Here is a 66,171-nt window from a genome sequence, read left to right on the forward strand (position 1 = left end):
TCCAAATCGAAAAGAATATTGCACATTTTTGATTGAGAACTGTGCTGATTAGACAATGATTTATTGTCCACCACATATTTTTTATTCACATTTTTTAAACCTCAAGTGTCATGTCATGGTCCACGGCCAAACACATTAATCTGTTTGTCTCACATGTGTAGATGAAGTCTGGTTAGTTCAAATGCTTTAGACAGATTTGTGTGTTAAGCCACTGGCACATTCATCCAAGCCTCTTCCCGCAGTATTTCCTAATTGCTTATAGCATATCATTGATTCAACTGGAGCTTTTTAGCGGATAATCCAGGAATCCCGGAAAGTCAACCGCATCCTGTGCCGCTGAAAGGGTGTCACACTCTCAGAGGTGCCAAGTTTTGGGCACTAAATCTGATGTGGTGAGTATAAAAGCGACACACAGGGACAGATGAAGACATGCCTACCAGTCAACCAGTTTAAGGGTAACACTGAAGGAAAAGAAGGGAGAGACTACACAAACTACAGGACAACTTTTGGCACACAATCACTATAACGCAGAAGTTCGCAAGACTTTGACGACGGTTTTGTCATCCTAGGCCGCCTGTCCTTGCTCTCAGGCTCTCAGAGAGTTCCACTCTCACTCTCAGCATGGCTGCACATGCCGATGAGCCTGTGTTCGCTGCCCGGCGCTACAATGAGGAAACCACAAGGGAGTCTGCGTTTGTTTACACAAATGCCAACAATACAAGAGGTGAGTATAGAGCTTGGTATTATGGACCACCTGCAATTTACCTTTCACTATAGAATTTCCAATAGAATACAATGTTTTTGGAACCCAGTGATTACAATATGACATGTGCCTCTTTCCACAGATCCATTTGAGGGACCCAACTATCACATTGCCCCTCGATGGGTCTACAACCTAGCATCCTTATGGATGATCATTGTTGTTATCGCATCAATCTTCACTAACAGTCTGGTAATTATAGCTACAGCAAAGTTCAAGAAGCTGCGACACCCTCTAAACTGGATTCTGGTAAACCTGGCTATAGCCGATCTCGGGGAGACAGTTCTTGCCAGCACAATCAGTGTGTTCAACCAGGTCTTCGGCTACTTTGTCCTTGGACACCCAATGTGCATTTTTGAGGGATGGACGGTGTCTGTTTGTGGTAAGTAGGATAAAAAGAAGCTCATTTATTGCTATGATTGACATTCCTAGTTCAATGTCTAGTGCTTCTGATTATGTATTTTAACAGTTGCTAAAACACTCACTAGTTCGTGTTGTTATGCTTCTATTCTTTCTTAAAAAGCATGTGTGCTTCCTCTATGATACACTGTAAAATCACGTGGTCAGTAAATGTGTCCACGTTAATCTGTTAAACAGAGCTAATCCACTGATCTGATCTGATCTGTGATGGGATTTGGACACCTTCTCCCAAATTGGATTTAATCCACATTCTGTGGGATTCAGACATAGGACTTAGTGAAAGCTCCTTTCACTTGTGATATATCAGCAACAGTCTACAAACATATGTTGAATTCCCAAAATGAAAAAAAAAAATATTAATTTAAAAATGTATGAAATTGTTTGGAATATAGAGTACAGAATATTATTATTATTCAGAATGTGTTCTTTCCTGGTTATGAGATCCACTATAATGGAGAGATCAGATCCAGAACACCAGGTTTGAGCATTTAGTTGACCCTGGTTGGAGCTAAACTCTGCAATATGGTAGACTATCAGGATTAGGTTACTGCTGTGCTATTTAATGAATACCAGTTCTCGTTTAAGGACTCTGCATATGTTTTAATGAGGCCACTATGTTAATGATAAAAAATAGTATATACAGGACATGATGCGTCATTGACACTTCCACAGTGAATTCTCTAGAACAATAACTTCAATCAGACATGAATCAAACTTCTTACTAGGGTATGTCAAATCAGTTGACATACCACCCCTCCAGACAGATCCTGCAAATGCAGCTGTAGCATTTTGTATATGTATAGTATAGTAGCTATCATTGCAGCACCCAGGGAACAGTGAGGGTTAAAGTAGCCACAGATACATAGTACATCCATCGTAGGGATGAAGATAATTAATGGTAGATAATGTGTAAGCAAAGGAAAGGAATCTTCACAGCCAACAGTAACTTTATCAGATTGTCAGAATTTACCTTGCTTCCCGAAATCAATGCATTTGGCTAATTTCTATTCATCTGTCTACATGTAAACATTTCCTTCTCTTTTGCAGGTATCACAGCTCTGTGGTCTCTGACTATAATCTCCTGGGAGCGCTGGGTGGTTGTGTGCAAGCCATTTGGTAATGTTAAATTTGATGGCAAATGGGCAGCAGGAGGCATTATTTTTGCCTGGACTTGGGCCATTATCTGGTGCACCCCTCCAATCTTTGGCTGGAGCAGGTAGGTACACATAGGCACAGATGGTTCAATTGCAGGTGTGCGATTAATTCAGTAAGTATTAATTTCCCTTTCACTTCTTAAGGTACTGGCCCCATGGTCTGAAGACATCTTGTGGCCCTGATGTGTTCAGCGGCAGTGAGGATCCAGGAGTGGCCTCCTACATGGTCACACTGCTGCTTACCTGCTGTATTCTTCCTCTCTCCGTCATTATCATTTGCTACATCTTCGTCTGGAATGCCATCCACCAGGTATCTCACTCTCTGTCCTTCTATGAGGGTCCTGTCTAGAACCTTTCACTACACTCAACATTTCTTAATAGATTCCATCGTCTTCTTGTAGCATCAAAGGCTCTGCAGAGTACTTAACTTTTCTCTTTCTCAACAGGTCGCCCAGCAGCAGAAAGACTCAGAGTCTACCCAGAAGGCAGAGAAGGAAGTGTCCAGGATGGTGGTAGTGATGATCCTTGCCTTTATCCTGTGCTGGGGACCATATGCCTCCTTTGCCACCTTTTCTGCATTGAACCCTGGTTATGCCTGGCACCCACTGGCAGCTGCTCTGCCCGCTTACTTCGCCAAGAGTGCCACCATCTACAATCCCATCATTTATGTCTTCATGAACCGCCAGGTGAGGGCTACACTAAATCTGATGAGTTATATCAGGTGTGTCTGAACATTTTTATAGAGTGGAAGGTGTGTTTCACTGAATTATATTTATATTTAATCACGTGTATTTATCAACATGATTAACTATTTACACCTTCATGCGACAATGTTATATATGTTGAAATGTGTATATATACTGAGATGATTTTGTACTTGCACAACAGACTACAATACATCTAAATTTTTGTCCATTGCCCCACTAACAGTACCACTGTGGCCCACAGCCTGAAAACCACTGTCCTACTCTGTTGAAATACTTATATTGCAACACTAATTTTTTTCTTTCTCACCCGACAGTTCCGGAGCTGTATCATGCAGCTGTTTGGAAAGAAGGTGGAGGATGCATCAGAGGTTTCTGGCTCTACCACAGAAGTGTCTACGGCTTCATAAAAATCTATGGCGCCCTTTACTGGATACACGAAAATATATCAGGATCTCACATGGACTGCAGTCACTATCAACCTGCACAGTCTGCTACATGCATTATGGTCACCTAGCATAGCTCAGCTACATGAAGAAATCTTTATATTTCATATCAGGACTCTATGAATGATAGTGGCTATGATGACATTTATCATTCAGTGTGCAGGGCATTCTGACATATGCTCAACAATGCTCCGTTGTTTGCTGTGCATCTGGACTTTCTTTTTGATATGCTGGAATTCTGCATGCAATATATTCCTTAACCACTGACCTCTGCAACTGAATATCAACAGCTGAACCAGGAATGAAGGCTGAAAATGACCCACACCCTCACCCCCCAATTCATGCCAATCACAGCTTTGTGTCAGCCATAAACTATTTGTCTATGGCTAGAGGTGGAATGTCTGAAAACTTTAACGTTTTGTAATATTTTAAGAAACAATGCAACAAAATTCTCAGAGCATTGCATTCAGTTGTTCTCATTCTTGCAATGGGAACAATTTCCTGCCTGATTTGAACCACAAGTTCAAATTTTAAAGCTGCTAAATCCAAAACATGAGTTATTGGCATCTATTGGTCCATATCAAGGCAGTCTTCATATAACCTGTGCTGCGTTTGTCTATGAACCTTTCGGATTTTTTTAGATTACATATGCATTTTTTAAAAAGAAAAAAAAAACAAATATGTATATTTATTGTTTTTTCTTTAGCAAAATAAAGCAAATGTTTGCAAATTAAACCTGTATGTAATCTCTTTCACCTCCAACACTCATCAGATGTGGAACAGTACCATAAATAGTTGGTAAAAAGCATCTAGAATGCACAGTGTTTCTTACATTTACTATTATTTTACTAGAATTTCACTGCAGATGTTATGAATTCAATATATTTCATGTTTTGTCTGGTCATCTTCGATTATTGTACTAATACACATTCAGCCTGAATCTCAGACCTGCAACACATTCCAAAAAGCACTCAACATTTTCTAATTGTATCAGTTTAGGCACTGAGGATACAAAGCAATGAAGTACAGAGTACACTTTCTGTGTCCATTTCCTTCAAAGAAATCTGAAATATTGAATCTTTTGATGCACTAAAGTAATACTTTTCTTATGTGATTGTTTCAGCTATATATTTTTGAAGAACAGTTCATGATGCAGAGCCATCTGAGAAATCGGAGATTACATTATAGTGACATTACAATACACATTATTGCAATAATCAAAATATTTTTTACTAGCTCTAATTTGCCCCATTCAAACGTTTTTGGAAGTTGTATGCAATTAAATAAAGTCAAAGTATATATATATATATATATATATATATATATATATATATATGTGTATATATATATATATATATATTTTTTTTTTTTATGTATTTTACATTTGCATTTTCCATACAGTCCCAGCATTTTCTGATTTTGTTTCTCGTCAAAGGTTATATTAAGGACAATCTACAGAAATTAAAAATATAGTCACAGAACTAATATTTTATAAATTTTGATAAATGTTTTAGAAATATTAATTCTATAACTACATTTTTGCCTGGTTAAAGAGAGCTTTAGTGCAAAACCTTTCTGTCAATTGTTGATCGTCCTAAATATATACCTTTGACAAGAAGCAAAATAGTTCTATATCACACCAAAAAGCGTTTCACTTTTCAGTATCATAAAGATACCTCTTGTTAAGAGTGTTTTGTTGTAAATTGAAGTAGTCTGAAGGTAGAGAAGTGGTGTTACTTACTTGCATTGTAAATGAATGTATCTCAGCATTCAAGGCGCAGTAAAAAGGACACTTAATCGGGCACACTTAATGCACTGCCAAATCTGGCTATATAATATTTGTTTACCCGACCAAAAACCTGTCATAGCCTCATTTATTTATTGACTTGTTTTTGACCAAAAATAGGTTTAAGCTACTATTTTAAATATGTATTCATAAATAAATCAATTATTTATAAATGCACAGATGAATGTATTTACTGTAATGTAAATGTTATATTACAAACCTAGTTAAAGAACAATGTGTGCATAGGATTTTGATTAAACATGTATTATATGGGAGGCTTTCAAAGGATTTCTGCTGTAACAATTTCCTCACTAGATTATGGGTAATTTCAGTGCTTTACACCTCAGGATATTTTAATTCTTCTCTGTTAGCAAAACCTCTGCCATCCAGAGAGTTCATGGCCCTAAGTAGTTAACATGACTGGTGTGTGGGACACTAGATTTATTTTGCTTTAGCTTTAGTTAGCTTTAGCTTTAGTTAGCTTTTGCTTCAGTTAGCTTTAGCTTTAGTTACCTTTAGGCAAAGACAGACATATAATGTGCTAGCTAACTATGTTTCTCTAATTTAAAAAGTTTATATTGAAAGAGGTAGAGAGTGAGAGAGAGAGAGTGAGAGAGAGAGAGAGAGAGAGAGACGCTACATTTTAAGTTGACCTTTTAAGATTATGTGAATTTCCGTTAACTTATTTAACCTAGTAAATGTCATAGAAATCTAGTTTAAATTCCTGTCTTGTTTTGCAACATATTGCTAGATTAATTAAAAGCAAAATGAAAGTCATCACTTAAAATTGTTTCCACAGCAGGTTGGAAATGATTAATTTTATATTAGTTCTCAGACAAGGTGTAACTCCAATATCTCTGTAATAAATGTTATAGACTAAACCTGTTACAAATATTACACAATTTTACGATTTATCTTAAAAAATGGAAACTACCTCAGTAATATTACATTACAACTTATCTTACAAAAACGGAAATGAATATTTGAGAAACGATATATTGTCTATTGTGCTTATTTTGTTTGTTCACATATATAACAGTGAACAGTATTTTAGCCAGTGATGCAATATCAGGCCAATGACCATGCAAGACTGCAGTAGGTGAAGAACAAAGTACACATTTTACGATCTATGATTAATTAAAATGTTGTCTTTAAAAGGTTACAACAGCCTTGTAAAGATATAACATTATTTCAGTGAAATTTAAATGGAATTAAAATCGTTTATCGCAATAATTTCTGGGAATCTCTGGAAAAATCTTATTGTGTCAGCCTACTATGAGCTGAGGTAGCATAATAATTTGGATGGTTCTAAAGTAAACAATTAAGTCCCCAAATCTATGGTTGGTAGACAGCGATGTGGTTTTAACAGGATCTAAGAATTATAGGTGAATATTCCAGCAGGACAGTGCTCTAAAATTTATCGAATATACACACAGAATTTGCCAAAATATTAGCAATTATTGAATAGCATTAAGAGCCTTATCCAAACTCCACTGAAAACCTGTAGGGGGAGCTCAAGCACAAGGTTCTGAGCGATATGAAAATGTTTGGCATTTGGCAAAGGATATGATCCATACTAAAAGACATTACAGTAAAAACACAAGAACAATCCAACCATAAGACATGTTACTGATCAATTAAGTTATGTGCCACAAAAGTATGGACCATCTGAGAACTTCTGAAACATTATTATAAAAATTAAATGAAATATAATAATAGAAACAGATAAAAGTTGAGTCTCCTGTAAGTAAAGCTTAGATGATTATGCATTAAAAAAGAAAAAGAGGTCTGAAATATCTCAGTCAGAATTGGTAGGCTACCAAGTCATCAAACACCATTTCAACTGTAGTTCTTCTTACCAAGTTGCCCACAACTGAGCCTTATCTTAGCCTTACCTTATCTTAGAAGAAAAAAAAAACATTCACTTCTGTGTCAACTAAAAATGTCAATACAAATTCCTGCCATTACTGTTTCCTTTACTGTAATTGCAGAATTGGCAGAACAATACTTTGAGCATATGATACCAAAATATTAGAGGTCAATACTGTATCAGCCATCAACATAAAAATGAGATCAGTATTATCTGGTCCATCATACAGAGCTGTATACTCACCATCTTGGCTCTTACCATTTCATGCAATCAAACAATCTTTGGGAATCTGATGCCCTCTCCGAAAGGCAGGACAGAAATCGTGGCCTTATTCAGATGTACACTGGCCCTCGGACATGAAGGCTTTGAAAACATGACAATGGTCTGAAAAAAGGTCCTATCCAGTCTCTGAGCCTCACTTATATACTCACCCTGCCACCTTCAACATCCAGAACCTAAAACAATTAGAACAGCCACTCATCGGTCACTTTGCAGGGATTACTCGCTGAACTTGTTTAATAAATTGAACAAATTACAAACAATTAAGAAATCCAACAGGAAGGGTCTTGGCTAGGAGGAAATGGTCAGTGGATTAAAACACCATCCTGTCTCTAACATTTTATTGTGCCAAGTTTTGTCTGCAGGCTGAACTAATTAGTCAACAAGCTACTTAGGCAGGCAATGTCATGTTCCCACAGGAGCTAACAAACCAGACCATGCTCATCATCGTGTCACCCACATATGTGTAGCCACAACTAGAAGCTGTCTTAAAACATTTGTAATCCCTGTCAGATATTCCCGTCCTAATTGACTCTGCAGATCAGCAGATCGTTTCCTCACCCCCAGATTCACGTCACTCCTGTCGCACGGCACTTTCTCAATCTGTGTAACATTATTTGGCTGCAGCTTCACATTAGCCATTTACACACTAAGCAACTAAAACTTGTTTGCTCAAGTCTTTTAACGTCTCTCAAAGTGAACAAATAAACATATATATTCACGTAAATTATCTTATCCTAATTTAAAATGTATTGATGAATTAAATGAAAATGCTTTTTACACGTAGATGTTAGTATGTAACCTTTGTCACTTTGTCTAATTAGAAACCATCTGTCTCTTAAAACAGCAGAGACAGCAAGTCAAGGATCACTGCACGCAGCTCAAAAAAGCCAGCAGGAAGAGCCATAGCTTGGCTGAATGTGATGTGACAAAAAAAAATGATTATCTGCAGGAACATTCAAGCTAATAGCTTCTGCCGCAATATGCATATGCCAAATAATATTACATTTTTGACTGCACTTATGTCCAGTGGTTATAGGCATCCACTATGAAGCAATGGCAAGTATCGGCTTTTAATTCAATAAGAAATGCAATTAAAATAAAATACAATTTGATAAATACATTAAAACCTATGTAGTTTTTCAATTAATCTGTTAAATATATTTGAATAAAAATATTCACAATCTTTTAAACATTTAGCTTAAAAGCTTAAAACACCAACATTATTAGTTAAGTGTTTTGTAAATTGTGCCGCAATTATCGGTGTTTAGTACCTTTTCCTCACTACGTTTTCCTCAGGTTAGCAATGTAGGTGAACAATCATCTCATTTGTAACATGCGTAGGGCTCCACATGGGAATATTGGCTAGCAGAGTCTTGACAATTAACTCATCAGGGCTTTAGCCTGGCCTGCTTGGAAAAAGCTTGGCAAAATAAAATGTTATTGACAGATTTGTGTTTTAAGCCACTTGCAAGTTCACTCAGGCCAGGAGTCTTCCTGTTTGCTTTCTTAATTGTTTCTAACATGCCTTTCATTCAATTGGAGGTTTTCACCGGATAATCCAGGAATCCCGGAAGGTGACCTGCATCCTTAGTGGTTGACACAGGGTTTCACTCTCAGAGCTAACAGGTTTTGGGTGTTAAATCTGTCGAGGTGAGTATAAAAGCAAGACACAGAGACACGTCAAGACACAACACCTGGGCCGAGGAGATCTACACTTCAACTGAGAAGCACAATAAGGAACGGAGAGGCAAGATAAAGGAGGGAAGAGAATCTTCAAAGAGGCTCAGAAGGTTAGAAGACACCGAGAACATCCTTAGGCCGCCTGTCCTTTCAGGCTTTCAGAGAGTTCCTCTCTAACTCACAGCATGGCCGCACACGAGCCTGTGTTCGCCGCCCGGCGCCACAATGAAGACACCACAAGGGAGTCTGCATTTGTCTACACAAATGCTAATAATACAAGAGGTAAGCACATAGCTTTATCTTTTAAGTAATTTGGCAGAAGGCCTCAAATAACTGACACATAAGCAAGTTGTTTGAGCAAAAAACTTAAAAAAACATAAATATGTTTCCCTTCTCTTTCCACAGATCCTTTTGAAGGACCAAACTATCACATTGCCCCTCGATGGGTCTACAACGTATCATCCTTATGGATGATCTTTGTTGTCATTGCATCAGTCTTCACTAATGGTTTGGTAATTGTAGCAACAGCAAAGTTCAAGAAGCTGCGACACCCTCTAAACTGGATTCTGGTAAACCTGGCTATAGCCGATCTCGGGGAGACAGTTCTTGCCAGCACAATCAGTGTCATCAACCAGATCTTCGGCTACTTCATCCTTGGACACCCAATGTGCGTTTTTGAGGGGTGGACGGTGTCTGTCTGTGGTAAGTGTGTTTTGTATATCTCTTAATAATAACAGATTCACACATGACTTTTTTATAGAGCAGTTATTTTTTCATTGTTAAGAATATTCAGGCATTAAACAGTAAACATAAATACATTTTTAAATATCCTGAATAAATAAAACTTTCAGACAAAGTCAAGATACCAGCTTACATTAATGGGTTTTCTCGCTTATTAAAAAAAAGAGGTAATAAAGTTCACAACTTTTAGTGAATACAAGACAATTACAGATCATGTGTGAACAGTCGAGCACTCAGCTTAATCCATTGAGTCTTACAATGTATTTGCATTAAACTGGCACGAGCTAATCCACTGATGGGATCGGGGATTTAGACGCCTCACTTGCTGGATTTAGTCCAATAAAACAGAGCTAACAGCAATTGTAATTGACTGGCTCCTGTCAGGAACAGGCTGTATCGCACTGTGTTAGCATAGGTAGCGTACTGCAGTGTTTGTCAGTAAAATGCAAACACTGTTAACAGAAGAAGTACACGAGACCACAGAACATAATGCAAAACACGATGAGAGATTCTTATTTCATTTTTCAGTAGCAGCTTAACAGTTATCACGATCACAGTCCAACAAGAACTACAGGAGTTAAAAAAAACTGTGGAGTCAAACTAAAGATCTATTAATGACATTAAGACTGCAATGATTATGCTTTTTAACAAGCTAACTCAACTTAATGCTAAATGAACCTTGCCAGCATCTACACAGTTTACAATGTTACTTACCTGATTATATAATTATGAATGAATAGTAACTAGGAAGCAGTATAATCGGTATTAGCAACTCTCATTTCACACGCTCCATGGACCTATACTTTGAATAATTAAATTTTTGATGGATTTTGTACTCTCTAAAATATTAACGAAATCATTAGCAACTGTCACTACAGGTCAGTGAAAGGTGCCATCATGTCGTACTTTTAATAGTAATAACCAATAAGTCACTTCAGATCTACAGTAAAGCATGTCTGAGATACCAATATCTCTCCTTTTTCAATGCAGGTATCACAGCTCTGTGGTCTCTGACTATAATCTCCTGGGAGCGCTGGGTGGTTGTGTGCAAGCCATTTGGAAATGTTAAATTCGATGGCAAATGGGCAGCAGGTGGCATCATCTTCTCCTGGGTTTGGGCCATCATCTGGTGCACCCCTCCAATCTTTGGCTGGAGCAGGTAGATAAACACACAACATACATTTCTTTTTATATAAAGTATAGATAAAATAAAATACATATTAAATTTCTTATTCTTTTCTTTCCTCTTTCTCAGGTACTGGCCCCATGGTCTGAAGACATCCTGTGGCCCTGATGTGTTCAGTGGCAGTGAGGATCCAGGAGTGGCCTCCTACATGATCACCCTAATGCTTACCTGCTGTATTCTTCCTCTGTCCATCATTATCATTTGCTACATTTTCGTCTGGAGTGCCATCCACCAGGTATCTTATGCATGCATCTATGAAAAAAAAAATGAATGTAGTTATTCGATTACTGAAGTAGTCTTCTTGTAGAACATCAAAGAGAATGCCTCTGAGAACTCCTCCTTTCCCAACAGGTCGCCCAGCAGCAGAAAGACTCAGAGTCCACTCAGAAGGCAGAGAAGGAAGTGTCCAGGATGGTGGTAGTGATGATCCTTGCCTTTATTGTGTGCTGGGGACCATATGCCTCCTTTGCCACCTTCTCTGCAGTGAACCCAGGTTATGCCTGGCACCCACTGGCAGCAGCAATGCCCGCTTACTTCGCCAAGAGTGCCACCATCTATAATCCCATCATTTACGTCTTCATGAACCGCCAGGTGAGGGCTAGGAACATCTCTTAAGCTCTGAAATTCACAGTCTAGACTAGACTTACAGTACCCAAAGCCTGTCTTAAATCTCAGTTAATGGAAGTAACATATGCTGTATCACAGTCTAAGAGGGTGAAGACCTGAAGGCCGGTTTGAGCTGCACTATATTTTACAGTGTCTCAGGCTTGTTTGAGAAATAATACTGGATGAATGTGAGCCACTTCAAAAAGCCAGTTCCAAAAAAAATTTGTTTTTGAATGTCACAGCCTGAGACACAGCTTGGTCTGAAGATCCAAAAAATAAATTAACTTTTTATTGCTCACATCTGGTAAAAACCTGGCATAAATTTAGCACGTGATCATTGTTACATTTTCTTAATTGACTAAAGCAATTCCTCTTAAACAAATAGTAATGTTTAAGTAATTTTTGAAGGGTTCATTAGGGGTGTGCCATATCTTATAAAATACGATAAAATATTTGTAATTTTTGAAACAATAAAAAAAATCTATATTGTGATAATAGCCTTATTATGTCTTTAAAGCAATGTATATTGTTTAATTTATTTGTTTTGCTATTTACTGTGAAGTTTTAAGAGTGCTTTTTTTGTATATTTTTTTTGCATGCACTAAATATATCGTTATTGCAAAAATACACTAAACTATTGTGACATAAAAACAATTAAATAGAAATGTGTTATTTTCCAGTTCAGTTGCTAATTTTGGACTTTAGGAATGTTTTTTGCTAATTCTGAAAAGCAATTAAGTAACATCCCTTTCTTTCTCACCTCACAGTTCCGGAGCTGTATCATGCAGCTGTTTGGAAAGAAGGTGGAGGATGCATCAGAGGTTTCCGGCTCTACCACAGAAGTTTCTACAGCCTCGTAAAAGTCTGTGCTGCCCTCTACTGCGCAAATACATATCACACATGGACTGCAGTCATTATCGACCTGCACTGTACGCTACATTCATTATGGTCACTTAGCATAGCTCAGACACACAAAGGAATATTTTTATGTCATATCAGGACTACATAATAGTGGCTATGATGACATTTATCATTGAGAGTGCAGTGTGTTCTGACATAAGCTCAGATGTGCTCCTGGTGTGTTCGCTTTTGCACCCGGACATGCTTTTCCTTCCCAATATGTTGGAATTCACACACACAATACTCTCAACCCAATGACCTCTGCTACTGAATATCAACAGCTGAACCAGAAGAGCTGAAAGGGGTCCCTCACCCCCCCTCTCATAAACATATAAAGAAGACATTCTCCGCGCCAATCACAGCTCTGTATCAGTCATCAACTATTTATGTCGTACTGCATTGGTTGTCACCTGGAGGAACCTAAGGAGTGCTGGTGTAAAACTATAGGCTTCTAGAAACAGAGATGGCCTACACTTGTCTTTGCACCTGTTGGGTACTATAGACTAGAAATGCATTTTCAAAAAATGGAAAAAAAAAACAAACAAACAAATGTATGTATTATGTATGTTCCTTGTTTTTCTTTAGCAAATAAAGCTATGTTTGCAATTCAAATGTAAGTTTTTTTCTAAACTCCAAAACACTCCAAATAATTGTAAAGAAAATGTTTAACACTTTTTTGAAAACTAGTGTTTGAAATGTGAGCAAAACTCATCTAATTCTCTCCATGCACTTATACTTTTATAATAATTACATTTTCATGAATTTTTACTCTACAAAACATTACCAACATCATTAGGAACTGTCACTAGATGTTAGTGAAAGGTGTCATTGTATCTTGCCTAGTTAAAGTTGCAGTATATACTTTCTTGTTAAAAACCTAAAGTTGCCAGTTTAGGTCTGCAGTAAAGCATGTCTGAATCTGGGAGTGCTGGGTGGTTGTATGCAACCCTTTTGTCAATGTTAAATTTGAGGGCAGCAGGTGACATTTGTCTTATTTCTGTTAAGTGTTTCATCCCCACACACTCAGCTCTGTTGTAACTCAGCTTTAGTGTCCCTAATCCTCATTAGCTTCGTCAGTTAGCACAGTGTCAGATAATTCACTTTACAGTATTTAAGTTTGTGCTATACCAAATACTATATTCTCAAAACCTGTATACAGTGTGCTACACCACCAATAATTAAGGAATCATTAAAAAAATAGCCAGTGTAAAATATATTACATTTAACTGGGAGGTTAAAACAACACTTATCTGTTAACTAATGTTCACTTTAAACCATTCAGGTAGGTCATATATTAAGTTTAATAAGTCATAATTATTAAAGAGTTTTAAACGGCCCAATCATGTTTAGATATGCAATATGTAATATGCTATGGTGCAGCTGTTGTATGAGCTATTTGATTCTGTAGTGCTATTCTGACCAGGACTTTTTTACCCATGTGTTTATGGAGCAACTGAGAAGCAGCTTACATTCTGTAGGTGTTGCATTTTGCTAGGTTCTCACTAACCTTGAACAACATATTGACAAGCACTTGTTAAACTTGTTAAACGTTTTTGTTATGCCACTGGCAACCTGCATAGAGCCGAGTGTTTGTTGTGGACACAGTTGCTCATCACCATAGACTGTGTATAGCTGGACAGAGCATCGTCTCTCAAAAGTGATGCCACCACAGGTCGGGCGCCCCCTGCTGTTCGGTTTCAGAAAGCTGTGTAACCCCACCCATCCCCATAGGTTTTAATGGCAAAACAGAACAACTTTCAATCACGTTTTTTTTTCTGATATACTGTAATTCTACCTCCTTTATTTAAATGCAACAGCTAGTGTAACCTCTGCTTGTACTGTCAAATTTATATATTCCCACATAATTCGTTTTTAAAAACGTTATTCAAATGAGTAGGCTGTCTCTCCACAGTCTTTCTCCTTCCTCTGGTCTCTACTGCGCAGACTTGGGTATCAGGATCGTCAATATTGCGGAAGATTTTGGCTTCATTTGCATTGAATGAATGGGAACGGCGACACGGCGCTCATCTTTTTTTACAGTCTCTGCTCATCACACACAACACTGTGTTAGCCGACTAAACAAGCTAAAGCGCTAAAGCCAAGAGTCATGTAGTCAGAGCCTAGCAAACTGAAAACGTTACACAAACTTTGAAAAGGTTCCAGGAAGGTTACAGATATAATGTTCCAGGAATATTCTGAATGTGTGTGACATAATGGTTTGCATCACAAAGTTATTAGAATGTTTCTCACATAATGAATACTAACATAATGGAAACATTCACAAAAATAAAGAGGCAAACATCGACAAGTGATGTACCTAAATCAGAAGGTTTAAGGGACATTACCACAACATTAAATAAAAACGTTTAAAAAACACCCAGAACTTGTTCTACTAACCAAACATTTTAGCTGGAAGTCAGCTGAAATTGGCTTAATTTTTTGTAGGTACGCTTCAGAGAACTGAACTCTGAATATCAGCAGCCACAATGTGTGTACAATATTTTTTTTATTATCCGGTGTGTGTTATGTATGAATTTTATCAGTCCACTGAAGTACAGCATTATAAAAGAGTTTTAGTTTAGGTCTCCAGCACTCAGGCTGGGTGCAGCATCATTAGCATTAGTCGCTAACAGAAGTGTTAGCTTTTTTGTTGTTCAGAGGTGAGTATATCCGACTGTAGCCTGCGTGTTTACCATGTAAAAAAAAGCTACATGCTACGAAGCGCTAGCTTACATCACCCTGGGTTCCTCAGTGTACGTGCTATCGTGCGGCATTTACTACAGCTAATGCTGTTAACCACAACTGGCTAGCGCTACTAACTGCGGCTGGCTAGCGCTACTAACCGGGGCTGAATTAGTGCTTGCTCCCTGAGGCTAGCGCTCACCTTTGGACAAAATATTGGAATCTTAAAACTTACTGTAAATAAAGAGAAGCACTTTACTCACCCAAATAAACAGTTTTCAGGAGAAAAATATCTGTAGGTTAACATCCAGCGCTCAAATAACTTTGAAAGAAAATGTTTTTTAAGATTTGGTTTTGTTTACTTAGGCGCCTCCTGTGGCAAAACCTGTTGAATTATAAGTAAAACATGGCGACACCCTTGTTCACTTCAAGTAGGCATTCTTACTAGTGTCCCTTAATGCGCCTTATAATCCGAAAAACTCAGTAAAGAGTTTACTGTGCCGCATGCTAATCGCCAGATACTTGCCTCAGACTGTGCCTTGTTGTTAAGTAATTTGAAACAGACTTGCAAGTAAAAATGGAATTTACAAGTAGGAACTTCAACTTCAAGATTTTTGTATAGTACAGGTAATTTATTTAAAGACACATTTAAATTAGTCACTTTTATCATTTTTTTTTCCATAAGGAAGCACCACACGAGCACGTTCTAAATTAATAACCTGAAATTAACATATACATAAACACACATAAAGAGTTTTGATGGATACGCCTTTTCCAATATGGCCAATCAGTTATTCAGTGGTAAGACAGAAAAACATATTTTTTTATTTGTTTGTTAATTCTATAAATAAATATATAAAAATATATTTAAAAAAAGCTCAACAGTGAATAGTTAGTCAGGAGTATTTTTAAAATAGATTTTTTTCATGTTGCATATGTTTTTTTAATACACTTAAACTTTACAGAGTAAAATTGTATTTACTAGTTAACCATGTGTTAAATGCAAGCTTCTGATGAGCACTCAAACATATTATGTTTTTATGAAGTGCTTTCCACATTCCTGCTATTGCTGCTTTGAGCTGGTTTACTTGTATATCACTGCACCCAATGACAATAAGTAAGTTTATCTAGAAACTCCAGGGCGTGTATGTTTTTCCATCCTCTGGTGTTGTCCTGCAAGCTTTCTGCACTTCATGCATGTTTCCATGCTGGTATTCCACAGCCTGTAAAATGGATGATCCAAAAATATTCTCAGCTATCCAATTTCCCACCTTTGTTTACATACAACCAAGGTCTCAGGTTAACCTTCACAATATGGGTTTTATTATGGACAAACAACCTGAAGCCAACACTATAAATACTGGTGCCTTTCCTCTGTCATTCTTCAAACCACCATCAGTCAACTCAATACCCTCACTTTATTCCCTTGCTCTCTGTGCCATGATGCCAGACTCCTATGTGTGCTCACTTTGTGACGAGGGGCTTCAGGACCCCGTCACCATCCCCTGTGGAGAAACCTTCTGCCTGGAGTGCATCAAAAACTACTGGGACCAGGCTGACCACGTTGGCATCTACAGCTGCCCCCAGTGCCGGGCCACCTTCACTCCTCGGCCGGTCCTGCGCCGCAACGTGCCCAATGTAGGACCCCAAGACTCTCCCTCACCTCTTCCAGAGCTCGCACCCTTTCCGTACCTCAAACGAGACGTCCTGTGTGATTTCTGCACAGGCCGGAGGAACCGAGCTGTAAAATCGTGCCTGGTGTGCCTAGCTTACTACTGTGAGACACACGTCAAGCCCCACTATGAGTCGACTACCTTCAAGCGGCACAAGCTGGTGGATGAGACAGGCCACCTGGATCGCAAGATCTGTCCCCAGCATGAGAAAGGCCTGGAACTGTTCTGTCGCTCTGATCAGATGTGCATCTGTGTGCTCTGCACGGTTAGAGAACACCGCAGTCACAACACTGTTAGTGCTGAGGAGGAGAGAGCTGAGAAGCAGGTAAGAGACCAACATGGATGATGGTTTAATTTTTTGATTAACAGTGATACTGTAACTGATCTCTTGGCTGACAGAACAAATCAATTGTTAAAAATGAAACAAAAGAGTTGGACTTTGATGTTAAATTGTTAATTGTAGAAAAAGTTAGTTAAAGTTAGTTATTTACAGTAGTGGTGAAAGAAACCAGGGCTCACTAAAAATACAATGGAAATATGGCCACTTTATTTAATATTGGACACCACCATTGAATCTACGTAAATCTTCTGTCACACAGTGCTGTTAAAAAAAGTGACCCCTTCATTTTTATTTTATTATTGTCCTGCTGCAGAACCCAAGCATGCCTGAGCTTAAGGTCACAAACTGACAGGCAGACATTCTTCATCAGGATTTTCTGGTAGAGATCAAAATTCATGGTTCCAACAATTACAACAAGTTGTCCAGGCCCTGAAACAGCAAAGCAGCTCCAGACCATCAGTTCACCATGTTTTCCTTTTAGTTTGTTATTTTTCTATAATTATCTGTTCAACTTTTGTCTTATTAGCCAACAGAATATTTTCCTAAAATCCTACGGATAATCAAAATGTGAGATAGGCCTTTTGTTCTTTTTGGTCAGAAGTGTTTTTTGCTTTGGAGCCTTTTCATAGATACCATTTTCAACCAGTTTGTTTCCTATTTTTAAAACATTAACAATGACCTTAATTGAGGCGGATAACACCTGCAGTTCTTTTGATCTGTTCTAGATTCATTGTGACCTCATGGAAGAATTGCCCATGCCCGTTTGGAGTAATTTAGTAATTTAGTATGCGTGCTTCTCCTGGCAAGGTTAATCAGTGTTCAGTGTTATCTTAATTTATAAATGATAGCCCTAACTGTGATCTGCTGGAGTCACAAAACTTTAGAAATGACTTTGTAAACTTTTCCTGACTGATTGATGATCAATGACTTTGTTTTCTCATCTGTTCTTGAATTTCTCATTTTCATTTTAAAGTTTGATAATCTGAAAAATGCAATTAAACAGATGATTGATAGTGATGGTGATAGTTGTAAAATCACAGACATATCTGATAAAAATAAGATTAGTTTGTGGAATATTTTGCCAGAAAAACCTGTCAAAAATCTCTCATCATATATAGATTCAAATATTTAAGTTTTAAACTAACTGATATTTTACTTGCATCCATTCAACTGAAGAATAACATTTTTTTGAAATCATAGAACACAATAATGCATAATACACACTATTATCTACCCAGTATTCACTAGGTTGAGACATTCAACATTTAGAAAGATTCAAAACTTTGCTTCAATTAATAATTTACTTATTTAAAATTAATTATTTACTTTTTTAAATAATTTACTTAGTTAAAATCAAATAAGTTCACATCTATTTTTTAAGAGGAATATTTAAAAACAGGCTTTATTGTTTAAATATCCAGTAATAGTTGCTGATTCAGTCCCACAGTATAGTAGTATGTTGTTGGAGTTAAAAACACAAATATGACAGTAATTGGTTACACTTTGAGAGTAATATTTACTTGTGGCATAGGCATATCATAGGCATATCTGAAGAACCAAAGCCCGCTGTTATGTATAATTTCAGACAGACCTAAAACAGTCAAGAATTGAATCCAGTAGGGTGAACTAAGTTTCTTAGCAGAACCAAACCCACACACATAAATATCTTTCAGAAACTGCTGGTAGTGACCCAGACTGAAGTCCAGCACATTATTCAGGAGCGAATGAAGGAGCTTCAAGAGCTCAGACACAATGTGGAGGTTCTTAAGGTAAGTTCAGTAAGCACTGTCTGGTGCTGCCCCCTACTGCTCAATAGACAGAGGTGTTCTCCATATTGGAGCATCATTAGTAGCTTCTTCAGTTATTTATTTAATTGATGGGATGTATTGTGCAACTGACACTCTGTTCTCTGCTGCCCGCTGTCTGCAGGGTAATGCTCACAGGGCCCAGGCGGCCAGTGACAAGATCTTCAGTGAGATGCTGCAGTCTGTGGAACGCTGGCATGCTGAAATCTGCCAGCTTATTCAGGCCAACCTAAAGTCAGCCATGGCACAGGCAAGTAGCCCACTGCACAGGTTATATACACCAATGAGCCATAACATGGGAATAATGCTGGTATGAGTATTTGAATATTGCAGATTATCTGGTTACAGGGCACCAGTATACAGATTCATACTAAGCAAAGCAATTACAACCACAAGGATATTCAATTAATTAGGTTCACCTGTTTAAGATCTTAAGATGTAAACAAAATACAAATATATATATAACTGCACAATGTGGATAATAAACTCGTACATACTATTATTGAAATACACCATGCAATATCTTTAGAAGCTTTAATGAATCCATAAAGTCATGGTTAAAGATTAATATGTAAACTCATATAAAGTCCTACTGGTAGCCTACTGGATTAAATATAAAAATCCCCTGTTATATTGGTATAAAAATGTAAATATAAATGTAAATACTTTGGCAGGCCCAAAGCTACGTGGAGCGCCTGGAGCAGGAGATAATGGAGCTTCAGCGGCGAGATGCAGAGTTACGGCAGATACTTGATACTGAGGACAACATACACTTTCTACAGGTACAACATTATAATAATAAGCCGATTTAAAGGGCACATGTTGCGGAAAATCCACTATTTGCGCGCTTTTCTATTTCCACTTGGGTCTCGACTGCCCCTATAAACACTCCAACCGTAAAAAAAAACCATCCATCTGTTTTTTTGTGAGTCAGTCTGGTGTCAGGAAGCATATGCTTCTATGAGTTGTTTGGATGTCTCCCTTATTGTGGCACCACAAAAAGGAAACTTGCATAGAAGTCAACCCCCACCAGAGCCCCACCGATTAGATTTGTTGAGGTTCTGCCATTTCAGTCTGCTGGTTGAGCACCGAGCTTCTTCGGAGGGGGGGATCTGTATTTACTGTCTGTGGCAAGTCAGCTGATGAGGGATGAGAGATATTTAAGTACTTTAAATACAACTGCTTATATCACAGTTAAGCATAAACTAGCACTAGCGTGTGGTAAACACCCAGCGTACACAATGAGTGGCCAGCAACAGCCTATTTGCATAAACGTGAGAGTCTTTAAACGGCTCCTTTTAAAAGAGACTCAAACTGGCAAGAACAGAGCTGGTGAGATTGTGTGAAAGAGATTTAGTGCAAAGAACTTCATGAACATGTTTGTATAGCCCATAAGCCTATTCTAACTTGTGTCAAAAAAGGTAATATGTCCCCTTTAAAAAAAATAATAATTTGCCAATATGACCAAGTGTTAGCCTCATCATTCAATTATTTTAGTATTTATTGTTCATGGTAACGTTAATCTTCCTTCTGAAAAGCTTTGCAATCTAACACATGTTAATGTAGCATACACTGTATACCATCTATGATTTACTGATAAATCTCTTCTGTTCATACCTTTATTTCAACAGAATTTCCCAGCATTGTCTGTAGCTCCGGAGCCCATGGTGCCCAAAGTCTTGATAAACCCAGAGTTCTCTTTTGGAGAGGTCACCAAAACCGCTACTGACATGAAAGAACACCTGGATGACATCTGCAAAAAAGAAATGAACAATATGTCTAAAAAAGGTATTAAAAATACTATTTATCAAGTGGATTTTACATAGTAGATCTACTTTACACTAAAGTGCTAATATTGCTAATTAAAAATTGTAAGATATTTGGAGCTAGTTAGCATCAGTCTATTAAGGTCTGGTTAACTGATCTGGCTTCAGTTAACATTTATAGAATAAGCCTTTAAACCATATTACAACTATTATAACTACATATATATATATCAATATGCATTTTCCCCCATAGTGAGTGACATCCCAGTGTACATATTAAATCCCAGGTCTGGAGGTCGTTTTAAAGGTAAGGCGACTTTAATGTATTTAGATGTTTAGTACCTTTTTGCTCACTACAAAATGCTAATAGCAATTACACAAACACTAGTATGCTCCAGTTGTCAGGACCTCTGCTGGACCTCTTGTAACTGCCTTCAGTATGGCAGTGATATTACATTGCTTAGCCATTTTGGCCTAATACATTTTAGCAACTATTCCTTTAAGACATTAACGTTGTAGAAGTAAATAATTTAGTAAGACTTTTGCCTTTTTTTGCAGCCCCTGGACGAGCTGATCTCCAGGAGCCTAAAACCCGAGCAGACTTCCTCAAACGTAGGTCACTCCACGCATACCACACAACTCAGTGGCACACAGTCAAATTTCTATTCAGTCAAAAATGAATACAAAATCACTCATGTTACTAATATATCAAAGCTACAGTGGCAAACAGTGAGTAGTTTTCAATCTAGGCACTTTGTTTGTTTGATTTCATAGTGGATTGGTACTTCATTCATGTATATGATGTGCAAGGTATCAATAATATCAGATGTCAATTATTTAATTTTTGCCCTCTCCTTCACATAATATAGTCAAATTAAATTGAACGGTCAGTTCAGTCAGGGATAGGTCCGGGGATGTGGCTTGCCATGGCAGGGTATATGTTTCTTCAAGGCAAGCTCTTGAGGCAGCAGCAGTATGTGAATGAGCATTGTCCTGTTGGAATATCACAGAGTGTTAATTCAGAAAAGTAGTTGTCAGTACGAACCGCTGTGGTGGAACTCATTGCAGTGTTAGATCTGATGGCTGGGACAACCACTAAGAAGCACTGGACTCAGTGTCATGACATGCATTATTATACTAGAAGTATCCATTAGTAGATTAAGATCAATGACGGGTGAAATCACATAGTCAGCACCAGTACATCAATAGGCTGTGGTTTTAACTAGATCAAAGTGTTCCAAGAAAACAAATATCCCCAACAAACCTCACGCCGGTTTGGCCAGTCTGGACCAGGGATGGGCGATATGGTCCTAAAATAATATCACGATATTTCATGGTATTTTCACGATAATAATACTCTTGGTGATATGACAAAACACTCAATTAAAAAAATATATATTTCAAGAATAAACTACTGCAACAAAATTACATTTTTATTTTATTTTACCATATGATATGGCACAGCCCTAACTGAGGTATTTAAAAAAAATACAAGAATGTTATCAGATTTGTAACATAAGTTATTGAATTAGAATGTCATGATACTAATAATGCACTCCAAATATCTCAATATATTCAGGACTGAAGTAAAATAAATGATACTGGACAGATATAATCTGTCTCTAGTAGATATATAATGGGAAATGAGAGCAGTGTAAATTTATCTTTTGCTAAAAACAGTAAAAAAGAAGTAACGTTACCCTGATGTGATAATGAGGGGTGGCTGATATGGCACGATATGTCAGGGTATAATATCGTTCACAATATAAAAAAATGTAGGCGATATTATTGCGTACAATACGATATGGCACACCCCTAGTCTGGACTGTAGAAACAAGACTACGTTGTGTTAATGAATTCATGCTGTTTGCCTTATTTCTGACCTCTGTGCATCAGGAGAAATACAGATTTATCAGACCAGTTTACATTTTTAAATATTCTGATTTTAACAGTTATCGTTACAGTCTCAGGCCCAGGCCTTCCATGTATAATCCATTTTCTGTTGATCAACAGATGCAATCAAACTGACCTTTGACCCCAACACGGCCTATAAAGAGCTGGTTTTGTCTGAAGGGAACCGCAGGGTGGTCCGGAAGCGCACCACGCAGTTCTACCCGGAGCATCCAGAGCGCTTCGACGGCTTCTGCCAGATCCTCTGTGCTGAGCCTCTGAGTGAGTCCAGGTACTACTGGGAGGTGGAATGGAGCGGAGAGTTCTCCATCGGCGTCGCCTACAGCGGCATCAGCCGCAAGGGCAAGAACTCCCACAGCCTTCTGGGATATAACGACCGCTCTTGGAGCCTGCTGTGTTCCGAGTCTGGATATTCTGCCTGGCACAACAAGACAGAAAAAGACTTGCCAATCTCAGCCAGGACCACGCGAATCGGGGTGTATCTGGACTTTCCTGGGAACTCCTTGTCTTTCTACTCTGTCTCCGAGTCCATGGAGCTCATCTACAGATTCCAGGCCAGGTTTTCTGAGCCACTGTATGCCGGGTTTGGGGTCGGAGCCTGCGTGTCCCTGTGCTCAGTGGAGAAAAGCACACAAACATACCACTGAAGAAATGTTAACCTCTAAAAATATAAAGCTATTGTAATTTTTGCTAGAAATGTATTATTATGTAATTACACATATAATTATGTATTTCTTTTCACTGACTTGATTTGTTTTATATAAGCAAATTTCAATCTGTGCATCTGCCATTCTTGCTTTTGTTCTATGACTTCTATGTATTTTTTGAAAACTTAAAGACACCTTTCTTAAAATTCTAATCATAGTCAAATAAATAAATAATAAATAACACTACATGTTTCTGTACACTCACTCTTAAAACCTAAGGGTTATTTAATATATATACAGACCCATAACAATTCAAAGACTCTTATTATTAAATTCAGTAATAGAAACTGCCAGTCACGTTGAATAAGAGCATCAGCAAAAATACTAAATATAATAAATGTAAATGCAATGCTTCTTCAAATACAAAAAAAATCTATATGGCTCAAACAAATGTCTCCTGTTTTGCAGTACAACTTACTTGGAAACTTAACTTTTAATACAAGTAATTATCAACAAAATGTGACAATTTAAATGATGTCAAAGTGAATAAAAGAAATTAGAGAAAGGGGGGTTAATAACGTTATATACCATATGGACAAAAATATTGGGATACTTGCTTATTCATTGTTTCTTCTGAAGCACATATCACTCTAGTTAAGATTGATTCCTCTGTAACTGGCTAATGCAAAGCTGAGGCTGCAGCTCAGTGCTGGGTGGCTCTATACCCCTCTAGGCCACTCCTGGCATTATGCATGGTGCCAATATATCCAACTTTATTTGCTCTAGAGAGTCCTATTCTATTGGCAATGCTTTTTACAGAGACAAGACAAGATGTGTTTGTGTGCAATTACCCATCTGTATCAGCAATGGATGCAATTTGAAGTGGCTAAATTCATTCATTAGAAGGGGTGTCTAATAATAATAATAACTTATATTAATAGTTAACTGCACACAATACCGAATTTAATAAACTGCAATCCAAAACATGAAATTCATTTTAAACGGTAGATACATCTAATAATTTACTTTTTCTTAAATCATCTGACCAGTTAAACTCATTAAGCTACTAACATTTTGTGAGGCATGGACAAAAAAACTGAGACACTAAAATTTCTTCATTTTTAGCTTATTTTATTTATTCTCCATTTCAAGCATTCTACAGCATGTCTGCAGCCATCACCCATTCCTACTAAAGAGAGAAAAGTAACTGAAAAAAAATACAAAACAAAAATCAAAAGGTTAAGCCCAGATAGCTGGGCTTTAAAGTTAACAGTATCACTCATTTAAACTCCAAATCAACTGACAAGGAACCAAAAACATAGTATGAACAAACGCTCAGACAATTCATTTGTCTTTCTTCCATACAATCCTGTTAATCCCTCACTCATATCCACATCCCGCTAAAGGCCTCAGAACACTTTCTGCAGAGGCGACGCTCGCTTGGCTTCCACCAACCTGTGACATAACACAAAGTGAAGAGCCGCAGATGTTTCACAGACGTGCAGAAGCTTCACTCGCTGGGTCACGAACATGGAAACTGGGCGAACCCCCTGGCTGAAAGCAGTAGCAACAATGCCTGTGATTGGTCAGGAACTCAAATGACTGGCAAATTAATCTGAAGAAAGATTACCAGCCAGCAGGCTCGCGTTGACTGGTCGGCTTATTGCTACGCTCATTTATTTCCTTTCGCAGGAAATACATGGAGGCCTTCTTTCTATCCTGTTTACCTTCTCCTAATAGCTCCCACATCACAGAACACTCCAATGAGAACTTTTTTACTGATCTCCTCTGAAGAAACGGCAAGTTACACCAAGATGTTCAGAGAAACGACAAGTTCAAACGTACATGAATAAGCCAAAAATAGTAGTGTTGCTGATGTTAAATGAGGTTCATCAGAGGGTCAGTCAGATTTCTTCAAAACGACAAAAAACACTAGCACTATTAGCATGTCTTTTAAAATGACATTTAAAATATACTCCATATAATATATGGTAAGTGCTGAGTTGCTGTCCTGTACTCAATCTATAGTGTAGTTTACATGCTGCTGTTTGGTGGCTTTTGCTTGTGGCCCTAAAGCTTTACACCAGCCATTATTATAGGCCAACATTTACTAAAGGTTAAAGATGGTTTAGATTAGAATCTAATTTACAAAAAACCTTCAGCCCAAATGTAGTTGATCAGCCAAACTACATAAAAATATAGTTTTGATACAGTTGTTTTACTATTACTTTTGTTTTAAGTTAAAAACTTTTTATAGACATTTCTGTTTCTTTTATCTTTGTATATTAGCGTCATAATCCAAGTACAAATCTTTGAACTCTGTAGGTTCTTGGCTCATTAACCACATTTGGGAAGGTGAAAATCTTCTATTGCTTTACATAACGGACATGTTGAAATTAGCTAGGTGTTACAGCAGGTACCAATGATTAAACTGTAGCACTCATTCTGATTTTCCCCAGAATACATATTCAGAACCATTATAAGACATTAAATATTTAAGCATTTAAAATGTTTTAACTATTAAGATTTTGCGGCTACATCACTTTTAGTGTTTTAGAGGTACCACCACCACCAGTAAGGCTACAACATCTATATCTATGTTTGAGCAATCAGATTGAATAAGTAATAAAAAAAAAAGAAAAAAAAAGAAAAGAAAAGAAAAAAAATAATAAATGTGTGAAGAGCTGCCACTGTTTCTTGTTTAGCTTTAAGAACTGGGCTCGTTCATAAGGCAGGGATAAAAAAAAACAATAACTGCCTCCTGCGTATGCTACTACTATAAATAACAAAAGGTCTAAAATGTACAGTACAATCCCAAGTGAGGAACTTGCATCCTGAAACGATGAAATGCTGACACGCGGGGCTGCCTCTCGCATCTTTATTCAAAATATCTTTTTAGGGACGGTCCCTAAAGACAGTGTAATTGGAGTCTGTGAAATTTTCAGCAGTTTAATTCAGCTCTTTTAGTTGGTAATATGCAGAATTTTACAGCTCAGAAAAAAAAGAATCACACACTAATTAGACTTGCAGCACTGCAAGCTCAAAAAGTACCAGCATTAATAATGTTACACACACGCGTACACACATACTCTCTGAATCAAGTCCCTGTAAGTCTCTTGCAACCCTGTCTCGATGTCCAGTTACAGCACTCTTTGTCCATGGATGATGACATCATCAAATTCCTCCTAAAAAAAAGAAAGATCAACAAAATCTGTTAGCACACATGATGCCAGAATCCCAGATCAAGCTTACCCTTGCATTTTTAACTGTGATATAGTGTCAAGTGTTCACACAGTGCTCTTATGTGGCTAACTAAATGGAGAACATTAGGTCCCATCTTGGTATGGTAGCAGTTTATAAACCTGTGATTGAGTTTTAGTAAGTACCACACAAAGAACAAAAACTGGTTCTTTCTCTGAGTTTAAACAGCCTTAAAGTAGTGTGGCTATGTCTAGTGTGTGTGTCTATGGCCCTGCCATAAAATGATTATTATAGTAATTGGTTCCAACTAGAGGTGTCAAATAAAATAAAAATACTTTATTACCTTACTTACATAGAATTTTGGGTTATCTATACTTAACTGTAGTAATTATTTTTTAGACTACTCATTTTTACACAATTATTATACTCCTTATATTTTAAAAATAGCCTTGTTAATCGTTACTATTTTACTTCAGCTTGACTTTATTTAAAAAAAAAACATATCCAGATAAGTCTCTCTAAATGGAGTGAATTTGACTGTGGTTTGATGAGAAGTATTAACATATACCTTTCCAACACTATTGGTTTATACTCTATCCATCACACCTACACAAGTTATGCCCACACTCCAGCAACTCCACACTCCAGAGGTTCTGCCTCGGATTTTGCCTTGCTGCCAGCTGAAGCGGACAATCTGATAGGCTGACGCCTGTGGTTCTCCTTGTTCTCGTGCCTTAGAAAGACTGGATTACTTTTAAAAAGAGACTGAAACCTTCAGTACAGGGGCTATAAAATACTTGGTAGGCCAAATTAAAACTTTTAAAACTAACAAGTTTTGTATGATAAAGTTCATAGGAAATAATTAAACATAACAAAAATTGATTCAAGATCTTTTATTTTCTGATTTGAACTTGGAGGATCAGAGCTGAGTCAGAAGACTACAATCACGTCTAGATTTAACTGTGAATTGTGTAATAAAGAAAAATTTCCATTGAGTGGCAGATGGAAATGCCTTGTTGAAAGTAGTCCAGGAAAAATGATAGGACTGGTTCATGCATATCTCCAGCATGATAATGAGTCATGACACTGATCTATTCTCTTAAACTATTTTGATGAACTTGACAGGAAGTTCATAAACCCACTGCAGGAGACTTGTTTGTCACACTGTGCAAAATATCCTTTAGTGTCCTAGCCAGTCAACAGATAGGAATCTAGCGACTGACTTAGAATGCCTTTGAGATGTGTACATACATGCATTAAAGCTTTAGAGTTACCAGCATGTGTGTGTGTGTGTATTTATATATATATATATATAAATACACACACACACACACACACATGCTGGTAACTCTAAAGCTTTAACTCTAAAGCTTTAATGCATGTGATTAATCTGAAATCAGTAATGGCAACTTCCGCCATTATCTGCCTCACCACCACACAACAATGACTGAAACGTATTGTGGTACACGAGGTGCGCCGCCACAAGTCCCTCCAGACGACCATCATCAGGCTGCTGGTCACCCTGGCGCTCGTGGAGCTGCTGCTTTGCTCGGACTGCCTGCTGTTGCTGGTCGTGCTGTGGTTGAGGGGGAACACAGCCGACCCTGGGAGCACAGCTGCTCTTTGTGGCGGGGATCAGTGCACACTACCACCGGGACTCACCTGAATGCATGCAGTGCAGGGCTGTTCGCGTGTCCAAACTCTACAACTATGACTTATTCGGTCTGTAAGTCCTGCTGCCCCAGTAGTGCATTGCATTTTACATTTTATTTGCATTTAAATATCCACTACAAAAACTCGTCTCAAGAAGAACAAGTGCAATTAATCGCAGTGAATCTCAGAATATTGTTGTGATTACATTTTTTAATTGATTGACACAACTAATATATATAAAACTACATTAAAAAAAACACAACATGAGGGTGAGTGGACTGAAATTTCCTCACCTCTTCACTTTCCCTCTCCTCTTCTTCATCATTGTAATCATCCTCCTCGTCTTCTTCCACCTCTGGGGTAGAGGCACCAGCAGATTTGAGTAAAGCCTGCAGTCTCTTGTTAGGCCTGTAGAGGGCGCAGTAGAGTGGTGTGTGTCCAGCGTAGGATCGCTGGTCCACAGAGGCTCTACCTCTGAGCAACAGCTCGACCACAGCGCAATTCTGAGACTCCACTGCCCAGTGCAGCGGGGTCCGCCCAGAACCCTGATCCTACAGGAGTCAAAGGGGGAAAGAGAGATGTGATATAGGACTGATATACGATGTGAAACTCATAATATAAACTGAATTACTGAAATAAAGTAACTTTTCAATTATATTAGCATTTTTAAGATGAGCTAGTATATTCACTATTTATTAAAATGTTCAATTATTCATGTGTAATGTATGCAATGGATTGGTTGATTATAGGATTGTATGGATACAACAAATCCTTCAAAAGAGCTACAATCCTCCAATTCTTTGATTCTCGGATGCAATTGGATGGATCCTGGACATAAAGGCAGTTTTCAACACCACTGTGCTTTTTGTTGCACAGTTGTTGTTTGGAGTGATTTGGAACAAAGCCCTGGTCCCTTACCCTCTGGTTAACGTCAGCTCCAGCTTCCAGCAGCATGCTGATTATGTCACACCGCCCTTTTTGTACAGCCAAGTGGAGGGCACTTACCCCTAGAAAAAAGAAACAAAAATCATTATAAATTCAAAAGGTTTAAAATGCATACTTACTGAAAAGACTATATGTGTTTAAGAATACAAAAAGGCGTGTGGATAACAAGACACTTCATCAACTGACAACAACACACAAAATTTCCCAATATTATTCACCCATCAAGTGAGTCAACTTGCAGTGACAAGGAGAAAGATTAGATGGTTAGTAAGGTTGAGTCAGTGTCCAAGTATAGTAATGTTTGAGTGCATGTTATACTATAATTCAGGCATTCAGACAACGCCTTTTTAAATGTGAGGTGTGGGTCATGTGTACAAAGTGGTGGGTTACTGCATCTAATTGACAGGTAGATCAGCTTTAGACAGTGATTCAAAACAAACAAAAAAAAAAGATTGAAGATTGCACGCATACCTGCGTAGTTGGGGATGTTTAGGTGCTTTGTTGCAACGCTGGTGCAAGATGTGAGCTCCCTCACACACTCTGTACGCTGTTCCCTCACTGCAAGGTGCAGGGGAGTGTGTCCTCCCCTCTCCTGAAGCTCAGCACACGCCCCAGCCTTCAGCAGCTCGCACACACACTGGCTTTGGTCTACGATCACTGCCAGATGCAGAGCGGTCTGTGAGAGACACAGAGATGAGTAAGAGGCACAGACATAACAGCCAATGAGTAAGAGGCACAGAACATGAAAAAAGAAAAACAATGGCAACTCTGTATATACAGAATCTTCTAGCATTACATTTAGCAATAGTCAAAAAAAATAAAATAAATAAATAAATAAAATCCAGGCACATATTAAATAATATATTTAATAATACAAGTGTAATTTGTAACTTCGTCTGATTGTAGCAAATATCTTTTAAACAAATAAAAGATAAATATGCAATTCAGTGCAACTGCTGTGTATTAGTTTCTCCACAAGGTTATTAGCACTCAGTTAGTTTAGCATGTACCATTAGCAATGAAGTAAGACTCCAAAATCCTCCTGTGAATGCCCACAACAATATGCTGTTTCTCAATAAATAGACACTGTTTTCGACATTAGTTCAGTTACACAAATATACTACATAGAAACTGGTGTTCCCTGAATTTTGTGTTACTTTATTTATTTGATGTTTTTTGCTACTCGAAGCTAGCTTTTTTTTTTGGACATTCCCACACCAGCTAGCCATCTATATGCATGCGATCCTTAAACAGAAGAATTTTAGCATTTGTATGAGGTACAGGGACTTAAAGAAAATCATATTTACAGTTTTCGGAGTGCTGTTTTTTTTCTTCCTTTTTTACATTTTCAGATTTTGTTTCATGTTTATATCTGAATTCTGCTTTTTTGATAGGGCCCTACTAGTAATCTGCTGATATAAATACATAAACATTTGTAGATTGTAGAAATTTAGGTTATTTCTATATTTTTAATTCTGTAATTCTCAAGCAGATATGTACTATGCAAATATCATGCTGCCCTAATGTGTGTGTGTTTGTGTGTGTGTGTATTTCCAGCTGACCTGTCCCAGATCATTCTGAATGTCCAGGTATGGGGTCCAGGTGTGGTTGTGGGAGATGAGCTCCAGCAGGTATTGCACAAATCCCCACTGCTCGTGGATCAGCGCCAGGTGTAGTGCACTGCCAGAACAGGAAAAGGTCAAAAAGGTCAGCAGACATAAAACAGCAGTAGCAGGAAAGACCCAGAAAAGACCCAAAGAGCCCAACTAATGTTCCAGGTGGTCTCTTTCACCCAGCTTAGTACCTAAACCCAGACAGATTGTTTAATAACAGCTGTATTAATTTTTATATGACACTTTTTACACCTCCCAGAATTAAACAGGGCTGGGTTAACCAAAGCATTATGGCACAAAGGCAGTTCTTAAATGTTCATGCAAGCATCACAATGAGAACTTGCTCTACCAATTAAGATAATCTTGACCCTATAGACATTCTCACACTACAGTTTTTTTTTCCTAGGCCTAGAACTGCTTCCTAAGCCAAACTGATATATTAAACACCTATTGAGCTGTGGATGGAACAGTATGTTTGCGAACTATGTATACTGCACCACAATCTTGTTTTATTATTATTCAGATCTATATTTACTTAGGTAATCTAATATTGATTCATATAAACTGGCAGTGTGAATTGATTCAAAATTTTATTCACATTAATCAACAATATTCTGTAATTAATCATGATACTATCCTTGTTTTCTTGTAAGGGGGGACAAAAAGCACACTAATGTCAACAATTGACAAAATAAATGACAAAAGAGGAAAACAGTAGCTGTGCTGTGTTTACCACATTTAAAACTGCTAAAACAAATACACTGCAAGGCTCTGTAAAAAATACTGTATATATCACAATAATGTCTACCACATTACACCTTATACAAAAATGTTATACTATTATATTATCTTTATATCAGAGGCATTTTAAAAAGAAAATAATTTTGTTTATTTCAATTATTTCTGCCACAATATACCTTCTACTTTTTATGTGACAGACCTGGCTGATAACAATAATAATAACAATAATAATAACAATAAACCTTTTTCTTATCAAAGCTTTTTTTAATTTTTAAGTGAAATATCCCTAAATAAATATCGAATCAAATTCGACTTGTGAACCGGAATCGAATCGATTCATATTCAAATCAGTGCTGATACCCAGCCCTAGTATTGGCCTTTTACACCTCTGGTGAAACGTGCCAGGTTGTCCAGTCTGTTATGCAATAGTGGTCTCAACGCACACTTTACATTTAGATTAACAGGTTAAACATTTTATCGTCTTTAACAGCGCTGATTATGAATAATTAAAACATCGTGATCTAACTTAGCTTATAGAAAAGTTTCTTACGTGTCTCCGTCCTCCGACACAAAGCTCAGAGTCCTCCAGAGCTCCTCTTTCCTCTGCTCTTCCTCCCGGGCTCTCTCTTCTCCGTCCCCGGCTCCCGCTGCCTTCTCCTCGGCTTCCCCCGCGAGCAGCACGGTCCTGATCCCGGCCGACAGGCTCTCCACCGCCGCCGCCTCGTCTGTGATGGAGTCCCCGATAGCGGAGTCCAGCCTCTCCCCTCCTCCGCCGCCCAGAGACACGCACTCCCCGCTCTGACTCTCTCCCGCTCCGCCGCAGTCCGCCGGGAACCCGCGGGGCCACGGCAGCTCCAGCACGGGCTCGTTCTCGGCGTCGAGGAAGGAGTCGAGCCCGCTGTCGCACCAGTCCTCAGGGGGGATCTCCGAGCGCCCCTTCCCGGCCCCGGGCTGCCCGTCCTGCTCCCCATAGCCGCCGCTCTGGAGGTCTTGGGAGAACCGTTGGTGCGCCCACTCCATTTATAATCATTTAGCTGGCTATAGCTCCGAGAAAATCAAGCCTCTGTCGTTAATGCCAGCCACTTTCTCCTCCGGATCAAAAACCAAACAAACTACCCGCTGGTTTTAGCTAACGTTACTGTTTACAGAGAGCTCGCCCGCTGTTAGCCACCTAGCGCTAACAAGCTAACCAGCTAACGGGCTAATCGGCTAGCCCGAGTTTAGCTCAGCTCTGGCCGTTTGTTTTCAGGGCCGTTTTTCGTCTGGGATCAAATTCCGCCACAACAACAGCGCCAGGCGCCTCCGCGGCGTGATTCAGCCCCGTTTCCATGTCTCTGTCCGCTCCATATTAAACCCTTCACTCAGCCGTGCGAGCAGCACACCCGCGGCTCCACAGCGGCCAAGTTTCCAGAAAAAGCCTCTCGCCTTTCGCTGGCTGAGTAGGTGATTTCCCGGGGAATTCCCAGCCCGGACCGGTTCGATTGGGGATTTTGTTACACAGGCGTCTCAAATTGCTCCCAGCTCCCTACACCCTACTGCCTATGTAGCACACTTCTGTTCCAATAGGTCACACCACTAGTTACGGTCAGTGTAACGTTTATTAATTGAACTTTCTGACCGTTATAGGCTAAATACAAAGATAGAAAATTGGATGTAAAAACTAAATTAATAACATTTTAAAATGTAGTGCAGTGTACAAGAAATACGTTTTTATCCATGTTTCCAATTTTATTTCTTTTTTTTATCTCAGGAAAATAAAAAAATGGATATTTTCTTTATTTTCTGATTTGTCAATTTTTGCATTTTGCAAGTTGGATTAAACCATCAGATTTGTGTTACAAGACACAAAAATGGACAAATCCAAAAGTCGAGAGAAGATTCATCGTTTTAATTTTCGTGGATGTTTGTTTGTGAAAGGCTGAAATAAAAAAAAGATAAGTGAAAATCTATTTCATCTTCACTATACTGAATGTAAAAAAAATATTAAGTTTTATACCCAATTTTCTATTTTCGAATGTAGCCTGATACAGTCAGAAAATGAAACTGCTAAACGTTACACTGACCAGTTCAACACATTTCATTAAAATTTTATTCAAATTTAATTGGCCCATGCATTAGTTACAGTACTTATAAACACAGTGATCTGTAGTTTTTATAAACATGGTCAGGATTTTGAGTGCAGCATTTTAAACATGTAGAGAAAAACAGCAAGTCATGATTTATTTGAACACTGGTATTTTTGTTATTGCATATTATTGTAATTGTGTGCAATTGTTTAAAAGTTTAGATATTAAACATGTTAGTCAGCATTACTGCATAATGCAATACTCACCACAGATAACAAAAATACTTTTAAACTCTATGTCTGTCTATAAATCTGTCTATCTATTGTTATGTCATTCTATTGTTCCTTCTTTCGTTCTATGGTTCTAATGCTTTGTTGGTAGTTTGTGGGTGTGTTTGTGACATATCTTGTTATAGAACCACAAAAAGTAAGGTAAGACCAGTTTTGTAAATGCAAATAAGAGGAAACACACACAGTTGTTTTAACATCTACTTTGACTTTTTAGACTGCAGACATGTATTGTCTTCACTTCATTTCATTTGTTATTATATATCCATTCCTGCATTTCAGGCCTGTAACCCATTCCAAAAAAAAACAAAAAACAAAGGCAATGTACAAACTACATTTTTAAACATGTTAAAACAGTGTTGTTTACTTCTCACATAAACCAAGCAAATGTGCAATTCTGAGGTATCACCTAAAGAATTACTTCTGCACTTCTGCACTTAGGCTTATATGTGTGATCCCAATCCCATATTGGTAAATGGAAATCCAACACCCAGAAGAGAAGAGTATTTTTGCAGTGTTTATTTAAGGGACTTTTTTTTTTTTTGGTAATCCCCTGCAGGCCACACTGGACTATCAGGCTATAGTCTTGAATGAGCGCACCCTCATTTTCGCAACATCATTGGTCACTGACTCTTTTTGGTTGAAACATCAGATCTATATATATATATATATATATATATATATATATATATATATATATATATATATATATATATATATATATATACAAAATGAGTAGTATTATATGCTTGTTTAGAGTGTATAACAAAAAAAGAGGAGATTGTTGCATGAACAGCAGTTTTATGAATACACCACAAAGAGTGTTGTGAGGCACCATTTAACTTATATCCTCTGCCATTTAGAGAAGAGGAGCTGCTGCAGTAGTTGAAGATGCTTCATTTAAAACATCCACCATTCATCTTCTTTTAGTACTTTGTGGCGGGGAAAACAGCACCACAGTTTCCATATCCAAAGAAATCCACAGAAAGCTGCTGTACCTCATCTTCCACTAGATGGAGCTCAGGAGCTGGAGAACAGCTGCAGCCACTCATTTGTTAGCAGTTAGTCAGGGATACAGGCTAGCACAGCTTTGCTTGGCCAGTAAAGAGTAACGTACCTCATGCAGTAATGAGAACCAAGATTTTAATCTCTCTAACTGGATAATATCACTCCAGAGTGCATCTTTCAGCCCATAAAGTGAGTAGCAGAGCACATAAACACCACTAACCACAAGTACAGCAGCAGAAGCTAGGTTAAAGGAAACACCTTCAAAATAACCTTAGTGCTCTATAGTTTCAAATTTGAGTTCCACAGTACAGTTCTGGATTAATAGATTCTCTCAGCTGGAGCTAAACCAGAGTGTTAGTTTATTGCTGTTATTATTAAAATAATATAATAATATAAATAATATATAAAAAATTAAAATATAGGCTAATTTGAGCCAAAAAATTGTCAGGAAAAAAGGCAATGAGATGGCGGATGTTAGGAAAGGCCCCCTACCTGCAATATTTACATGTATATTTCTCCTGAAACCCATTTATTTACAGTAAGCTTCAAGGTGGCCAACATTATGTGGCATCTAGCTCCGTCGATACCAGTGATTGGCTAATTGAGCTAAGTGGTGAACGGCCCCATCATGTGTTTGCGAGGCTCCTGGGGTTAGCTCTTAGGCTAACATCTTCCCTGACACACAAGCACCGCATTAGTAGTGGTACTGTACTTAAGTACTAAAACACTGTATCTGCATTTACTGAAGTAATATGTTTTTTAAAGAGTTTTAATTCTCTTACTCTGATCATTTTTTATTGTGCTGCATCGTTATTCGTTACAATTATAAAAATGTTACGAATCAATCCAAACAGGCATTATCACTAAAGCAAGAGGGTTATATGCTCTGCAGTGTCACAGGGTTTGATAAAGCTGCTCAACATTAAAAGAATCATTGAGAGATTCAAGTGATTAAGCTGATTTTATAAGAAGACAGCGCTGCTCCTGTTTTGCCTTTTACTCTGCTGCCAGCCTGCATTGAGAACACTTGAGCTTTATTAGTTTGTTTTGAGATGAAAGAACCGGAAACACCACCTCTAGCACCTTCAACTTTCGAATAATAGTGGTGAGGGTAAGAAAGGAGACCACCCCTGGCCCTGCTTAGAGTTCATGTTTTTATTTGTGGGAGTGGGGAAGAGAAGAGAGACATGTTTTAAAGGGGAAAAGGAGAAAATTTATCTTTTTTATATATAAAGGGTTAAGCTCAGTGTTTTAAGATACTCTAATCACTTGTTTTTACGTATTTAACACTTGTATGTGGCATTTGCCTTCTTTAGTGGATTTTACAATAGTTATAAAATATACTAATGTCTTGCTGTCAATTTTCTTTAGCATTTCTTTTGGAAGAGTTTGTTTAGAGAGTTAATTGGAGATGTCATGTGCTTGTATTCTATCTTGTACAGTCCTGTGTTTGTACTGCTGCTACAGCAAAATGTTTTGTGAGTTTTCTTTAGCCTAAACATTTGATGATAAACAATATAAACATTTTTTTTACTGCTTTCTGTAATAACTACACAATAATGACACAGTACTTGTACTTTTATTTTCAGTATTTGAGTAGTACATTTTAAATTAAAGTACTTAAGTAGAAAATTGTTGAATACTTTTGTAGATCAATTTGAACTGTACTGGCAGTTGGGAGTTTTGTTTTTCAGTGTTAACCTACTCCGCACACAGCATGTTGATATATAGGTATATTTTGCACCACCAGATGGCAGAACACACACATGTGAAAGTCTCCATCCTTTTCAAACAAAGGAACATCCTTTCTGAGCATACCCTGATGATGTCATACTCATGGGGATCAGCTCTTCTTCAGGAATATCAGCATCAGGGTATAGCTTATGTTTTGGATGCAGTGCGACACTTTCCTCTTGAATGATGAAAAAAAACAGTTTTCCAACTGTATTGAGCAGATATGCTGGATCATCAGCCTTTCCAGAGATGATTTCCAGTGTGATTTAAGAGCTGGATATTGTGCTTAAAGTGACCATGGTGGTGACCATGAAGGGGGCTGAATCAGGCATGGGAAAATGATTAGTTGGTGGTTTTGTTGATAATGCTGCTGTATAAAATCAATAATAACCATGCGATTTTAGGACAAATGGAAAATGATAAAAAAATATATATATATAGGAAAAATACAGTAACAAACGTTTTCTTCACCTATTTGGTAAAGAAAAAACTAAAAATTAAATAAAAAGAAAAAAAAAAACAATATAACAATGTTCTTTTGGTGATATTTCTAATTTTATTTGTCCAAAAGGTGATCATGACAGGATCTGACATGCCCAGATGGCTCACCTTGACACCATTCCTGGATATCTGTGTCATACATTCTGAAGAATTTAAGATGCTACAAAGATTTTTGAAACAATGCTCTGATAAAACCTTATGATAAAAAGCTGTGAGTGTGAAGAGACCTTTAATTGGTGAATAATCTATCAAATCAAACTAAATTAAAATGAGGGAAAAACAACATACATAGAAATAGAAATAGAAAAACATGCCTCAGTTCCACTGTGTCACAGAGGTGGCATCTATAATTATATTTTTGTCCACTTTACAAAAATGCATTTTAATGTAACCAAAAAGTTTTTTTTAATGATTACAAGTGATCACAGTTGTAGCATCTGTATGTATAAAATGAATGTGTTGTTTATGTACAACAATGATAACCTTCACTGGCTAGCTGCATATACAATAAATATAAATTGATATCACAATATGAAAAAATAAATTGCAGAGGGAAGCTGTCTCTATATATGTCTTTACCCTTGGTGTGTCTTGTCCAGATGGTCCCCCATGCAAAGATTTAGCCCTTAGGCTAATCAGTTTTAATATGAAATTATATGGTGCAGGATTGTAAATTTACATTACAAGACACGATGAAGATTACACTTTTTGAGGTTAATAGCAGAAAACGCACATGTTACAGAGATTATAGTGCAAAACATGGGCAGTGCTTTATCATAATACACACTGGGTCCTTTAGGTTTATTACTTATATGTCCCTTTTTGTTTTCTGTTCTCTTGAAATTCAAGGACAGCAGTAGTACCAATGATTTAAGTCAACCCAGTTAAAACCCACACATACAGAATTGCACATGTATACCAAGTAGCAAAACACATAGAACGTGGTACTGCAATTGGAGCATCAAAAAACATCAAGCTTGTGTTCATTTTACACTCCATCTACTTAAACGTTTAATATCATTTTGTAAAATTATCAAATCAGTTAAGCTAGCTTTCTCTTTACCAGCAATTGGCTATGTATTGGTGTCTGCGGATTTTTTAGATCATATTATCAGGGATTGCAGCAGGGAGGACGTGAGGCAGACATTTATTAAATAAATTACGTAAATTCATTTGCAAGTAAACAAACAATAAACCAAAACAAAACTCGTAACAAAATACATGAACAGACAGGACCACTTGAATTAACATTAAAATAAAAACTAACAAAACAGCACTCTGATGTAGAACACGCACACACAAGACCAGACGACCTAACACTGAAAATACCGGCTGCGTCCAAAAACTTTTGCTACTCCTCCTCTCCTACTCCTCCTCTCCTACCCCGGAAGAAGGTGGAGGAATCGAGTAGAGGAGAGGAGGAATGGAGGGAAGGAGCTGTAATTGTGAAAATGGGACAGCTGATCCCTTTTAGATAGGATGTTGACTACCGTTGAACTGAGCCAATCACAACGCTCACCAATCACAGCTTCTGGATAGAGCTCTGCATACAAAAATAAAAACGAGAAATCAATAAACAGAATTCCAAATTCTAGAGATCATAACTTTGACAAGCATATCAAGCTTCAAAGTGCCATTGATAAAGGTTGCATATGTAAATATTAAATTATTTTAATAGTAAAATATGATTTCATTGAATGTAATAAAACAAATAACAAATATTAATAAATAATAATATAATAATAATAATTAGTAATATATATAGTGGGAAAAAGGAGACACTTTTGGGGTTTCTGGACGCAGCCAGAGGCTTAAATACACAAGGAAACAGGAAACACCTGGGAACAGGTAATAAGAGGGCGGAGCTACAAATTAACAAATAGATCTTGCTCACAACTTTAGAACTCTCGTAAATCTAGTGTTGAACTCTGTTCTATGTGCTGAATGGTTTTTACCGTATCATACTCACACTCTACAGTTTGAAGAATGTGTAGAAGTAACATAGCTCATGGAGAAGACAAAGTAACTACCCCTCTCAAGAGTCCATTACTCCACCCATTACAGTGAGCATGCAACACTTATAGGTTCTCACAGCTTGACAATGTGGTTGATTCCAAAAAAGAAAGTACACTCAAGGAAGCCCTGCACAATTGGGCATTACCATGTTTGCCTGTAAAGGGTAATGTAGCATCCAGTCCTGTCCTTGATTGTTATTAGTGATTAGCATATTGTACTGAAAGACTGGTTTGGTTTGGAGATTGGTTTGCTTCTAACTTTTTACATATTACATATATGTTCTGTTTCCTGACTCTTTAAAGACTCATTAAAGTAATGTTAGCTAAGGTCATACCTGTCAAGTCTCCCGTTTTGGCCGGGAAACTACCGTATTTTACTGCTCTTTCCCGCCGTCCTCCCGTATTAGTATTTTCCCGTAAATTTCCCGTATTATATTAAAATAAAAATATATATATTATTGAGGAGACATGGCACTGACCGCTCTGTGTCTCTTAACCAATCGTGGAGCCGGTTCAAGGAGAAAGTCCCGCCTTTCAGGAGAAACAGCCAATCAGCTTGCAAAGGAGGGTCAGTGTGGGGAAGCCCCCCGTCGCTGTGAGTTCAGGCAGCTAGTTGGAGCTGCTGATGTTACAACAGATCTGGATATACAGCGATTTTTCTTAAAGGTCACCTTCCGTCGTTTTTTCTTTCATTTTAAAATGTCTAGTTGTGGTCTCTAGTATGAATGAATGACATGTGAGCCGTTTTTGTAAAAAAAAAGTGCTCAGGTGTCTCTGTATAGCTCTTTTTTAATGGACTGTTTTAGGGGTGTGTCCAAAATGACCGGATTCCAGCTTTGCTCATGAATATTCATACATGCAAACAGAATGCAAATATCTCTCCTCTGATTGGCTAGGAGCACTGCGACGCCCCTCCACCGCTCTGCCGCTCACTGCCTCCCACCTCCTAACTGATGAGCGGTGATGTTGCGTCGCTTCAGCTCCGCCTCTGGGAGTTTCTCGAGCCAAGGTGGGCTGGTCTGTGAGTTTCTGCCTACGTAGGCAGAAAGATAATTCAAAATTCACCCGTTTTTCGGAGGGGGGGAGGGGGGATTTCTTTGCTTAGCTCCTGCAGACAATGGGGGCTGCAAAACAGTTTAATGTGCAGGTGTACACATTCAACTCGGAGAGACCTACTGTATTCCACAAAAAACAAGAAAAATCGGATTTTCGCGGAATGTGACCTTTAAAGAAAGGTAAAGGTATAGGCTAATCATGGAAACTGTGATGAGATTTTTCTGATAGCTGCATAAAAATACTCGTCTCCGAAATAAAACACACAGATTAAACCTTTTAAAATAAACAAATTTACAGCTTGTGACTCAGTTTAAGCAGAAATGTGGAGAGGACCGAAATTAACTGAACTGATCAGGGGTGGAGTGATCAAAAGAAAGAAGTATTAATTGAAAATTATTGTGTAGGCCCCTTAGGACTAATTTTTACTGATGAAACATATCTGGTCCATGTCCTTTTAGTAAAAGCTCATGATACTATGTTTAGGTCACCAACAGTCATTTTGCAGAATTTGTGCACCCTTTGTTCAATTTTAAATCCATTAAATAAATAAAAAATATATCATATAAAAGAGTGCATTTATTACAAAAAAGACATGAAATCTTTTTTTTTTTTTTAAAGAAAAGGATTTTTAATTTGGCTGTATTAAAAGAATGACATATGTAGGAATGTCCACAACTTTTCAGATTCTTTTAATCTAACTGTAGTGTGTAAGTGGTTCACTTTTTTGTAAACCTGTCTTAAAATGTAAAGGATACTGAACCTTCGTTGGGCTGGTGGGACGGCTTTAAGCGGACGGAGGAAAATATCCCTTATTTTTAAATCTAAAACTTGACAGGTATGGCTAAGGTATCAGACCTGGCTTCCTTTCTTGGTCTTGGTGTAAACCCATGTGGGTTTAATGTGGTCTTTGTAGTCTTGTTTCAGTATGGTATTATACTGTATATTATGCAGTAATTTTACATTTGTATTAGCCATATGTTGCTAACCCCTAAGCTAACATTAGCAAAATTGCTAACTACTGCTATCCAAACTATGCCCAGGTGGTTTCCCATTTTTTCCAGGGTACCCCAAGCAGTGATTTAGCTGTGGGGGGCTACATTCTCTGTGTGAGATGATGCTAGCCCACCAGCTAACAGCAAGCTGTGCAAACTATGCCCAGATGGTTCCTTACTCAAAAAAAGACATGGTACCCCAAGCAGTGAATTGGCCGTGGAGCTTACAGTTCTTGTATGGAATGTTGTTACTAATCAGACAGACTATAGCTGAATGACTGCAGAGTTTTTTTAAGGTTACTTACACATTACAGTCATGCAACATTCATAAAAAAAAAAACATTTAACGATGTGAGTGTGTCACCCAATGTCACCATACCTATTATGTCAGGGCATGGATAATCTGGGTAGGGGAACCACTGCAATCATACTTTCTTAAATAACATTAGTAAACATTTATATCCTTATAATTATTTTTTTAGTTTTAGTTGTAATAACTAAATACACTTGATTAAACCTAGCTCAAGTCTTTTTACGTTCTTTAGTGAGCATGTGCAGAGGAGTGGTAACCTACACTCACTGAAGTTTGTTATAGTTGTATCTTAGTAGACTTCTCTAGAATAATGGTGCACCATATTAAAAAAGCATGTTACCATTTTCTTTATTGTGAAGAGTTACTTTATGCTGGCTAAGAACTACAATGAAGGAACTCTGAGCTGGATTAATTTTCCCTTACAATAAGAGAATAGCCTGGCAAAAAGTATGTGGGGCCATTTTTGTTTTCATCCTCTATTAAGAAACAGAAGCACAAGCTAACCATGGTTGAATAAGCTATATTTAGTCATATTTAGGGTCTAATAAAAGCGAAAACACTGACGAAGGAAGGTGCCTGCCTGATGACCCCTGAGAAGAGCTTGCACTGAAGTTTGTGTTAGAGTTTGGATGAAGGGGATTGGTGTGGTCCTGCTCTTGTAATAATTTGTCTCATGAGTTTTTGTAGACGTCTGAGTACTTGGCAGTTGAGGCACGGACCATGAACATAGTTCGCTATGCTTCTGGATTCTTGTCGAGTCAGTATCAGATGGTAGTGGTTGCTGTGTTCTGCTCACGCAACTTATAATGTGATTTATTGTGTGTGATTGTGCTTAGGTAAGTGTGTTGTTGCCATAGTTAAAGGAAGTGAGCTTAGATTAAGGAGGGATTCTGTGTGTTCATAGGTTATTTTTTGGTAGGTCTGTTACTTGGCAGTTGAGGCAATGGACCATGAACATAGTGTTAGGCTGTGCTTCTGGATTCTTGTCGAGCCAGTATCAGATTGTGGTGGTTTTGCTATTGTTGTTAGTTGAGTGAGTAGTAGATCCTGGCTGAGCCCTATGCATAACCCCAGCTGTTAGGTGCAGGATTTGTCAATTTCCTGTATTATATTACTTATACTGACAATACTTTTTGTGTGTGTGTGTTTTAACTAAATACCCAAGGGAAGGTATCCCTTGTTGACAAGACTATAAACTGATGGTGAACCAATAGTTATATTATCTTTGGTAATAACAGCTATTATTATTTTTAAAATCAACACATCACTACAATTTATATATTTCATACAAAAAGTAAATAAGTAAAATTAACGTTTTCAAATGTTATAGTCAGTCTTATCGTCCAAAAATATATAATGCCGACCTTACACCTAACGATTTTTAAGCGATTTCACTGTCAGTGTTAGGTGGTTAGTATTGAAAGTTTTAGTCAGTCGGGTTCACGCCCTGCTCTCCGATAAAATCAGCCGTGTTTAATATTATCGCAAATCTTGAGACTTGGCTCACGCAAATAGTGACCAGAACAGTGACATCAGCCAATTGGAGAGCTAAGGGAAGCTGCAAGGCAAGAATATTTTGCAGGACTGTTTACAAACAATTTAAAAAGGAAAACATTTGATATGTCTTATATGATTCTTACTTTAATATGTACAGCATTTTAAACACAGAGCTAGCACTTTTGCAAGTCATTATAGTTAAAGTTATTTATTTATTTTGCACTATTGTGCAGTGTTATTTTTGATACAAACAAGTTTAATAAATACACATTTTTCAAGAATGATGTTTTTTTATTCTATCTTAAACAAAGGCAAATGTCTTTGCTATATGTCTTTGCTTTTATAAATGGAAAAATAAGCTTATAGGCAGAGTTGAACACAAAATGTATTATGTTGAAAAATATCAAGAATAACAGAAAAATAGCAGAAAAATAAACTTTTGATAGGGACAACAGTTGTGAGTTTCTGATAAATCACAGTATTGATATGCACATTATTTGTAAATTAATATGTAACACGTATCATATGTAAACTCATCCAGAAGCATGATGGGAAATAATCTCAGAAAGAATCTAGTTGCTGTCTCAAATACTGATACCCAGTCTTTGCAAAATCTTAGCCTGTGATTGAAAAGTCTGTGACGAGTCTTTGGATGTGAGAGGGTGTCAGACTTTAGTCTGTTAAAAGTCTTTTCAGAGACTTTTCAAAGTCGTGTAGTGTATGGACAGCATAGGGCTTCCATTATATATAAATAATTAAATCCAATCCAATCTGATCATTTTAGTCCTATTCAGATAGACATGTTGGAAAAAAAAGTTTTACACTTCTGCGTATAACCATGTTTATTGTCCTAGCAATTCTACTGTAGAATAGTCTGTAACTGTACGTAAATATATGGCTTATATGCGATAAAGCGAGGTTAGCCAATGCAGAAAATCATCATGACTCATTGTAGAGCCTAATTTATAAACAGTACGATAAAATGGACAAGTAGAAAATGGGTCTTTAATGTTAGCGTAATAATACACTAAACCCTGTTTGTTGGCTGATATGAAATCACACCGTTCCATTCAGCATGAGTTGGCAAAGGAGTGAGTGTGAAAGAGAAAATGAAGGAGAGAGAGAGAGAGAGAGGTCTCAATGGGAATGACTCAAGGGTCTTTTGAAGGTGAGTGAGAGAGTGAGTGTGATCCTGCAGTACAATTGGTGTGTAAATGAACTGGTAAGTGTTGGTGGGGGGGTTGGGAGGTGTGCTAAGAGGTGAGTGAGTGCAGTTGGTTTAAATAAAATCCCTCAGTTAACCTCTCTCTCCTCTTTCTCTCTTTTATTCTCTCTCTCTGCATTGCAGGTCTTCACTAAGTTACTCTATATATCTCTGCACACACACACATTCTCTCTCTCCTCCCCCACAGTCTTAGAGAGAGAGAGAGAGAGTTCACCCTGTACAAGCCATTGTTTGCAGTTGCAGGGCAATAAAATTGTGTGTGTGTGTGTGTGTGTGTGTGTGTGTGTGTGTGTGTGTGTGTGTGTGTGTAAAAGAGAGAGTAAGTGAGTGAGAGAGAGAAAGGGAGTGAGAGAGAGAAAGAGAGTGTGTGTAATTGACTCTAAATTAAATGAGTAAATTTATGGCTGTATTGGTTTCCGCCCACTCTGTTGGTATTGTTAGTGTATGCTGTGTTTCACTGCTGTGTGTGTGTGTTTTCCTGTGCGCTGCATCGTTATGTGTATATTTGTGTGTGATTATTGTATGATGTATTACTGTGTGTGTTGTGTAACAATATGTGTGCATTGAATTACTGCGTGTTGAAATACTGTCTTTTGTTGCAAATGTGTTTGTGTGTTGTGTTGTTTTGTTGTTGTGTGTGTTTTGTAACAATGTGTGTTGTATTATTGTGTTGTATTGTTATGTGTATGTTCTATTAGTGTGTGCTGTGTTACAATGTATGTTGTATTGTTGTATGTGTGTGTGTTGAATGAATGTGTGTTGAAGTTTTGTGTGTGCTGTGGAGTTGCAAATGTGTTTATTTGTCTTGTATGGTTGTGTTTTTGTTGTGATGTGTCACAGTGTGTTGTATTATTATTGTGTGTAGTATTATTGTGTTTGTTGTGTTACCTGTGTTGTATTATTGCATGTGTTGTATTGTTGTGTGTTGTGTGGTTGCCTTTTTGTGTTGTGTTATGTTACTCTAGTGTATGTATAAATTATCCGCAGTGAAACGACCTGTCCATATGAGAGAGAGAGAGAGCATGGAAATGAATGGTGTGCTGCATAGAACAATATTTTCATGCTGTATCTATGCAGTATATGTGGGGTGCTCTTTCACATTCAGGATGAACACTAATTAACAAATAAAGAGAGATATGAGTGAAAGAGACACAGAGAGAGAGAAAACAAAAAAGGATGAATGAGAATGAAAGCAAGAGAGAGTGAGAGAGCAAGAGCATGTAAATGACTGGAGTACTGCATGATACTGTATTTCCATGGTCTCCCTATACAGTGTGTGTGCGGTGTCCTTGCCCATTCATGATGAACGCGTAGATTAATAAAATACAAAAAGAGAGAGAGACTCACAGGAGTGAGAGAGGAGAGACCGAGAGGAGTGAGAGAGCGAGAGAAGGAGAATTAGTGGAGAGAGAGGTTGGTATGGGGGTGGCGGTAAAGGCTCTTGCAGCTGATTTCTGCTTACATTGCACTTTTCCCTGGTCATTCCTCAAGAACTCCCCACAGACACACATACACATACACACACTTGAGTACTGCTGTCTATATGAGGAGTTTCTCTCTGTGCTTCTGCAGGAGTGTGTAAATTCTGCGGCGCTCCACCTAACCCAGTCCTAACAGCCTTGATCTCTCCCCCTCTCTCTCACCAATATCCACACATACACACACACACACACATCTATGATCACATTGGACCTTTTATCAGTTATTTTTAGGGATGCATTGATGGGAAAAATGTTGAGCAGTGCTGAAATGTATGTTTGTCGAGCCGCATTATATAGCAGCATAGATATCACATTTAAAGCTGGGTATAATTAATAAAATAAAAAATCAAGCATTATCTAACCAGTTCAACAAATAGATCTTTAAAAATTAGCAGCAAATCTAAAAAGCTGATCGCTAAACATAATTTTCTTTATAGGAGCAATCAGTAATAGATGCAAGCGAGCAAGTGTGTAAAATGGTAAGAGTAGTCCAAACACTGGATAGATTTTTCTCCATCAACCCTCCTCTCCAGAGACAAAACTCACATGGCTTTCCAGATTGGCACACAGTGCTAAGCATCCACAAGTCTTACTCTGTAACTAACCAGTGCATATATACGTTTCAATTTGGGGTGCAGGAAAAAATCGATTCAAGCTCAAATCGTGATTCTAACATTGAACGAGTCGATCGAGTGTCAGTAGATGTGCTCCGCGGTACAGTTAAATAGCTCTGCGTTACAGTTCAAAAGCTCTGCGCGACAGTAGATGAGCTCTGCGGTACAGTTAAAAAGGGACCCAGATAGGGATATGACCCCTAAGCACTGGTAGGTGAACATTGTAACCATTAAGTCACTGTGCCACCCAAGTTATAAAGCCAACATAAGCAAAAACTCAATACACAACATAAATGATGGCAATACTTTGCAATGGCAGAGTGGAACAAACAAATTCATTTACACAGACTGATAAACAGGTGTCATGGATCGGTATTCGGGGGAATGGCTAGTTTCCATGATATCTTGCTGTGTAGGTTTAGTGGAGTTGGAATAAGTGTTGAAAGCAGGGAAAAAATGAATGTGACAAAATCAGTTTTTGTTCACAAAAATATACCTTTTATTTGAAACAGTAAAACATGACCCTTATTTATTAGGAATGTCTAGATCTGATCCAAGGACTGATCATCATTGATTAGTTTAGTTCCAATACAGTTCTGAGTCTTTGTTTTTTTTTACCACAGTGTTCAGTGCATCACCTGTTGTCCTTAAGATGCCATTAACAATTATTAATGCTCAGGCAGCAGCACTGAGGAAGGTTCTCAGACGGTATTTTAAAGTAGATAATATAAACATAATCTAGTATCTGCAACTTTTTAAAACTATTGCAGAACATTTGATAAACCTGTTCTGATCTGTGTTGTCAGCTACAGGGCTTGGTTTCTGTCTCAGAAAAAAAAATACCTATAGAGAATTATTGAATGAGCATGACATGGAAGTGTTTTCTCTAATATTAAGGATGTTATTCTTAATGCTACAAAGAAAGTAAACTTAGTTGATGTCAGTCAGCATCTCAGAATCTGAATACCTGTACTATCTGCATATATGTCACTAGTTTTCTACTGGGATATAATCAGTGACTGGGGATTATTTTTGAAGAATTTGCACTTCTCTTGCTAACACTTGCTTCGAAAGTGCAGCACATTGTTCCTGGGTGGAAATCATGTTTTCTCATCCTGTTTATCAGTCTTTGCACCTACAGTATCTACAGCTATGTGCACTGTGTATTTTCTGTAACTGTAAGCAACTGTAAGCAAACCGTGACAAGGGTTCAGTATGTATCCTCGTGTAATTACACCCCTACTTACACACAGACACACATGCACACACACACAGTCCTTTCCTTCCTTTTGCTGGAAAGCCTGATGTCCTAGTGTACCCTGATCAGTAGAGGATCAGCGGTGAGCACAGCACAGCAGTGCTGCAGTGCAGGTCTACTGCTCTAACCACCCCTACACACACACACACACACACACACGGATGAAAGAAACATGAATCAAAGTTCTGCACACTGACGGAGTAGAGCAGATATGACTCAGACAGTCCAGCTGCGTCTGTGTGTCTGTGCGGTGTTGGGTTATTATGCAGTGTGCGTATGTGCATTTGTGCTGTGTCTGCATTATGTATATGTGTGTGTGTGTGTGATGTTCTGCAGTGTGTACTATGAGTGTTATGTTTGCAGGGATTCCCTTTTAAAGGATTGGTTTACTTTGGTTCTATTCTATACAGTAAAACAATTCAGTTAACACACAAAGACACACACACACACACACACACACAGGGGACTTGCAGGGGACATGCAGAGCTAAGTGATTTCGTTAACTTTCTAGTGTGTGTGTGTGTGTGTGTGTGTCATATATATATATATATTTGCCATAACATTAAAACCATCTGTGTATTTTTGTGTAGCCCCCCTCTTGTCCTTGTCCTACCAAAATAGCTCTGACACATTGAGGCATAAAGTCCACAAGACCTCCAGAGGTGTCCTGTTGTATCTGGTATCAGGACTCTGGCTGCACATTCTTTACTGTGTCATTGGTTTTCATTGGAGCACACTTAATAGGTTTTAAGTCCTGAATACAGAGAACACCCCACAAGAGCAGGTGTTTTAAAAATGTTCTGACCCTTTACAAAGCAATTACAAGTTGACCTTTCTCAAAGTCACTGAGATCCTTACACTTACCCACTGCTATGTATGAATCTGATATTTGTTCAAAATGTTTACGTCAAATATTTTGTCACCTTAGCCCTTTATATTTAGTGTTTTCTGGTCATAACTAGGGCTGGCCCGAATAGCGTTTTTTGAGCTCCGGATATTCGGCACTGATTCGAAGCGAATATTCGAATATTCGTTTTTAAAAAAAGAGGTAAAAAAAATAAATAAAAAAAAGCAAATCACGGCCCCTTTAATCCACTGAAAAATGTTCAATTTGCTCTGACCGACGAGACATATTCACCCCGGATTTTTGGTGTTTTTATCCCCCATATTTTTTCTGTGTTTTTAGCCCAGATTTCTTTGTGTTTTCATCCCGGAATTTCTGCTGCCCCACACGTGGCTTATCCGCTGCGTAAGCACGCTAGGAGGCTGCTGCACGGTTTCTCCGCTGCGCAAGCCAGCCCAGTAAATTGCTGTTTGTGTTTTCACACATAGGCTATTTGCTTAAAAAAACAAACAAAAAAAAACGTTTGTTCAGGAAGTATTTTATATTCTTAAACATTGTTAATTATATTAGAGGACAGTCATTGTAAACTGTACTTGGTCTATTTCGGTTAAAGGATTGTGCAGGGCATATTACTGATTTTGTATTTTTGCACTTGGGCTATAAGCTCAATATTAAATATTTCGTTTGTTTAGAAATTATTTTATATTTTTAAACCATGTTAAATTATATTAGAGTAGAGGAAAGTCATTGTTAATGACGTTATTGTACTTGGTCTATTTCGGTTTAAGCATTGTGCAGGGCATAGCCGTATTACTGATTTTGTATTTTTGCACTTGGGCTATAAGCTCAATATTAAATATTTCGTTTGCTTAGAAATTATTTTATATTTTTAAACCATTTTAAATTATATTAGATAAGAGGAAATTCGTTCAGACATCATTTTTGTAGGCCAGGCTTTTGTAACCGATTTAGCCCCTACTGTTGCCACATTACCCCTTACGTTTTATTATATAAATCAGTTTCGAAGAGCCTGCATTTTTTTTTATCATGTATAATAGAGGTCTGCGCGAGACTGATTTTTAAACCCACTCTTCCACGCTCCCGCGTTTCTGTCTCGTTACCGCTCCGCAAAAAAATTGCTTCTTTTAATCCCGCGCCCGCCCGCCACATACACATTTCTGCCGCTCCCGCCCCACGTTCCTAATATAAATTAAATAAACTACATTTAATGCTTCAAATTTACTTATATATTTATTAAAACAGCAGCGCTGAATAGTGTGGTCCCGTTCCTTACCCCAGTCCAAACACCATCGGTGTGTGCGTGTGTGTGTCGGTCCATCCTGCGCGTTGAGAGTTTTCTTTAGGTTTTTTTTTTTTTTTTACAATTATTACAGTTTTCTTGCTCCTGCATCGTCTGGATTAAACTCCCGCTCCAGCCAATAACAGTTCAGTTCTGTCCCGCGCGCAAGATATTCTGACGGGACCCGCTAAAACAGAAGTGGTTAGAGTGAGGTGGAACTCTGGAAAGGAGAAAAAAAACGAATATCCGAATACCAAAATTAAAAACCGAATACCTACTCAACGAACGAATATCCGAATACCCGAATATTCGGGTCCAGCCCTAGTCATAACCCGTTATTTTAAAATCTAATAAATGTAATCTAGAGTATACAACATACAACAGAAAATACAACTACATATATTTCATCTTTTGTCTTCTCATGTTTTGTCTTTTCTCTTAATTTGGTTTGTTAATACACATCTATTACTGCTTTCCAGGCCTGCAAGACATTCCAAAAAGGCAAAACAATAGCATTGCTATTCCTTTTAACAACATTTAAAAGACAGTTTGCGGAGAGGATATTAAATGGCCCAAACCCATTTCAACTTTTGGCCCTACCCCTTTATTTTCTGTTGGGTGTCCTAATTCTTGTTAGGCTGGAGATGTAGGGGGTGTCAATCTGTCTACCAGAATCACTGGCAAGATGGTGGCACAATTGACAAAAAGAAACCAACAAATTTAGTTTTTTTCCTTGTTAAAAATGACGGAAACCAATATATTACCATAGTTTAATGTTTAGTTTCAATGTTTTATGGCCTTTTGGTTCATAACAAGCATAAAAAACACTAGTAGTTTGTCTCAGTAGCTAGTAAGCTAGCTAACTTTCCCATTCCACCTTAAATGGTGCAACAGGCGACCGTTAGACAGCTAATTTCAGCTAAACCATCACAGAGGAATTTAAGAATCGGCAATAACAATTAATTGCTCACTGTGTTTTAAACAACAGAGTTGTATGGCCTGTGTGAACAAACTGGCTGCTTCTTATCTGCTTCTTATCTACAGCTCTGGAAAAAAAGTTTCTGAATCACTCTGATTTTGCTATTTATAGGTACATGTTTGAGTAAAATGAACATTTTTGTTTTATTCTGTAAACTACAGACAATATTTCTCCCAAATTTCAAATAAATTGAGAAATGACTGAAATAACAAAAAAAGATGCAAAGCTTTCAGACCACAAATAATGCAAAGAAAACAAGTTAATATTCATAAAGTTTTAAGAGTTCAGAAATCAATATTTGGTGGAATAACCCTGGTTTTTAATCTCAGTTTTTATGCATCTTGGCATGTTCTCCTCCACCAGTCTTACACACTGCTTTTGAAAATTTTTTGCCACTCCTGGTGCAAAAATTCAGTTTAGCTTGGTTTGATGGCTTGTTATCATTCGTCTTCCTCTTGATTATATTCCAGAGGTTTTCAATTTGGAAAAAAATCAAAGAAACTCATAATTTTTAAGCGGTCTCATGTTTACACCCATGCTCACTGCTACAGGTCCCCTGAGTTTTTACTGAGCTGGGTCAATCCGATTTTAGCTATGATGCTCTAGTGAACTGGAATACAAAACAAGAAGCACACAATATCTTGTTTTCTCTATAGCTGTTACATTTATACATTGTAGTTATTATACATAATTATCCAAATTATACATATTAGCTCTGTTTGTAAAATTTTATTTGATTTGGTATTTCAAATTGTGCTATTATTATACTATGTGTACAAATGTGAGTGGGCACCCTTATCTCGTACCTGTAGAAAAGGATTGCCAATAGAATAGAACTTCTAGAGTAGATGAACATGAACCTATTGGCACTATGTCAGCATCAAAACCTAGAAGTGAGCTTTCATTGACCAGCAGAGGCAGGATAAACTCTTCTTAATACTTTTGATTTAGGAAAAAAACTAAGAATAAGGTGTCCCATTTTTTGTTCATATATACTTTAAGTTTGCAACGTGTGTCTGGCAGGCAAGTCACACCAACACCAGCGAATAAGATGATCAGTTATATAATACATCCAGAATATGTGTGTGTGTGTGTGTGTGTATGTTCAGCTGCTGTACAACCTCAATACTTCCATGATTTTCACATCAAGATGGCCATCTTGAACCTACTCTCACACACACACACACACACACACACACACACACACACACACACACCTGTTTACCACCCAGACAGCATCACAATCTAGAACTCCGGATGTTCATCTGATATTTTCAGCTTTTTGACCTTACACACTTATCTACAGTGACACACACACACACAGTGCCAGATGCTGTTCCAGTCCGCTAATTGCCCAGTCTGGTTGAAAGGATATTTTGACACACACACATTCATACACACTAGATTTCTCCCTTAACCTTAGCTGTCCTTTCTGCTGAAAGTTCAGGGTGTTTCAAAAGTTAATGTTTGTGGGTAATATGCAGTAATGTCAGTCCTGCCAGTCTGCCTGCTCTTGACTCTGAAATACTCAACAAATGCACTCACACTGGACTTTCCTGATCATGTGACGCTACAGCGTTCCTGCTCCCCCAGTTACTAATTAGTTCCACCTGTCCTTTAAAGTATAAATGCCCCTCAGTTTGCTCTGTTCCATGTCGAGTATTAAATCTAAATATCTAGCTATTCTACACACGTTTCCTTTATTTATTGGTTTTGTTACTGACTGTATTTTTGACTATTCTTCTGCCTTAGCCCTATTCTGCTGGATTTACAGTGTATGACCCTGTTTTCTCTGAATATGCTTTGGTATGTTTTTATATTTGCTGCCATTTTGTTACTGACCCTGCCAGTCCCTAGCTACTCTTGTAAACCTAGCCCCTTTGTTAATAAACTGTGTAATTGGTATCTGCGAGTGTCTGGCCAGTGTGACACACTTATAAACAAATGTACAAATGTGTTGTAATATAAACTTAAGTGTGTGTTACAGTCTCTTTTTGTGGTTGAATGTGATTTTTGGCAATATTCTGACAAGCATGCTTATTCTAACATTAGTTATAATAAAACACATTTGTGGGTGTGTTGATTAGGTGTTGTAATAAGTGGATTCTAGTCCCTCATTTCACTGTAAGTTGGTTGGTTAATCCATATGACTGGAGATTAGATTCTCATATATCACTCAGGAGAACCAAAGGTCACCTACAAAGAGAGCAGGTTAAACTGGCTTTACCTGAGGATATCTGATGGACTAGGAACACACACACACACACACACAGGCACATCATAAACACACTGTGTAGGGTACAAGGGCACATATGCTATAAAGGTCAGTTATAGCTCTTCAGCCGTGTACTCTATATAATCTACTGATTGTGCTCAGTGCAACCAGTACAAAATAAACCCACCAAATAAGGACAGATTCAGTAGATTAATCAAAACCACAGTGTTTCTGACCACAGTCTTTCCGCACTGATTACATACACCGCAGATTTAGGCAAGAAAACGATTAAAAATTGAATTAAACATGTTTATCAAATGTATTTATTAAAAACATGCGTGGTACCTAAAAACACTCTAAACCCACACTGTGTGAGGTTGTTCAGTAATCTCTAATATACTTATTTATGCAGTTTCTGTCACTGTAAGAGACACTGTTAGCTATAAACATGTTATAAATAATTTTGTTAGCAAACATACTGTGCTTTGTAAACAATGTAAGAGATACAAAAAAAGAGTGAGATAAAGAGAAATACAGAGGGACGGAGAGAGACAGAGAAAGAGAAGTAACATCTTAATGCTTTTTTTTGTCTCCAGGCTCTGATACGTATTTCATGTATCTACTCTGTGTCTAACCATGTGTCTACATGTGTACCTCTCTCTTTTTCTTGCTCTCTCTTTCTCCCTCTCCCTCTCTCTGTATCTCTCAATTTCTCTGCCGCAAATATTAGCATAATGGCCATGCTTCACCTGGGACTGCATACACTTAATTACAGCACTAACTCTGTGTGTGTAGATCACTTGAATTATACTGTAAAATAAGAGTAAAACACTAAATGGATTCCGGGCTATTCTGACCTTATATACAGCACACACACACACACACACACACACACACACACACACACCCCTGACGGCTACATTAATGTTAACATTTAATGAACTCTACCATTATCCTCTAGCTGAATTTGGCTGAATCTCAGTGTACAACCCCTGGCAAAAAGTATGGAATCACCAGTCTTGGATGAGCACTCCTTCAGACATTTCATTCTGTAAAACGAACTCTGATCAAAAACATGATACAATAATAAGGTCATTCCAAAGTGCAACTTGTTGGCTTTCAGGAACACTCAAAGAAATGAAGAAAAAACATTGTGGAAGTCAGTGAATGTTACTTTTATTGACCAACCACAGGGAAAAAAATATGGAATCACTCAATTCTGAGGAAAAAAGTATGGAATCATGAAAAACAGATAAACAAAAGATGATTCAAAATACATCACTAGTATTTAGTTGCACCACCTTTGGCTTTTATAACGGCTTTCAGTCTCTAAGGCATGGACTTGATGAGTGACAAACAGTATTCTGCATCAATTTGGTGCCAACTCTCTTTGATAGCAGTTGCCAGATCAGCTTTGCAGGTCGGAGCCTTCTTGTGGACCATTTTTTTCAATTTCCACCACAGGTTTTCAATTGGGTTGAGATCTGGACTATTTGCAGGCCATGACATCGACTGAATGTGTCTTTCTCCAAGGAATGCCTTCACTGTTTTTGCCCTATGGCACGATGCATTGTCATCTTGGAAAATTATTTCATTATCTCCAAACATCTGTTCAATTGAAGGGATGAGAAAACTGTCCAAAATGTCAATGTAAACTTGTGCATTGATAGAAGAATTAACCACAGTCATCTCCCCAGTGCCTTTGCCTGACATGCAGCCCCATATCATCAAGGACTGTGGAAATTTGGTTGTTTTCTTCAGGCAGGCCTCTTCATAAATCTCACTGGAACGGCACCAAACAAAAGTTCCAGCATCATCACCTTGTCCAATGCAGATTCTTGACTCATCACTGAAGATAACTTTCATCCAGTCATCCACAGTCCATGATTGTCTCTCCTTAGCCCACTGCAGTCTAATGTTTAGGTGTCAATGACGGTTTTCTTTTAGCTTTCCTGTATTGAAATCCCATTTCCTTTAGGCGATTTCTTACGGTTCGGTCACATACATTGGCTCCAGCTTCTTCCCATTTATGCTTCATCTGTTTAGTTGTACTTTTTCGTTTTTCAAGACAAATGGCCTTAAGTTGCTTGTCTTGACGCTTTGATGTCTTTCTCGGTCTACCAGTACGCTTGGCTTTAACAACCATTCCATGCTGTTTGTATTTGGTCCATATCTTGGATACAGCTGACTGTGAACAGCCCACATCTTTAGCAACCATGCGTGAAGAGTTACCTTCTTCAAGAAGTTTCACAATCCTCTCTTTTGTTTCAAGAGACATTTCTCTTGTTGGAGCCATGGTTCTTGCCACTCTAATTCATCCAGCAGCCCTCCAAGGTGTCATGACTGCAGGTGTTTTTAACTGCAGACTAACGAGCAGATCTAATCTGAGGCAGGTGTCCATTTAGGGAAAGGAAATTGACTGGGTGTGTCCTTATTTTCTACCTTCAATTTGAGTGATTCCATACTTTTTTCCTCAGAATTGAGTGATTCCATATTTTTTTCCCTGTGGTTGGTCAATAAAAGTAACATTCACTGACTTCCACAATGTTTTTTCTTCATTTCTTTGAGTGTTCCTGAAAGCCAACAAGTTGCACTTTGGAATGACCTTATTATTGTATCATGTTTTTGATCAGAGTTTGTTTTACAGAATGAAATGTCTGAAGGAGTGCTCATCCAAGACTGGTGATTCCATACTTTTTGCCAGGGGTTGTATGTGTGTATGTGTGTGTGTGTGAGAGAGAGAATGAAAGAGAGAGAGAGAGAGAGAGAGAGAAAGAGAGAGAGACTCGGAGAGAGAGAGAGAAAGGGAAAGAGAGAGAGACCGACAGAGTTTGTAATAGAAATAATGTTTCGTTTGTTTAAAACATTAAAAACTTTAAAAACCAACTCCTCTGGAATAAGATATCTCTGAGTGTCATTTAAAACTGGTTATCCAACATCAGTAGCTTACCTCAGTAAAGTTCTGATAGCTGAATGCAATTAAATTCTGAAAGCAATGTTTCAAAATCTATTAAAAGGCATTTGGAGAAAAGTAGAGGGTGTTTTACTGCAGCAAATGGAAAACAGGCTTCCTTTTGTCACCATTATTTTAGAAAACAAATCAGTATAATGTACATGTAATGTATGCATGAACTTAGATTTGACAAGGTATATAAGCAGACCTCCTTTGTACGTTTGTGTGTGTGTGTGTGTGTGTGTGTGTGTGAGAGAGAGATCATAGGTAACACTGTAGGGTCCAATTTCTCCTTCTGTTCTTATACAGTATGATTTGTACTGATTGTGCTTGTTCTTTTATTCCTCTTTTGTTCTCTCTCCCACTCCCTCTTTCCTTCAGGCAGCACACTGTTTCTTCCTTCTTCACAACACACCCACACACACAGTTTGATCTCTGCCATGTGCCATCACTTCATATACCTGTGTGTGTTTTTTCTATTCTTTTCTTTCCATCTGACTCTCTCTCTCTTTCTTTCTCTCCCCCTCTGTATCTCACTCTCCCCTCATTTCTTTGTATCTCTAATCCAATAATCTTGTCTGGATGTCTGGATTACATCTTTTGGGATTTTTAGGATTATAACATTATACATTTCTAGGTAGACAACAAAATATAAATCTGTCTACTCATTTCTTTCCTTTTTGGATTTATGCAGTTCTGTGTGTGTTTGTGTTTTGCATGTTATCTTTTGTTCTTGTTTATCTACACAAATAAATGTAACATTCAGTAGTGATTCTAGAGTCTGTTGGAGCCTAAGACCAACATTCCAACCAACATTTATCACCAGTATGTTATAAATCTGACACAAACAGCTTTTACATAATGAAAATGTATTTTTATGTATCATAAAACCACCAGTCCTACATATATATTTAAAATACAATAAATTACACATGCTACATTGCACATACAGCACAATAATAACAAATAACACAAACATATAGAGTAAACTTGACTATATATAGACAGTTATGCACCTGAATTAACAACAAACATAATGTGGTGGTAATGGAAGCTCCTCTACAGTTAAAACTAAACTACACTGCTCAAAAAAATAAAGGGAACACTCAAATAACACAATATAACTCCAAGTAAATCAAACTTCTGTGAAACCTCCGCCTTTGTGCAAGAAGGAACAGGAGGAGCACTGCCAGAGCCCTGCAAAATGACCTCCAGCAGGCCACAAATGTGCATGTGTCTGCACAAACGGTTAGAAACCGACTCCATGAGGATGGTATGAGGGCCCGACGTCCACAGATGGGGGTTGTGCTCACAGCCCAACACCGTGCAGGACGCTTGGCATTTGCCAGAGAACACCAGGATTGGCAAATTCGCCACTGGCGCCTTGTGCTCTTCACAGATGAAAGCAGGTTCACACTGAGCACATGACAGACGTGACAGAGTCTGGAGATGCCGTGGAGAGCGGTCTGCTGCCTGCAACATCCTTCAGCATGACCGGTTTGGCAGTGGGTCAGTAATGGTGTGGGGTGGCATTTCTTTGGAGGGCCGCACAGCCCTCCATGTGCTCACCAGAGGTAGCCTGACTGCCATTAGGTACCGAGATGAGATCCTCAGACCCCTTGTGAGACCATATGCTGGTGCGGTTGGCCCTGGGTTCCTCCTAATGCAGGACAATGCTAGACCTCATGTGGCTGGAGTGTGTCAGCAGTTCCTGCAAGATGAAGGCATTGAAGCTATGGACTGGCCCGCCCGTTCCCCAGACCTGAATCCGATTGAGCACATCTGGGACATCATGTCTCGCTCCATCCACCAACGTCACGTTGCACCACAGACTGTCCAGGAGTTGGTGGATGCTTTAGTCCAGGTCTGGGAGGAGATCCCTCAGGAGACCATCCGCCACCTCATCAGGAGCATGCCCAGGCGTTGTAGGGAGGTCATACAGGCACGTGGAGGCCACACACAATACTGAGCCTCATTTTGACTTGTTTTAAGGACATTACATTAAAGTTGGATCAGCCTGTAGTGTGTTTTTTCACTTTAATTTTGTGTGTGGCTCCAAATCCAGGCCTCCATTGGTTAATAAATTTGATTTCCATTGATGATTTTTGTGTGATTTTGTTGTCAGCACATTCAACTTTGTACAGAACAAAGTATTCAATGAGAATATTTCATTCATTCAGATCTAGGATGTGTTATTTGAGTGTTCCCTTTATTTTTTTGAGCAGTGTATTAACATTTTACAAGTTATTTAGCATTATACTTAGTCGTTATATGCTAGTTTTATTATCCACTGTCTTGCTTCTTTTTCTCTTTTTTTCACAATGTAAATGTTATGTATGAGGAGGGATGGACGTAATTGCAGAATATATATATTTTATTAAATAAACAAACTAAAACAAACAAACAAACATGTAAAACCAAAGTTACACTGAATACAAAACTAAAGAACTTGAAAACAGGAACCTAACAAACAGCATAAGACAAGAAACAAACCCGACGAGACAAAAGACTAGACAAGGAACACTTAAATCAAAGGGGCTTATATACACGAGGAGGGAACAGGAAACTGGAAACACCTGAGTATCTATCAAGAGGGGGCGGGGTTACAAATAACTGATGACAGGAGACAGGTGGAGACAGGACCAAAACACAACAGTAGCACATGGCTGGGAAACACATGACAGGTAAACAGAGGGCAGGGACCAAGAGGGAGAAACACAAGACAGACATGGGCTAAGCTGTGACAGTAAAACCTGTGAAAAACTATATTGCTGTAAAAAATTATATTATGATTATTTAACTGCCTGACATCTTAACTACAAGGGTGTTAATCACTTTATTTCTATGTATTATACCATCCTTTTGTGCTATACCATAATATAATAAAAAAATGAATTTTATACTAATATTATCAAATATTAGTAATAATATTACTAATATTATATGGTAAAAATAACTGTTAGAAAAAGACACTAAATATGTGTAGTGCTGTAGAGCAGTGGTGTCCCATTTCTTTAAATTTCTTTAAAAAGTGTGCTCACGAGTGCCCCCTGAGAGGACCCAATGTGCCCCTATATAAATCTGAATCAGACTTCACATTCGTCAACAGAATTACCCAGTGTCTTATAAAGATGAGGTAAAGTGTGTCCCAATTCTGCACCAAAATCTCCACTTACATCTTTTTTTTCCTCTCATCTTGACTAACTTTAATGTGCATTTTTGGGGTGCTTATTATGAGAACTGCTACAGGGCCTTAAATGGGAAACCAAGACTGAAAAGTCTTTACTAGGGGTGAGACAATATACTGATATCACAATATAGCATATCTCTTCAATCGTATTTTTTCAATGTTTGGCATAAAATATCTATATTTTTATTGAAACATATGCCAAAGACTTACCTTCAATTTGACTTAGTAAAGTCACTGCTTTATTACTTCACGGATAGGGTAAGACTGTAGTGAATAATGTTGGTTGTCAGATAATAATTCTGTCAATAAATTCCTGTATAAATTCCAATTTAATTCCTGATATTAGTTTATTTAGGAGATTTTATCTTCTTCAGTAACACAGATGCCATGAAGTATCGTAAAAAACTGTCTCTACAAAATCACAATATCAGGAGATCGTTACTATCGTGGGATATTGTGATAATAATGTGATAATATCGTATTTTGAGATGCCCTGTGATTTCCACCCTCAGTCTTCTCTGCAGTCAGATGGTGAGTGTATGTCACTAGAAGTGCTTCTTTATCTTTTCCCAAAACGAAACAAGGAGGCTATTCTCTGGAACATCAGGAAGGTATTCGTGTGCATGTGAAAGTTTCATGCTCCGTGCCACTGTCTAACTAACTCTTCATACACGCCAACAAGTAACATTACGCAGCAATCCCTCGCTCCCACTCTCACACTGCAGAGGTTAATAATTGATGGCTTGTGTTTGTGTATGTAAGCAGCGGAGTGATTTAGCCCTTTCTCAGTGCTGTATCAGTGCTGCCCTTTGAATAATAGATGTTTATGGAATCACAGCACTGGTTAAAACCCCCGGACACAAATCCCAGCATCCCTGGGTGCCTGTGGAATCTTGGCCAGAACGACCTGCTCAAGAATAAAAATAACCTTGCTTTTATGTTGTAGCTAAAACAGTGTCCGGCCGTGTGGCGGCTAGTGCTGTGGCGACCTCCGGCTGAAACCCTGCACACCAGGTCCAGATGGACAGATGAACCCAGTGGACACAGCGGTCTGCGGTTTCAGTGCCAAAAGAAATAACAACTAAGTACGAAACTCTGTATCTGCTTCAGTGGAAAAGATCTGTGTACCATCATATCATGCTAAGAAGCCCAGCCACTCATTCCTATTAATACTGCTTAAATTGCCACAGGTAAATCAAAATCTCTGTCTTGGTAGCCTAGTTTTCCTACTGAAGGCAAACAGTATAAATAAAAATTTAGCCCACATGATTAACATTCCAATAACCAATAAATAACCAGTATATTTCACTGGGAGGTTCTATTCTCGTGTACTGCTCACATAAACACATAAAATTGTTGTTGTGGTGCAGTGGATAACACCACTGCCTGCAAGTGGGTCTGGGTATCTATACTGTGGTACACCAATAAGAATGCTTGGGTAAGACTCCTAACACTACATTAGCCCACCTATGTAATAGGAGTAATAACCTTGTAAGTCGCTCAGGACAGGAGCATCAGCTAAATGATGATGTAAATGTAAATACAAGGGGGGTTTCGAGTGGTCCAGCGGGCTGCCACTATAATCAGGAGATCGCCGGTTCGAATCCTGTTTTTGTAGCTTGCCAGCGTCTGCCGGAGCCCCGAGAGAGCACAATTGGCCGTGTAAATTGGGGAGAAAATGGGGAAAAATAGACAATAAAAAAATAAAAAAATGCATATTAAAAAATGTAAATACAAGCTTAAGAGGGTGGTTCTGCCCTCTTTCAACATTTCAATCAATTGCCCAAGATTCCATTCCGTTTAGTCAGAGTACATTAGTAAGCTATGAATATATATATATATATATATATATATATATATATATATATATATATATATATATATATATATATATATATCCAAACCATGAAATATAATACCGTATGCTAAGTTTGTTAAAAAAAAATGTGTTTTGGCAGACACTTTTTTAGTATTAGTTTAATTAGAACCACATGTATAATATACAGTACTGTGCAAATGTTTTAGTCACCAAAGTAAATTACACGTATCCATTTATCTCAGCAATATGAGTGTTTTTACCAGGAAAAAAGCATCACATATGATTTGAACAGATGCAAATAAACATAAATACAGTAAAACATAACAAGGAAAGTATGTTGCATCTTGTGAGCCGAGCTGAAGAACAAAGTGTAGAGATTCCAGATTTCTCCTGGATGCTCCTCAGCCAGCATGTGTATATATATGTTCAGTTCCATCAGCAGCTCACCTGATTTACCAAAATTACCAATTTACCAAACCAGGCGTTGATATGATGAGAAATAACTCTATTAAACTCAGGTGATGAGAGATGAGGAGATGTTTTAAGGAAAACGGTGTTGTCTCAAAAGTAGGACAAAAAGTATGACGTCTGGTCACCCTAGTCAAAATATTAATGAGCTCTATTAACTCGCAATCCCACCACTAAAACCCTCACTAACTGCTGTCGTCCATTTTTCCTTCTCTTTGCAGCCTCTTTTCTTCAATTTAATGTGAAAGTTGCTTGAATTCCAATCTGGCTGTTAAGACCTAGTTGCATTGCTGCAAATTGGATATGTATCACATTACAGTACCACATATTGAAGGGACTCAAATCTGAAAATGTCAGATTCAGTGTGTTTTTGCTATTTACACTTCCTCACAGATTACACATCTGCGTCACATATGATGAAAGCAGATTTGGATTTGGGCCACATTTCCCTGCTGTGTGAACATAGTGTGTGTGTGTGTGTGTGAATGTGTGTGATATGTGTGTGTGTTATGTAAGGAACAGAAGTGCAGTAGTAGGCTGTAAAGGAGATATATAATTTTGTGCTAATCATGGCAGCATGAGAGCGCACAGATACGGCACACATCTGTTCCTGATGCTGAATGTGCACACACACACACACACACACACACACACACACTGATTACCGTAGCAGGTAAGGTACAATTAGAGTGGGTTTAGGCCAGAACATATCTCCCCGGTAACAGTAGTCATGGTGTTAAGCTGAATAGGCCCGATAGCGCATTGTGACACACAGTGATCGAGTCTAAATTTACACTAAAGCGTTTTAACATAAGCTCCTCCCACTGAGCTCCACCTTGCTTCAGTTCATCTGTTGACATTTTTGTTCACAGTTCCCATTTTCTATCCTCTAGTCCTACATTAATGATCAGTTTCTCATATAGGGGGTTCTAATAAAGTGGCTAGTGAACGTAAGCCAAAATGATTAACCAAGTGAGTGGAAGTAAAAAAAAATGTTTTTTTTAATGAAATGTGTTTTTAATGAAGTGACCAGTGATTGGAACCATAAGGTAGGTGTTTCCAATAAAATGGACAAAGAATAGAAGCACTTGGCAAGAGTTTCTAATAAAGTGACCAGTGAGTAGAACCATAATGTAGATGTTTTCAATAAAATTGGCAGAGAATGGAAGCACAAGACAAATGAGTCTAATACACACACACACACACACACACACACATGCACACTGGTTAAAATATGGAGGCCAGAGGAGGCTGAAGGCTGCTGTGATTGGTGATGAGCGCTCATAGGTCAGTGTAATGATGCCATCAAAGCTGGCAGCCATTTTACGGATGCCTCAGAGGATGTGCTGAGTGTGCTGCACTGGTCAGTGTGTGTGTGTGTGTGTGTGTGTGTGAGAGAGCGAGCGACCGAGAGAAAACGTTTGCAGTTAATTTTATTGATGTGTTTTCCTGATGAAGTGCATCTGTGTGTGTGTGTGTGTGTGTGTGTGTTTATAGATAATCAAGTGTGTTGGTTTGTAAACCTTTGACCTTCTAATAATTTGATTCATACCTGGATCTTAAGGACGTTGTTTAAATTAAATTGTCAACATTAAAAAATAAAAAAGCACTACTGTTTTAAATACATATATTTTTTAATTTACTTCTTTTAGTGTCAGTGACAATATTTGTATTTGGACTTGTCTTATCTCAGACATCCCAAGTTGCAAAAGTTGATTTCAGGGAGGCGTTTGTATGCAGTGCACTCTTGGGGCACTCGTTCTGAATTACTGGAGATTATATGCAGTGATGTCAGTAACGCGTTACTTAGTAACGCGTTACTCTAATCTGACCCTTTTTTTCAGTAACGAGTAATCTAACGCGTTACTATTTCCAATCTAGTAATCATATTAAAGTTACTTATTTAAGTCACTGTGCGTTACTCTCTCTCTCTCTCTCCACCTCATCTCCTCCACACACACACACACACACACACACCGCTCCCTTACCCATTCCCCCTCCGCTCTTCCCCAATCACACGCGTCTCGCTTTCTCCCCTGTCTCTCTCTCTCGCGCTCGGCGTGTCTTTAGTTTCCGCCCGTTTTCGTTTTTCGCCAGTTCTCGGGCTCCCTATCTCTTTATAAAGGCGTTTTTTTTGCGGCCACGTCCCAATTCACTAGCCAGGGCAGCGGTCTGCCACAAATTTGATTGGCAGAGGAGAGCGTTTGAAGATTTTACACCACACGTGATTGGAAGTTCACTGTGGCGCAGAGCGCACATACCCATAAAGACAAGAAAAGTTCCGGTGCTTTAAATGAACACTGTCAGAATGAAATCCTTCTCAGTAGTTGGACCGCAGTCTGCAAATATGTGATCCCTGGTCTAGACCATATACACGGTTCTGTTTTATAAAACCACTCCTTGCTGCCCTGCAGAGAACAACAAGTTCAATGTTCAGTTTTACAGTGTTAAATATGTCAGGTCAAGAAAGACTTTCTTTATTTTATATATTTTTTTATAAAAACAAGTATTTATGTTTAGTAAAATCAAGAAAGACCATATTTTATTTTATTTTTTTAAAATATGTTAAGTTAATTTTTTTATTTTTATTAAAAATATATATTTTTTTAGGAAGTAGTTCAACTTAATAGAGATACATTGTTGCTGTTAAAAATGCATTTTCCAATAAAGGGAGTATTGGCAAAAATTTTTATGTTAAGGTGGCGGGAGGTGGTGTCTGCAGCTGCTTAAAGTAACTTGTAAAGTAACTTAGTTACTTTTAAAATCAAGTAATCCATAAAGTAACTAAGTTACTTTTTAAAGGAGTAATCAGTAATCAGATTACTTTTTCAAAGTAACTTTACCATCACTGATTATATGTGACTCGCGGGCATCAGGGAGCCACTACCGAAATGCGGGTCACTCAGGGAGACTTGGTTTGTCTGTTATCTAGTCTATAAAGTATTTGTATCTATGTTGATCTTGATCGTATCTCTAATTGGACTTGGCAGTATATGTTTTCTGATTTGTCAGTGACCTCAATATAGAACTATACCACATCTCTACCTTTCTTTAGCTATTCAAGGTTCTTCATTTCAGCATATATTAACTTAAACATGTACAGCTCTGGAAAAAAATCGGAGACCACTTCAGTTTCTGAATCAGTTTCTCGGATTTTGCTATTTATAGATATATGTTTGAGTAAAATTAATATCTTTGTTTTATTCTATAAACTACAAACAACATTTATTTTAAATTACAAATAAAAATAATGCCAAGAAAACAAGTTCATATTCATAAAGTTTTACGAGTTCAGAAATCAATATTTGGTAGAATAACATGCATTTTGGCGTGTTCTCCTCCACCAGTCTTACACACTGCTTTTGCATCACTTTATGTCACTTCCTCTTGATTATATTCCAGAGGTTTTTAATTTGGTAAAATAAAATAAAAAACATTTTTAAGTGGTCTCTTATTAGTGGTCTTTTTTTCCGGAGCTGTATTATAAAAAAAGGGCTTACTTAAATTTCCTGAGCATCTCTAAACACTTAAACACTTAAACACTTAAAAAAAGTTTTTTTCCCTTTTCAGAGGGAGGAATTTTTACACTATTTTAAAACTTTCCTCATGCACACATAATTTTTTTTTATTGCTTTTTGGATAAAAAAGCAGAACCTGTATATGTTTGATTCAACCTTTCATCATCTAGATCTTAAAAATGTGGCCAAAAAATGCTCTATCATTATCAATGACAAAGTCTAATGAACCAAATTGAGCAAAATGTTCATCATCACTGAACATGACACAACAGTTTGTGCTGATATGTCAGAAATGATCAATTATTCTTGAGCGGTATTCTCCCTGAAAATAACCAACGGAATCAATTCCAGTCTTTTATTGCGTCTATAGTCTATAGGAGACTGATTTAGAATGCAAGCTGAACAATGCATTTTCATGCAAATCTATGTGTGACCAATAAAATGTAATTCTTAAGTACAGCTTAGATCTAACTTCGTAGATCACGTCTTATTTGCTTCATATATTTTCTATAAGACCGTCTTACAGTATGTGGAGAGTTCATTTGCATTTCTGTAATAAGAGCTGCAATCAACCGTTTCTTTCAGCTCTTGCTGAGTCTCACTTCTCAAGTGAGGACATCCCTTTCTGTACATAACGCTCCACATACTCACACTACTATCTGACTCTATTGGCTGAACATGCTCATTTAATATGACTCTATGTGATTAACAATGATTTTGCTATCAACTGTGGAAAGTGATGCATGCTCGTTAATTATCTCAGCGAAATTATGTGCGGACTAATCTACTTTGTGCAGTTCTTCATTAGAGGTGGTTTTCAGCTTTCAAAACAACCAAATAGACAACCATTAATTACCATAATCACATAGAGAGAATCTGTATTCATGACACGAGTTTTACCGTACCGTACTTTTTATTTGTTTTGCTAAGAGTGATCCCTGAATGGCTGAGTGATGTTGAACTGTTGAAATTGTTTCTCTTCCTACAGGAGTAAGAATTCCTCAGAGCCAGCTGTTCTGGTTTTGCTTTTCTTTTCTGCTTTTTTTCCTGTCTTTCTTTCTGCATATGTCCTACTTTCTTGCTTTTGCCTTCTCTGTGTTTGTTCCACACTTGTTCAGTTGGTGCGTTGATAATCCGCATCTGAACATTTTAGATTTGTTTCATTGCTTTCTGTTATGCAGGATGTTTTCCGTCTGTTCCTATTCGCTTGCAGAAAGAGTGTAGCAGTTCTTGTGAGAATGGCTTGATTCACCTTCACTTCACTTATCTGCTCTGGCAGCATTTTGGACTCTGCTTGAGTTGTTTCGAACATTCTCGCCAGTGTTA

The 66,171-nt window shown here is 37.9% G+C and overlaps 4 protein-coding genes and 1 long non-coding RNA gene across 7 annotated transcripts; 3 read left to right on the forward strand and 2 right to left on the reverse strand.

The window, feature by feature from the left end:
• The first annotated feature begins 414 nt into the window (after nucleotides 1-414).
• On the forward strand, nucleotides 415-4,219 carry g103 (green-sensitive opsin-1). The gene is made up of 6 exons (XM_007260999.4): nucleotides 415-724; nucleotides 846-1,142; nucleotides 2,228-2,396; nucleotides 2,479-2,644; nucleotides 2,781-3,020; nucleotides 3,356-4,219. Exons 1-6 carry the CDS (start codon nucleotides 622-624, stop codon nucleotides 3,446-3,448), a joined length of 1,068 nt encoding a protein of 355 aa, XP_007261061.2. The 5' UTR covers nucleotides 415-621; the 3' UTR covers nucleotides 3,449-4,219.
• A 4,843-nt stretch (nucleotides 4,220-9,062) lies between these two features.
• LOC103026775 (green-sensitive opsin-2) lies at nucleotides 9,063-13,147 on the forward strand. Its single transcript, XM_007261000.4, has 6 exons — nucleotides 9,063-9,384; nucleotides 9,508-9,804; nucleotides 10,834-11,002; nucleotides 11,099-11,264; nucleotides 11,381-11,620; nucleotides 12,403-13,147. Exons 1-6 carry the CDS (start codon nucleotides 9,288-9,290, stop codon nucleotides 12,493-12,495), a joined length of 1,062 nt encoding a protein of 353 aa, XP_007261062.2. The 5' UTR covers nucleotides 9,063-9,287; the 3' UTR covers nucleotides 12,496-13,147.
• Nucleotides 9,978-22,922, reverse strand: LOC111191595 (uncharacterized). 2 transcript variants are annotated; one of them, XR_002649567.2, is made up of 4 exons: nucleotides 22,831-22,922; nucleotides 20,653-20,788; nucleotides 11,198-11,281; nucleotides 9,978-10,993 (listed from the first exon to the last, which is right to left on the reverse strand). It is a non-coding gene; the product is annotated as an uncharacterized LOC111191595 (long non-coding RNA). The 2 variants fall into 2 exon arrangements; XR_002649568.2 differs by lacking the exons at nucleotides 20,653-20,788; nucleotides 22,831-22,922 and adding an exon at nucleotides 15,481-15,845.
• On the forward strand, nucleotides 16,527-23,567 carry ftr84 (finTRIM family, member 84). 2 transcript variants are annotated; one of them, XM_049476480.1, is made up of 8 exons: nucleotides 16,530-17,215; nucleotides 18,904-18,999; nucleotides 19,160-19,285; nucleotides 19,710-19,817; nucleotides 20,667-20,823; nucleotides 21,055-21,108; nucleotides 21,360-21,413; nucleotides 22,815-23,567. In XM_049476480.1, the coding sequence occupies exons 1-8, from the start codon at nucleotides 16,532-16,534 to the stop codon at nucleotides 23,357-23,359; spliced, it is 1,824 nt and encodes a 607-aa protein (XP_049332437.1). In that variant the 5' UTR covers nucleotides 16,530-16,531; the 3' UTR covers nucleotides 23,360-23,567. The 2 variants fall into 2 exon arrangements, with proteins under 2 accessions (XP_049332438.1, XP_049332437.1); XM_049476481.1 differs by lacking the exon at nucleotides 19,160-19,285 and having other exon boundaries at nucleotides 16,527-17,215.
• Nucleotides 23,568-24,469: 902 nt separating this feature from the next.
• Nucleotides 24,470-33,018, reverse strand: nfkbib (nuclear factor of kappa light polypeptide gene enhancer in B-cells inhibitor, beta). The gene is made up of 6 exons (XM_007261002.4): nucleotides 32,063-33,018; nucleotides 30,721-30,838; nucleotides 29,630-29,834; nucleotides 29,132-29,220; nucleotides 28,507-28,764; nucleotides 24,470-26,544 (listed from the first exon to the last, which is right to left on the reverse strand). The coding sequence occupies exons 1-6, from the start codon at nucleotides 32,530-32,532 to the stop codon at nucleotides 26,500-26,502; spliced, it is 1,185 nt and encodes a 394-aa protein (XP_007261064.3). The 5' UTR covers nucleotides 32,533-33,018; the 3' UTR covers nucleotides 24,470-26,499.
• Nucleotides 33,019-66,171: the final 33,153 nt, after the last annotated feature.

The sequence above is a fragment of the Astyanax mexicanus genome, chromosome 1 (genome assembly GCF_023375975.1).
Source record: "Astyanax mexicanus isolate ESR-SI-001 chromosome 1, AstMex3_surface, whole genome shotgun sequence".
NCBI classification, from domain to species: Eukaryota; Metazoa; Chordata; class Actinopteri; order Characiformes; family Acestrorhamphidae; genus Astyanax; species Astyanax mexicanus.

What these genes read in the sequence shown, in the direction of transcription:
- g103 (XM_007260999.4), top strand. Translation starts at nt 622, where the DNA reads ATGGCTGCACATGCCGATGAGCCTGTGTTCGCTGCCCGGCGCTACAAT. An exon ending in CCAATCTTTGGCTGGAGCAG is followed by an intron (nt 2,397 to 2,478) that starts GTAGGTACACAT and finishes TCACTTCTTAAG; the next exon opens with GTACTGGCCCCATGGTCTGA. An exon ending in ATGTCTTCATGAACCGCCAG is followed by an intron (nt 3,021 to 3,355) that starts GTGAGGGCTACA and finishes CTCACCCGACAG; the next exon opens with TTCCGGAGCTGTATCATGCA.
- LOC103026775 (XM_007261000.4), top strand. Translation starts at nt 9,288, where the DNA reads ATGGCCGCACACGAGCCTGTGTTCGCCGCCCGGCGCCACAATGAAGAC. An exon ending in GTGGACGGTGTCTGTCTGTG is followed by an intron (nt 9,805 to 10,833) that starts GTAAGTGTGTTT and finishes TTTTCAATGCAG; the next exon opens with GTATCACAGCTCTGTGGTCT. An exon ending in TCTGGAGTGCCATCCACCAG is followed by an intron (nt 11,265 to 11,380) that starts GTATCTTATGCA and finishes CTTTCCCAACAG; the next exon opens with GTCGCCCAGCAGCAGAAAGA.
- ftr84 (XM_049476480.1), top strand. Translation starts at nt 16,532, where the DNA reads ATGGGTTTTATTATGGACAAACAACCTGAAGCCAACACTATAAATACT. An exon ending in AGGAGAGAGCTGAGAAGCAG is followed by an intron (nt 17,216 to 18,903) that starts GTAAGAGACCAA and finishes AATATCTTTCAG; the next exon opens with AAACTGCTGGTAGTGACCCA. An exon ending in TAAAGTCAGCCATGGCACAG is followed by an intron (nt 19,286 to 19,709) that starts GCAAGTAGCCCA and finishes ATACTTTGGCAG; the next exon opens with GCCCAAAGCTACGTGGAGCG.
- nfkbib (XM_007261002.4), bottom strand. Translation starts at nt 32,532, where the DNA reads ATGGAGTGGGCGCACCAACGGTTCTCCCAAGACCTCCAGAGCGGCGGC. An exon ending in GAGCTGACGTTAACCAGAGG is followed by an intron (nt 28,765 to 29,131) that starts GTAAGGGACCAG and finishes TGACTCCTGTAG; the next exon opens with GATCAGGGTTCTGGGCGGAC. An exon ending in AGGAGAGGGAAAGTGAAGAG is followed by an intron (nt 26,545 to 28,506) that starts GTGAGGAAATTT and finishes TCTTTTTTTTAG; the next exon opens with GAGGAATTTGATGATGTCAT.